General features: G+C 52.1%; 2 protein-coding genes across 3 annotated transcripts; both read left to right on the forward strand.

Annotated features, from left to right (window-relative positions):
• Positions 1–22,247: 22,247 nt before the first annotated feature.
• On the forward strand, positions 22,248–49,997 carry BMP8B (bone morphogenetic protein 8b; the record flags this gene model as incomplete). 2 transcript variants are annotated; one of them, XM_082833443.1, is made up of 7 exons in its annotated part: positions 22,248–22,584; positions 37,814–38,003; positions 38,437–38,585; positions 46,266–46,460; positions 47,251–47,330; positions 47,888–48,055; positions 49,848–49,997. In XM_082833443.1, the coding sequence occupies 7 exons, from the start codon at positions 22,248–22,250 to the stop codon at positions 49,995–49,997; spliced, it is 1,269 nt and encodes a 422-aa protein (XP_082689569.1). The 2 variants fall into 2 exon arrangements, with proteins under 2 accessions (XP_082689569.1, XP_082689570.1); XM_082833444.1 differs by having other exon boundaries at positions 47,888–47,998.
• Positions 40,269–44,620, forward strand: OXCT2 (3-oxoacid CoA-transferase 2; the record flags this gene model as incomplete). Its single annotated transcript, XM_082833991.1, is given in 4 exon segments — positions 40,269–40,707; positions 40,710–41,689; positions 41,693–41,750; positions 44,475–44,620. Coding segments are annotated over 4 exon segments (1,623 nt in total).
• Positions 49,998–53,962: the final 3,965 nt, after the last annotated feature.

Genomic DNA, 53,962 nt, shown 5'->3' on the forward strand with positions numbered 1-53,962 from the left:
TCCGTGTGACACCGCAGAAGACTTGTATTAAATTCCTCTTTTACTCAACTTGCTGGAGCGGTTTCTGTTTTGTGCAATCAGGAGTCTTGGCTAACATTAACCTCACTGATGTCACCATCACACTCTCAGCAAACACTTCTACAACTCCTACCCTGCCCCAGACTTTGTTCTGAGAGCTTTACATGTAATAGCTTGTTAAATCCTCAACATTCCCCCGAGGTAGGTACAACTATCATCCCTCATTTTCAGATGAGGAAACTGAGGTACAGAGAGGGTAAGTAACTTGCCATGGTCACACAGCTACGAGGTGATGGAGCTGGGATTCACATCTAGACAGAGCCCATGCCCAACGTTGCCGTTTTATATTTTCTTGAGCCCAAGTTTGTATTTTTATACATCTTTAACCCATTCTCCCGGAAGAAAGTAGTTCTCAATGCCAAACACCACGAGGAGCCCTGAGTGAGTCCTGACAGGAGGCTGGGGGCCCGCTCCGTCCGCCTCCCCCAGCCCCGGGTCCCGCCTCTTGCTTTGCCGGGACTGGCAGAGGAAGCGCGGGAAGGAGCTGCTGGGCCGGGCGCAGAGCTTGGCGGCAAAGCTGCTTGTGCGCGGGGGGTGGGGTGGGGGGGGGTGGGGCCAGAGCCGCGCCCTGGCACCTGGCAGGCAGCCCGGCCCCGCCGTTGAGAAAATACCTGGAACAAAGGAGTCCTCCCGCCTCCACTGGCCGCCTCTCCTGTGCCTGCAGCGCCTCAGCTGAGGAATCTGACCTCCGGGCCAGGCCAGGTCGGGTCCTTACACGGCCTCAGGAGGCCACGGGGAGGCCTCGATGCACAGCCTGGAACGCCTGCCTGACTGTCTGGGATGGGCGTCCCAGAGGGAGGACTTCATCTCACCGCATTCCCAACCAGGGGCTCTGCTGGGCTGCCTGGATCTCCTGTTACTGCCATCCCCCGCCCCCCTCAGGGGTCTTCACAGGGCAGGTGGCTTCACGGCTCTGGGGCCTGGCATTCCTCCCAGCCAGGAGGTCCGTCTCAACAGCCATGGCTGCTCAGAGGAGCAGACCGGACAGACGTGAGTCTGTGGTAAAGAACCAATGGCCCTGCAGAGGAATTTGGACATGCCACCAGGCATCTGGGAGAGTAAGTCTGGACTAGGGGCCCGGGAGAGTGAAAAGTGGAAAAGACTCTGGACCCCCGAGGGCAGTGGTATGGTTCGTGTTAGACATATCTTTTTTTTTTTTTTTTTTTGCGGCACGCGGGCCTCTCACTGTCGTGGCCTCTCCCGTTGCGGAGCACAGGCTCCGGACGCGCAGGCTCAGCGGCCATAGTTCACGGGCCCAGCCGCTCCGCGGCATGTGGGATCTTCCCAGACCAGGGCACGAACCCGTGTCCCCTGCACCGGCAGGCGGACTCTCAACCACTGCGCCACCAGGGAAGCCCCTGTGTTAGACATATCTTGAGCAATGCACTAGAAGCTCCTCAAAGGGGAGGTGCAGCCTCCTGAGGGAGTGGCCAGCCTGTTCCTTCTCCTTCCTTCCTTCCTTCTTGTGAGCAAAACTTCGGGAGAAAAATCTGGGCAAGAGACCACCACACTGCAGCTCTTTCATTCAAACAGGGCCCAGCCCAGAGCCCCAGGCCCAGCTCCCAGCCCTGGCCGACATCAAGGCTTACCCCACCACCGTGCTCTAGTGACCCCTGACATCAGGGCCACTGCCAGCCCGTGTGGTGCTTAATGATGATTCAGAAAAGGAAGTCCTTTACTCCAGGTGGACACAGCCTTCCTCCAGGGCCCCCAGCTGTGCTAAGCGGAGCAGGGCATGGAGCTGGCCTTCAACCCCCGTTTGCTTCTCACTTATGTGAGCGTGCGCAAATCCAAGCTGTGTTGTCTTATGCAGGGGCAGCAATGCCTGGGAGGATAATCCCCGAACCATGACCCTGGGCCCCTGATTCCCAGGCCAAACCCTGTTCCCCTGACCTGGATATTCCCTGGGCTGGACAAAAGGAGGCCATTTCAGAGGTGGTCCCTCTTCACTGGCCCAAACCAACTCCAGACAGCAGGGCAAGGACTCAGGAGGGGTCTCTTAGAAAAAGCTCCCAACACCGTTGGGAGGAGACTTCTTCCCAGGCAGCACTCCCTGGCCCCGGAGTAGCCCCTGAATGAGGAGCTCCCAGCTCTGTTGGTAGCCTCGAGGCTCTTCTGGGGGCGGAACGCTACCCAGGAGATGCTCTGACCTGCAATGTGTCAGTCTGTATGGAAGATCAGGCATGGGTGGCATGGAGCTGGCACACTCAGGCCTGGCTTTCTGGCCCCTGGGCTCACTGCTCAGTGCCCAGACCAGGGAACCCGTAGGCTCGGGGCCTGCAAGCGTGTTTCTGCTCATTTCAGTCCCCATCATTCACCACAGGGCCCAGGGCATGGCACCCTGTACCCACGACAGGGCCAGCTCGGGGTGAGTCCTGCACAAATGAATGAATGAAAGAATCATCCAGAGTAAGAGGCCCCTCCTGGGGCAGGTGTGGCTGCCCGGGCCCGGGGTGCCAGGACCCCGCCCCTTGCTGCTGTGGGACTCCCTGAGCCTCATCTCCTTTTCTGCAGAACAGACCTAAATGATGCCCATCTCCCTTGGCTGCTGGAGAACTTCCTATTAATAATAAAAACAGCAACAGCAACAATAATATAGCCACCACTTCTCGAGAACTTCCTCTGTGTTAGTGCTTTGCATGAATCCTCACACCAGCACTGTGAGCGAGGCGCTCTCCCCGTTTTACAAAGAGCTGGGTAATGACTTAGTGAGGATGAGCCTTGTTCAGGAGATGCAGCTGGATCCCTTCTGTATGTAGGGCAGTGTGGGTTGTGCATGGGGCCACGGGTGTCTGTGGAGTTCACAGCTAGAGGAGAAGCCCCGATCACAGTCCAGAATCCATGCCCACACTGTCTCCCCTCCAGGGGCTGAGTGTCACCTGAGTCTAGGGACAAGGTCATAGCTGCTGGGAGGCTGGAGTCCTGGGCTCTGGTCCCACTTCTGCTTCTGATCGGCTGTGCCACCTGGGTCGGTCACTATACCTCCCTGGCCTTGGTTTATCCTATTGTAAAGTGAGAAACTGAGGTCAGATCCCTGATCACCAAGATCTCTCACCACAAAGAAAGGCCAAGAGGAAGTTCAGGCAAACTTGGAGCCCGAGTCTGAATGCCTGGCTTCTCTCTGCTCCCTGGTGGACATTAGCAGCCTAGCACCCGGGGGAAGTGGCCACCAGAAAACAGTAACTCCCAAGGACTTGGGCACTAGCTATGTGTCCTCCACCAAGGATCCTATCCCTTGGAGCCCCAGTCCCCATCTGTTAAATGGGGATAATAATAGTACCAACATCATCAGGATGTTGTGAGGATTAAGTATCACAGTGAATATAAAACACTTGCTACTGGGTCACACACAGGATGTGCCCAATACCTGCCCATCGTTATCATTACCCCTTCTTCTCCTCCACCTCCACGTCCTACCAGTCACCAAGGCCTGCTGGTTCTGGTTCCTCTTGTATCCCCTGTACATCTTAGACCAGGCCTCATGATCTGGATTTCTCCAAAAGCCTCAACCCTGCTCCATCTGCCAATGCCCCATCTTGGACAGCTGTCCAAGTCGCTCAGCCAAGCCCTCTGGGACCCCACCTGCCTCTGCAGCCTCAGTCACCCTGCACCTTTCTGCTCCCCGTATTCTGACCACACCCAGCTCCCAGCATCCCTTCACTTAGGTGAGTTCATTGAAAGGTTACTTCAACTGTCTTTGCTTCCCCTTTCCCCACCTCTGCTGTAGCCCCGAACCCTCTCTAGGTCTCAGTTTCCTTATCTGCCAAACTGAACTGTTGTGAGGATGCAAAGAGGTAGTATACAGAAGTATGTAGCCCACAGTGGCCACCAGACAGAAGCCAGGTGCCTACAGTTGGGAAGGAGGGTTCCAACATCAGTGCAGTGGGGAGTCACATTTGTGGGCAGGGAGGGGACAGAGGCATGCGATGGGGTGAGAGCTTCAAGACCCCACCACGACCCTCAACCCCAGCAGGGGCACCATCTGAGCAGGTGAGCACAGACTCGGCTTCTAGGTAAAGCACAGAGCTTGGTTGGCCCCTCAGTGTGATCCTGCTGACCCCATCCCACTGGAGGACCAAATGGAGAACTGTCCCTCTGGCTCAGTGGCCCCAGGCAGCAGCACTGGGACTGAAGCGCTGACAGCCCTGAACCTGACTTAAGAGGAGGGAGGCACCTGACACGAGGCAGATCCCTTCCGACCCTCTATCAGGCCTGGGGCCAGAGCAGTAGACCAGAGTCCTAGAGCCTGTACGCAAAGTAGGGGCACCAGTGATGGGAAGGCCCTCAGTGGTCCTCCAGGCCACGTGGGGAAACTGAGATTTCGATTAGAGAAAAGAAGTTCCTTAGGGTCATATGGAACATTCATTAATTCAACACATTTTTATTCTATTTAATATTTTGGTTAAGTAATATATTCACAACATCCAAGAAACCACATTTAGAACGATATACTTTACAAGGCCTTTCTGCTACCTCTATCTGCGTTCATTCACTTACCTCAGCCATGCCCTAAAAGTAATCCACTTTATTAGTTTCTTATGTATCCTTTTCAGGTGAATAAATACAACCAAATAGGAATATGCATTCTTATACATTCACACCCCTGCTTTACTCAAAGGAGGGCATACCATGCTCTGTATATTACCTTTTTCACTTGAAAAGGTGCTTTGTAGTTTAATTAGTCCATAGAGAGCTTTCTTCTATGAGCTTTCTAGTACATGATGGATGTAGCAGAGTTGATTAGCTAGCTCCTTCCTTAATTACACTTGGGTTGTTTCCAGACTTTTGCTATCACAAACAATACTGCAGTGAATAAACTTGCCTACCCAGGGCTGATAATTAAGCAAGAGTATCATGGGAAGGCTGTACCAGTTGTTAAAATATTGAAATACTCTTGTAGTGTTTGGTAAATAGTACAATTGTAGCTGTAACAATCAATAACTTAATACAATTCTTCTATAACTCTTTAGTTCAAGCTATGGTTGTAGGATGTCAGGACTTGCCCAATGGGCCTTCTGGACGATGAGAAGTGTCAGGACTGGGATTTCCCTGGTGGCACAGTGGTTAAGAATCTGCCTGTCAATCCCTGGTCCGGGAAGATCCCACATGCCGTGGAGCACCTAAGCCTGTGTGCCGCAACTCCTGAGCCTGTGCTCTAGAGCCCGTGAGCCACAACTACTGAGCCGACATGCCACAACTACTAAAACCTGCACGCCTTAGAGCCTGTGCTCTGCAACAAGAGAAGACACCTCAATGAGAAGCACACGCACAGCAACGTAGAGTAGCCCCTGCTCACCACAACTAGAGAAAGCCCGCGCACAGCAATGAAGACCTAACGCAGCCAAAAATAAATTAATTAATAAAAATTAAAAAAAAAAAAAGAAATGCCAGGACCAGTTAGGACTATAGCCCATGCTGCAGGGTGACTGTGTTGATGTATTGAGAAGTCTTTACAGAACACTCTGTATTTTAGAACCATCACCGGTTTATCATTCTCTTCTAATTATCTAGCTGCTACTGCTTATAAATATTTTAGTTTTCACTGAGCTTCTACTGGTTCATTTTCATTCTTGTTCAGTAGGATGAATGCACTGCTTTGATATTTGTAAATTTAAGATTTATAGTAAAACTTTAAAAACAAACACCGAAATGAAGAGACAAGAAATGTTGGATGTTTCTTAACATTTCTTTTAAATATTTTATTTTTTAAATTAATTTATTTATTTTTTGATTGCATTGGGTCTTCATTGCTGCATACAGGCTTTCTCTAGTTGTTTCAAGCAGGGGCTACTCTTAGTCGCGGTGCACGGGCTTCTCACTGTGGTGGCTTCTCTTGTTGTGGAGCACGGGCTCTAGATGCACGGGCTTCAGTACTTGTGGCATGCAGGCTTCAGTAGTTGCAGCACGCAGGCTCATTAGTTGTGGCACACGAGCTTATTACCCCACAGCATGTAGGATCTTTCCGGACCAGGAACTTGTGTCTCCTGCATTGGCAGGTCACCAGGAAAGTCCCTCTTTTAAATATTTTAAATGTGAATCTTCCTTTCCGGGGAGAAAGAAGAAAGAAGAAATAGCAGTAATAATCCATCACAGCCTGGGATATCGTTTATTGCTGTGTCCAAATCTGAAGAGCCTAGAATATTTATTAACATGCAAGAATCAGTACAAAATAAGACTAATAATTTGCATTTCTAGAATAAAAAGCAAATTGATAGTCTTGTGCTTCAGGTTATTATGGACGGGGTAATTCTGATCAATCCTCTTTTTGAGGAATAGAAAAGTTGGACAAAAGTTGGACAAAGTAGAATCATTTAAAAATCATTCTACTTAACAAGTGAATGGGTTTAAAATGTGTCCAATTATTGATGACATGCCTCTTTTCAAGAGGTAGAGCCCAATTCCCCCTCCTTTGAGTGTGGATTGGACTTTGTGGCTTGTTTCTAATGAATAAAATAGAGTGTAAGTGACCGTGAACAGCTGGGCCATTAAAGAGATTGCAGTCTCCTCCTGCTCTCACTCTGGGAGAAGTCAACTGCCATGTTATGAGGACACTCAAGCATCCCTAGGGAGAGGTGTACGAGGTGAAGAAACTGAGGCTTCCTGTCAACAACCAGCACCATCTCACCAGGTGTGAGTGCACCATTTGGAAGTGGGTCCTCCAGCTCCAGTCAAGCTTTCAGATGACTGAAGCCCTGGCTACCAGCTTTACCACAACCTCATGAGAAACCCTGAGCCAGGACCACTCAGCTAAGCCAATCCTGGATCCTGACTCTCAGAACCTGTGTAAGATAATAAATGTTTATTATTTTAAGCTGCTAAGTTTAGCAATTATTTGTTATTTGGCAATCAATAACTAGCACAAAGGCAGTGGAGTGGTAATAAGTTAGTGAAGAGTTACCAAGACCGGGCCAAGACTCTTGGGAGTGTAGAGGCTCAGGGAGGTGAGCTTACGTTTGGGGCTGCTTTTCCCCTGAGGGGGAGGCTTAGAAGCTGAGTAGTACTTCCACAAATTTGCAGGCTAAGAGGGACAGGATTTGGAGTCAAGGACCATCAAGGAGGGCTCCTTGGTGAACACCCCTCCCTTTGAGTTAGGACACTAAAAGGCTAACCTCTGGGAGTATGGAAGGACAAATGGGAAGTAGATAGATCTTAATAAAGAATGCACCTCAGGGACTTCCCGGGCGGTCCAGTGGGTAAGACTCCATGTTCCCAATGCAGGGGGCCCGGGTTCGATTCCTGGTCAGAGAACTAAGATCCCTCATGTCACAGGGCGCAGCCAAAAAAAAAAAAAAAAAAAAATTCACCTCCACTCCGTACCATCACAATCCCTGAAATTGTACTAAGGCGATCCCGGATTGCAAATTTCTCCAGGTGCTGGGCAAAAACAAAAAAGTAAGTCCTCTCTGGATTTACTCTCTGGAGGAAGCTAACACTACCCTCAGCCTGAAATTCCTACAAGGAATTTTCCAAATACAGTGACTGTCCAGCACATGCATGAGTGCACACACAAACACACAACAAGCACATGAGGAGTTAACTTTCTACATTCAAAGATATAAAAGGCAAGCTTGAATTTCAGCAGAGAACCGGAAACTAGAAAGAATGATAAGGAAAGTGTTATGGGTTGCATTGTGTCCCCCCCAAAAGATGTGTTGAAGTCCTAACCCCCAATACCTCAGAATGTGACCTGATTTGGAAATAGGGTCAGTGTAGATGTAATTACAAGTTTAGATGAGGTCGTACTGGAGTAGGGCGGGTCCCTAATCCAAGATGACTGGTGTCCTTACAAAAAGATGATGTGAAAACACACAGGGAGAGAATCCATGTGATGATGGAGGCAGAGATTGGCGCGATGCAGCCACAAGCCAAGGAACACCAAGGATAGCCGGCAATGACCCGAATGGAGGTGTGGACCAGATTCTCCCCCAGAGCCTCCAGAAGGAACCAACCCTGCTGACACCTTGATTTCAGACTTTTAGCCTCTAGAACTATGAGCGAATTCGTTGCTGTTGTTTTAAGCCACCCAGTTTGTGGACCTCTGTTCTTGCAGCCCTAAGAAATGAATACAGAGAATCAAGTTGAAAGATACAATGACTCAAAGTAAAAACTCAGTGGATGACAGTTAGTGAGCTAGAAGACTGGTCAGAAAAAAGTACCCAGAATCAGGCACAGAGAGACAAAGGGATTGGAAATACAAAACAGAGAGTAAAACACGGTCAGGGAAGAACTCTAACCTCATAGTGGACGGCAGGTAACAACACTGCCACAACTCCACAGAGGCTGAGCAAGGCGAGCTATTACTCATAGCACAGCAATGGCAGGACTATCAGTATAATGGTGCCCGTTCCCTTGCCTCCAAGTCCCACACGGGTGACGTGATGAGCCTGGATAGAGGCTGCACACAAAATATGGGTTGTGCCACAGCTACACTGGAAGAAACCAGAGCCAAGGGCCCAGCCTCTTTTTTTTTTTTTTTTTTTTTGCACTACACGGGCCTCTCACTGTTGTGGCCTCTCCCGTTGCGGAGCACAGGCTCTAGACACAGAGGCTCAGCGGCCATGGCTCATGGACCCAGCCGCTCCGTGGCATGTGGGATCTTCCCAGACCAGGGCACGAACCCGTGTCCCCTGCATCTGCAGACAGACGCTCAACCACTGCACCACCAGGGAAGCCCCCCTTTTTTTCTTTAAAGATTTTTTTGATGTGGACCATTTCTAAAGTCTTTATTGAATTTGTTACAATATTGCTTCTGTTTTATGTTTTGTTGTTTTGGCCACAAGGCATGTGGGATCCTAGCTCCCTGACCAGGGATTGAACCAGCAGCCCCTGCACTGGAAGGTGAAGTCTTAACCACCGGACTGCCAGGGAAGTCACTCGAGGCTTTTTTTTTTTTTTTTAATTGAAGTGAAGTTGCTGTACAATATTATATAAGTTACAGGTGTACAATATAGTGATTCTCAATTTTTAAAGTTATGCTCCATTTATAGTTATTATAAAACATTGGCTATATTCCCCATTTTGTACAATATATCCTTGTAGCTTATTTTATACCTAATAGTTATATACTTTAATCCCCAATCCCTATCTTTCCCCTCTCCTCACCCCTCTCCTGACTGGTAATCACTAGTTTGTTCTCTGTATCTGTGAGTCTGCATCTTTTTTGTTATATTCATTAGTTTGTTGTATTTTTCAGATTCCACATATAAGTGATAACATACAGTATTTGTCTGTCTCTTTTTTTTTTTTTTTTTTTTTGGCCACGCCATGTAGATCTTACTTCTCTGACCAGGCATCGAACCCATGCCCTCTGCAATGGAAGCACGGAGCCCTAACCACTGGACTGCCAGGGAAGTCCCCCAGTATTTGTCTTCCTCTGTCTGACTTATTTCACTTAGCATAATGTCCTCCAAGTCCATCCATGTTGCTATAAATGGCAAAATTTTGTTCTTTTTAATGGCTGAGTAGTATTCCATTGTATATATGTACCACATCTTCTTTATCCATTGCTCTGTTGATGGACACTTAGGTTGTTTCCATATCTAGGCAATTGTAAATAATGCTGCTATAACATTGAGGTGCATGTATCTTTTCGAATTCGTGTTTTTGTTTATCTTCAGATATATACCCAGAATGGAATTGCTGGGTCATATGGTAGTTCTATTTTTAGTTTTTTGAGAAGCCTCCATACTGTTTTCCACAGTGCCTGCAAGGGCCCAGAACATTTTGAAGCGAGAAACAAACCAGTCTCATCCTCCAGAGAGTGAATGGGTACATCAGTCTCCTGTGGTCTCCTTGACCTGTCCCATCATCTTTGTGAAAAGCTGCAGAGACTGCTCAGTGTCAGGTAGTTTGGTTTAGCCCAGCAAGGATAGACAGGGGCTCTCAGGGCCCATGGTGGCTGCCTTTCTCAACAATCCAACCCCTCAGCCCTACACATTTTTAAATGAGTTCAAATCTTCGCATGAATAGGCCATCCTATCAGAAACTTGGATTAGACACCATCAGTAGAATCCCAATCAGCAGCGTGAGGCCAGGCTGCAGTAGTGACCTCATTCGTGCACCCCAGCATCCCTGACTCAGCCAAATGAGTAAGTCCCAGAGGGATCGGTAGGGGTTGTTTCAGATAATCTTTGAGCTTCCTTTCTTGTGCTGTAGGTGGATTGTTCTGCTTAAACTATGGCATTAATTCAAATCTAACAGGAGGTGTGGACAACCATACATGCATACAATCATACCCATTGCAACCACACAAGAGAGCTTAGACTGATCTGTTGACCTGGGACTTGTGTCATCTCTGTGGCTTGGTGGCTAAAGTAAAAGGTGGGTCTTTGATTTTTTTTTTTTGGCCACGCCATGCGGCTTGTGGGATCCTAGCCCCCCTGCAGTGGAAGTGTGGAGTCCTAACCACTGGACTGCGAGGGAATTCCCGGTGGGTCTTTGATTATGGTCTTTGGAGCATGGTCTCTGTTGACAAGGTACAAGACTCATACTGCTTATATAGAACCAGGAGTCAGTGTATGCTCCCGGTATCCTCTTTATCCGGGGACCCAACAAAAGGAATGTGACCCAAGGGGAGGGCAATTGTCAATAACTACAGAGGATGATAGGGAAGCCAGAAAGCAGACCCATCCTTAATGGAAAGACTTTAATGGCTCACTCTCCCCCACGTACAAACATATGCCTCCAAGACCTTTGTGGTGATACAGTGGGGCCAGTTTGGAACCTATACAGGCAGTGGGTTGCACCACAGCTGAGGAACTCAGGGCCAAAGGCCCAGCACATTTCGTTGCAGCAAGCCAAAGTGGTTATTTGAACAAAAGTAAAATATACAATGAACTTTAAATTCTCCTAACTTCTTACTGAATCCTGAAACTTGGTCAAAGATGCTTGCAAAGTTATGTGAGTTGAAGGTAAAAAAAAGATCAACAACCTTAAGCCGACTATTTAAATATGACATTCAAATTAATGACCTTCATGATTTGATTGGTAATAGAGATATTGTATGATACACACAAATCTCACATATCTGAACTGGAGAAGATCAGTAGTAAAACTTCTAAAGTGATGCTCAATTTCATTCACTGTATATATATTTTTCTATACAATTTCAATGATTTGATATACAAATGTAAGACTTTTCATGTTACCGACTCCAGTAAACAACCCTGAAATATTTTTTAAAAATCTCACACAGTATTATAATTGTTAGAAGGACTTTGAATATAATCGCTGTTACTTCAGAAGAACTAAGAGCAATTATAACAGAAGAAAAGTTTCAGCCCTGTGAATAATATGACTGCTTTTAAGAATAAATTCTCTATTGATTGAGAGGACACGTCACCTACAGATGATCAATCTAGCGGAGAAAGCGTTAGAAGAGTTTAATGTCAAATCATGGCTCAGACAAGAATATCACTTAGCTAGTGACAGCTGCATTATATGAACAATATGCCTGCAACTTCTAAAAACCAATATATAATTTGGAAATCATTAGAAGAATTTGATGAATAGGTTAGCACCTACAATTTGTACCACTTGTTAGACAGTCATATAAGATATAGTTTAGATAAATTAGACAATAAGAGGGACTATTTTTAAATTATTGTTATACATATATATAGACACATATATGTATACATTTTAATGATCATATCCACTTATTAAATATATTGAATATCACCTTTTTACATATGTCATTTCTCAGTGCAGAGATAGTCTATAAAATAAATTCTCAGAAGAGGGATTGCTGGGTCTAAGTGTAAATGTGTTTGAAATTTTGAAGGATACTGTCAAATTACCCTCTGTAGAGATCGCACTATTTTTGTACTCCCATCAGGAATTTACGAGTACCTATTTCCTCACAGCCTCATCATGTCTGTGTTGATAAATTTTTGATTTTTTTGTTCTTTTGATAGGTGAGAAATTTTAGCTCAATGTAATTTAAATTTGTACTTTTCTTATTATGCGTGAAGTTGGCATATTTCAATATATTTAAAAGTTGCTTGCATCTCTTTTCTTGTGAACTATGTATCGATGAGAGCCATGTCAAGCATTTTTTTAAAATCCTGAGAGCAATAGGAAGGTGCTGTAGGGTTACCTGTTGGGAATGAACATACCCAGGTTTGCATTTTATAAAGTATTTTTTTAATTAATTAATTTATTTTTGGCTGTGTTGGGTCGTCGTTTCCGTGCGAGGGCTTTCTCTAGTTGCGGCAAGCGGGAGCCACTCTTCATCGCGGTGCACGGGCCTCTCACTATCGCGGCCTCTCTTTTTGCGGAGCACAGGCTCCAGACGTGCAGGCTCAGTAGTTGTGGCTCACGGGCCCAGTTGCTCCATGGCATGTGGGATCTTCCCAGATCAGGGCTCGAGCCCATGTCCCCTGCATTGGCAGGCAGATTCTCAACCGCTGAGCCACCAGGGAAGCCCCAGATTTGCATTTTAAAACAAGCACCTCTGCAGCTCTCTCCTAATTCTTCTCCCTTCACACTATATCACTTCCCTCCAAAGAATAGTGCAAAGTTCCCAGGAATCTGGAGGGATGGAATTCTGTGCACAAAAGGAGTCCTTGGATAGGAGGGAAGAAAGGGAGGAGAAGGCAGCTGTGTGATAGCTTCTATTTTCTCTGTCAAGTAGAACATTAGGTCATCTGCTGAGCATGAGCAGGGTAGAAGGGAAGACAGAAGTCTGAGAACAGTGTATCTAAACAACAAAACATAATAGAAGTGTTAAGCAGCCTTGAGGCTGCTGACTATGAATTTACAGTGTCACTTATATGGCCGGTTGTTTGTGTTCTTCAGCAGTGCTGAGCAGCCTGGATGCAGGCACAAAGCAGATGGGCAGTTAGGTTCATCTAGAGTTTGGAGTTTCGTTAGGTAAGTGCTGAGGGCAATTGTGCTCAGGATGTTTGCAGGAAGTGATTAAAACAATAGAACGTGATTCCAAAAAAAACAATGGAACGTGAAACTTAAGTTGGGTAAAGAGCAAAATAAAAGGCAGATAAGAGTTGATGGATAGGGAGAAATTGGAAGGTTCAGTGGACTGGATATCTTTTTTTTTTTAAATTTTTTGGGGGTTGCTTTTTTGTTTAAAGTTTATTTATTTATTTATTTTTGTCTGCGTTGGGTCTTCGTTGCTGCACACAGGCTTTCTCTAGTTGCGGCGAGCGGGAGCTACTCTTCGTTGCGGTGAGCAGGCTTCTCATCACTGTGGCTTCTCTTGTTGCGAAGCACGGGCCCTAGGTGCACAGGCTTCAGTAGTTGTGGTGCATGGGCTTCAGTAGTTGTGGCACACGGCCTCAGTAGTTGTGGCTTGTGGGCTCTAGAGCACAGGCTCAGTAGTTGTGGTGCACGGGCTTAGTTGTTCTGCGGCATATGGGATCTTCCTGGACCAGGGCTCGAACCTGTATCCCCTGCATTGGTAGATGGATTCCCAATCACTGTGCCACCAAGGAAGTCCCAAAAGATACCATTTAAACCATTTTTAGGTGTACGGTTCAGTGGCATTAAGTGTATTCATAATGTTTTCCAACCATCACTGCCAACCATCTCCAGAACTTTTTCAGCATCCCACAGTGAAACTCCATACCCATTAAAAAAAATAACTCCTGGGACTTCCCTTGTGGCACAGTGGTTAAGAATCCGCCTGCCAATGCAGGGGACACAGGTTCGAGCTCTGGCCCAGGAAGACCCCACATGCCGCGGAGAAACTAAACCCGTGTACCACAACGACTGAGCCTGTGCTCTAGAGCCCATGAGCCACAACTACTGAGCCTGCGAGCCACAACTACTGAAGCCCACGCACCTAGAGCCCGTGCTCAGCAACAAGAGAAGCCACCGTGATGAGAAGCCCACACACTGCAACAAAGAGTAGCCCCTGCTCGCTGCAACTAGAGAAAGCCTGTGTGCAGCAACAAAGACCCAACGCAGCCAAAAATAAATAAATAAATAAATTAGTTAATTAACTTAAAAAAAACAGAAAAACTCCCCTCTCCCCCACCTCCTGGAAACCACTATTTTACTTTCTGTCTCTATGAGTTTGACTACTCTAGATATCTCATATAAGTGGAATCATAATATCTGTCCTTTTGTGCCTAGCTTTAATTAAGCATAAGGTCTTCAAGGTTTGTCCATGTTGTAGCATGTGTCAGAATTTCCTTCCCACACAAGAGGGAAGAGATATGGGAACATATGTATATGTATAACTGATTCACTTTGTTATAAAGCAGAAACTAACACACCATTGTAAAGCAATTATAATCCAATAAAGCTGTAAAAAAATAATGTAAACATTACTATTAAAAATAATAATGTTTACATTATCGTTATTATAATGTAATATAATACATTACACTATAATAATACTGCCTCTGTCTCAACAGAGACACCCTGACAAGATTCAAAGTTTTCAAACATCATATAACTTAAACATGTGTATCTCATTGCCAGACCACACCATCTATAGTATACTGTCAGTTAATGTATTTATCTTACTATATTTTCACCTTTTCCTTTTATAATTTTGAGACTAAACTATAGAAATGCTATAAACTGACCATTAAATTATTTTTGTTATACTTAAAAAAAAAAGAATTTCCTTCCCTTTAAAGGCTGAATAATAGTCTATTGTATGTATACTCCACAGTTTGTCTATTCATCTGTTGATGGGCATTTGAATTGTTTCCACATTTTGGTTACTGTGAATAACGTGAACATTGGTGTACAAATATTTATTCAACTCACGACTTTCAATTTTTGGGATATATATCCAGTAGTGAAACTGCTGGATCATATGGTATTTCTATGTTTAGTTTTTTGAGAAACTTCCTTACTGTCTTCTGCATTGGCTGCACCATTTAACATTCTTGCTGGCAATACACAAGGGTTCCAATTTCTCCACAACCTCACCAACAGTTGTTATTTTCTGTTTTTTTGATAATAGCCATTCTAATGGATGTAAGGTGGTATCTCATTGTGGTTTTGATTTTCATTTCCCTAATGATTAGTAATGTTGAACATCTTCTCATGTGCTTATTGGCCATCTATACATCTTCTTTGGGAAAATGTCTATTTAAGTCCCTTGCCCATTTCTAAATTGGTTGTTTGTTTTATTGTTGCTGAGTTTTAGGAGTTCTTTATGTATTCTGGATATTAATTCCTTGTCAGATATATGATTTGCAAATATTTTCTTACATTCTGTGGGTTGCCTTTTACCCCTTTACTCTATTGATAGTGTCCTTTGATGCACAAAAGTTTTAAATTTTGTTAATGTCCAAAAGTCCAATTGATCTATTTTTTCTTTTGTTGTCTGTGGGTTTGTTGTCATCTTGATAACTTGCTGCACAGCTTGCGGGATCTTAGTTCCCCAAGCAGGGATGGAACCCGGGCCACTGCAGTGAAAGCTTCGAGTCCTATCCACTGGACCGCCAGGGAATTCCCATCGTCTTGATAACTTTTAACTGCATTTCTAACCATTCTAACCTCCAATATGGAGGTCCTTCTCTATATAGGGTCCAATCAATATTCCCCTTCAGTTGGGCTATTCATAAAAAAGAGATCCCCTGAATTGGGAAGGTTTGTATGCTTTTCTCAGGCAGCCCAAGTTGATGGAGGTCCTGCTGTTTTCAGGCCAGTTTATGGACACTTTGCTGGCCGTGGTCAACTGGTTGTACAAGGTGGAGCCGAAGCTGGCTTGAGGACCAGCCTGTGCACGGGGATCTCAACCTCATCATGAACCTCACAGATGCCCATAAGGTGAGGGATGAAATCTGGGCTGCGTGGAGGGCAAAGCTGTTGGGTCCTCCACCTGTATGTGCCTTCGGCTCAGGGTACCTTCCTAGGGGAGAAAGGAAGTCTCAAAATGTCTGTATCTCTGCTTGTCAGAGAGGCAGCTCCTTGCTCTGTGTGTTTAAACAAACTGTTGCCAGGGTTCTGCATCAGCCACAAAGAATTTACCAAAGTTGGTTTGATTCAGATTTGGCGATATGTAAACATCACTTCGAGAGGTTTCCCCCACCTCTACCCCCATCCCCAATCCAATCATCCATTGGTGTCATTTGGGTCACAAAATGGATTTAATTTCAGGTGGAAAGACACCCATTTCCACTGACTCCCAAAATAAACGTGAGGACTTTTTAACCACTTTGGAACTCATCAATATTTAGTGTAGCCTGAGCCTGTCATGTTCAGGTGCATTACCCTCCTGTTTCAGTAGGATGGATTCTGATGAAGTGACACTTTTATCATTATCTCTGCTAACATTCTTTATCTTGAAGTCTAGTGTCTACTTGATATTAATACAGTCCCTCTAGCCTTCTTACTTTTTTATTTGCATGATATATTTCTTCCATCCACTTACTTCCAACCCATGTTTTGTATTTACAGTGCATCTTTCATAGACAGCTTATCATTTGTTCTTGCTTTTTTTTTCTTCCTTAACTCATCTGACAATCTCTGACTTTTAATTGAAGCATTTAGTCCATTAACGGGAGGTGACCTTACCCACTGGCTGGAGATGCCCCATGAAGACAAGACAGTCTCGTTATGTCTATATGTTTATTCTTGCCATGTAATCACACCTTTGGAGCACGATGAACTGGATTTTCCCAGCATCCTGGATGCAGTCAGGAAGGTGAGTGACGCACCTCTGAGGCCTCTCATTGGCCATTTAATGAGGCATTATAGTGCGCCTACACCAAGGCAGCCTGTGGGTCTGACATGATCATGAGATAGGAGCTCAGGACAGGATCCTGTGATCGTATTCATATCTGTGATAGGTCCTCAGATCACAAAGTGCAAAGATTACATGTATTGGTGATAACATCGGATAATCTCCACTCCTGTAGTATCTCTTATGGGAAACTTGTCCCTGCTCTTTTATTATTTATTTATTTAGGTTGCCTGGCGCAGCTTGCGGGATCTCAGTTCTCTGACCAGGGATTGAACCCAGGCCATGGCAGTGAAAGCCAGGAATCCTAATCACTAGGCCACCAAGCTACTCCCTCTGCTTTTTTTTTTAATTATTTTTAATTTAATTAATTAATTTATTTTTGGCTCCATCGGGTCTTCGTTGCTGTGCGCCGGCTTTCTCTAGTTGCGGCGAGCAGGGGTTATTCATCATTGGGCTGCATGGGCTTCTTATCGCGGTGGTTTCTCTTGTTGCGAGTAAGGGCTCTAGGTGCGCGGGCTTCTGGAGTTGTGACACGTGGGCTCAGTAGTTGTGGCTCACAGACTCTAGAGCACAGGCTCAGTAGTTGTGGCGCCCGGGCTTAGTTGCTCCGTGGCATGTGGGATCTTCTTGGGCCAGGGCTCGAACCCGTGTCCCCTGCATTGGCAGGCGATTCTTAACCACTGCGCCACCAGGGAAGCCCCTCCCTCTGCTCTTTTAAATTGCTGTCTCTTTTTCATATTCTATATAGAGTAGGTCTTGGCGATCATGAATTTAACCTTGTGGTTTCAGTAATGAAAGTTCATTGATTTGCATTTGTGGTTGGCGTGCAAGAAAGCCAGGCACACAGCAAGAGAGGAAGGCTTACTGGACACCGACACCCATATTCCAACACAGGTTGTTCTGTTCATTGCTCCCATGCGATAGTGAGCAAGTCTTAGTGGAAGGATTCATGAAGGTTGGAGGCTACTCTTTTGTCAGAGACTAGTAAATTCACAGATATTTATTGAAATCTTAAATATGAACCTGGGACTTCCCTGGTGGCGCAGTGGTTAAGAATCCGCTTGCCAGTGCAGGAGACACTGGTTCAAGCCCTGGTCCCGGAGGATCCCACATACCACGGAGCAACTAATCCCGTGCGCCACAACTACTGAACCTGTGCTCTAGAGCCCACGAGCCACAACTACTGAGCCCGTGTGCCACATCTACTGAGCCTGCACTCTAGAGCCCACAAGCCACAACTACTGAGCCCACATGCCACAACCACTGAAGCCCGCACACCCAGAGCCCATGCTCTGCAACAAGAGAAGCCACTGCAATGAGAAGCCCGTGCACTGCAATGAACAGTAGACCCCGCTCACCACAACTAGAGAAAGCCCCCGTGCAGCAACGAAGACCTAATGCAGCCAAAAATAAAATAAATAAATACTTTTTTTTTTAAAAAAAAGAAGAAGTATGTAGGACGAAGTAGTTGGGAGAAAGGGGAGAGGCAGGAGAGCGGGGGTCCTGGAAGCCGAGGGAGGAGAGTGTTTCAAGAAGAAAACAGTCAGTAATTCCCCTACGTGCAAATGATAGCGGTAGAGATGTGTTTTTACCTGCCAAATTGGCAGAGACTTATTTATTTACATATTTAACAATAACACCTAGTGCTGGCAAGGGTGAAAGAAAATGGGCACCCTCATACTATTTGGGCAGCAGATAATACGTAGCAAAAACCTTAAAAACTGTGTATGCTCTTTGACCCAAACATTCCGTTTCTAGAAATTTATCCTAAAGAAATCACCATGGGTGAGCACAGATTATTCAACAAGATTGTAAGAGCAATGTGCATAATATTAAAAAAACATATTATATTATTCAATCATGTATACTTGGTTAAATGTTATGATAGCCATCTGATGAAAAAATACCATGAAACCAAAAAAAAAACACATGAGAAATAATCAACGGCATGGTGAAATATTGCAATATATTGTAAGTCAGTAGAGCAAGTATGATCCTGTTTTTTTTTTTTTTTGCATTAAAAATGTACAGATGGGGCTTCCCTGGTGGCGCAGTGTTTGAGAGTCCGCCTGCCGATGCAGGAGACATGGGTTCGTGCCCCGGTCCGGGAAGATCCCAGATGCCGCGGAGCGGCTGGGCCCGTGAGCCATGGCCGCTGAGCCTGCACGTCTGGAGCCTGTGCTCTGCCACGGGAGAGGCCACAATGGTGAGAGGCCCGCGTACCGCAAAACAAACAAACAAACAAATAAAATGTACAGATGTGTTTAAGAAAAATACACCGAATATTACCAGTGATTATCTCTTGAACATGGGTTTGGTGATTTTTGTTATTTTTTTAATCTTTCTGTATTTTCAAAAGTTTCTGCAATAAGCAACCTGTTTTTGTAATCAGGAAAAAAAGTTTTTTTAGTGCTTTGAATAGTGTAATAATAATACGTTAATAATAGTGACAATAACAATAGCTAACATGTATTGAGTGCTTCCCGTGTGCCAGTCACTGTGCTAAGTGCTCTGTGTACGTTCTCATGTAATTCCCATCACAGTCCTACAATCGTGAGCCTCGCTGGTAGGTGAGAGACAACCTGAGAGAGGTTCAGTAACTTGCCCAAGGTCACAGAGTTGCCGGGTGGCTGGGGAAGCCCTTGTTTGGCACTACTTTCTCCAAGAAACCTTCCTCATTTCAGTTCCCCTCCAGTTCAGGAGTTCCAGGATCACCTGTCCCCACTTCCTCTGTCTTTCCAGGCACTTTGCCGGCCCCTCTGTCAGAGCGCATTCTGCTTTTGGAAAAGATTGTATGTTCACCTGATGGCCACCCCTGTTAGAGTGGGGGCCTCTTGGGGGCGGGGACCTGATCCGCTTCATCTCTGGCTTGGAGCACAGCACAGAGCGCCCCCTGTGGTTGTTGCTAAACTGAATTGCGGGGTGATGCCCTTTGGACTGGCTATAACCTGCTGTTTAGGTTTATGGGAATGTGAGCCTATTGTTTAAAGATCACAGTTATTTCCACTCATCTGAAATTGAGATAAATGATCTCAGCTATTACAAGAATACTGGTACTGGGCTGCTTGCAGTCTTGCTGGGAGGCCAGCATTGTACAGTACACAACCAGAGAATTACAGGCTCGATCTGAGACCCCCCAGTGATGTGGTGTGGACTCAAAGGGGAATGCAGAGGGATGCCCAGGGACATAGACAGGGACAGTGAAAGGGGCAGGAGATTCAGAGACCCTGACAAAGTGTGACAAGGGGACACCCCTTTGACTCGGTCCCCTGCCTCTGCATGCAGTCACCAAGCCCTGTGGATTCAGCCTCCTAAACAGCCTTCTCCTCTGCCTTCCATCCATTGCTACTGTCTTCCTTCCTGCCCTCCTATTACTGTACCTGCCCTGGGTCCTGACTCCAGTCTCCCTCCTTCCTACCTGGAGTCCCTTCTGCATCCAGGCTCTGGTCTTGTCTTGGGCACTTTCAATGGCTTATCTCCATTATCCTTGTGATAAAGTTCAGCATTCTTATCTCGCCTTACACGTGGTGTGGAAATCTATCTGCTGGGTAAGACAGACTAGGCGTTGTTGCTAAGGCAACAGCAGATGATTATTTAAGGATTTATTTGATACTTAAATTTTTAAGTGATCTTGGAAAAACATGAATTTTATTGGACATAATTTTAAAGTTTAATCTTGAATTTACATTAGGGCACCATCATGGTCAGGGGCCAAGAGCCCACTTCTAGCCTTCCAAGGCCCTTCGTGGTCTGTCCCTTGTCAGTGCCTCCAGCCTCACCCTCACCTGGCCATTTGCCCCCCAGGCTCTCCAGCCTCCACTGAACAGCTCACCTGCATGTGCCCACCTGCTGCAGCCCAGCTCCAGTGTTGTGTGACCTGAGGGAAGTCCCTTAACCCTTGTGTGCCTCAGCCTCCTCATCTGTTAAATGAGGTGGGGGAGGGGCGGCTAGGTATCCACCCAATGACAACGTGTGAGCATGAAGAAATGGTACACAACACGGCTGGCACATGGACAGTGCTCACTGTCACCTGCCACTGTTATGCTCCTTGGAGTCTCGGCCTTCGCACAAGCTATTTCCTCTGCCTGGAGCATTCTCCTCCCACTGACCTTTCCTTCAACCCAACCAATTCCTTCCGGCCTTCAGAGCTCAGTCTAAGTGTCTCTTCCAATCAGCGCGGCGCCTTAACCATAAACGAATAAATGCGGTGAGAAGGTGCCTAGGGAAGAGCAGGGTGTGCAGAACGGGACTAGTCAATGGAGGAGTTTCCGTGAGGAGCCTTCTTTCGCAAGCCGCTGAGGGCCGTGACAATTCAGATGCGCAAAGGCTCAAGAAGGGCACCAGAGCTCCTTGACCGGCGGGAGGCGGGAAGCGGGTGCGCGTATCCCGCGCGCACCGGGGTCCGAAGGGCGCCCAGCCAGACCTAGTGGTGGCAGTACGGCTGCTGGAGCTGCCGGGGCGGCCCGCCGGAGGCGCCAGCCGGGAGCGCGCGGAAGCCAGGCGGGTGGGCGCGCCAGGAGCAGTGACGGAGCCGGCGTCAGGTGTCCGGGAAAGAGCTCCCAAAGGCGCACGCAAAGGGACTGCGGAGAAGGCACCAAGAGGCCGGCGAGGAGCTGCGGTGGCTGGGAACCCGGGCCCGGCTGCTGGCAGAGGGATGCGCCCCACTCTCGGGCCTGACTGTCACCCACCTGAGGCGTTTCGGGTCCTCGGGCGACACTCCGCGCACCAGGTGAGGCTGCAAGGTCACTCTGCGGGCCGGACGGAGAGTTGGGATCCAGCTCTGGAAGGGCGATCAAGGACACGCCGCGCTGGAGCGCAGGGTCTGGTCTCCCCGAACCGCACCGCTACCCTGGGTCCCCCGGCCGAGTCCCCGCGGCCGCCCGACAGCGTGGCCAGCGGCGGGAAGGGAGCCCAGGACGACCGCGAGGCCCCCGACGGCGGGGCTGCGGACTCCTCGCCAGTCCCGCCCGCCACCCACAAGTGGGTAGTATCTCGGGGGCATCAGCGCCCGCCCCCCAGCGCCCCTTCCTGGGGCTTATGTTCCCCGGCCTTGGCCCCGCCCCTGTACCCCATTGGTCGGGTCCGGAGGGGGCGGGACCCGACGGCTGCAAGTTGGACTGAGAGAGGCCACCTCGGCCCGAGACTCGCTGCACAGACGAAGGGCCAGCGCCTCCCGGAGCCCGGCGGGAGCTCGCCCTCCGCCTCTGAGCTGAGCTGCCTCGGCAGCAGCCGGACTGTCTGGCGCGGCGGCACAGACAGACTAGCCGACGGTCCCCGGTCCCCGGAGGAGCCCTTGCCCGAGGAGGTGCTGCCGCATCCGACTACTCGGAGCCGCGACAGGCGCCGCGGGCCGGGCGCTCTAGGGACCCCGTTGCGTTCGCGGGCGACGCCCGCCCCGTCCCGCCGGCCCCAAGCCCGGCCCGCCGCTCGCCGTCGGGGCGGCTCCAGCCCCGAGCCCGGCCGGGAGCGGATGCGCGCGCGGTGAGGCCGCCCGGGTCCCGCCATGGCCGCGCGCCCCGGGCCGCTCTGGCTGCTGGGCCTGGCGCTGTGCGCGCTGAGCGGCGGCGGCGCCTCTGGCCCGCGCCCCTCGCCCGGCTGCCCGCAACGGCGCCTGGGCCCGCGCGAGCGCCGCTACCTGCAGCGCGAGATCCTGGCGGTGCTCGGGCTGCCCGGGCGGCCCCGGCCTCGCGCGCCGCCCGCCGCCGCCCGGCTGCCCGCGTCCGCGCCGCTCTTCATGCTGGACATGTATCGCGCCATGGCCAGCGACGACGACGAGGATGGCGGGACCCCCGAGCGGCGCCTGGGCCGCGCCGACCTGGTCATGAGCTTCGTCAACATGGGTGAGAGCGGGCCCGGGGTGGGCGGCGGCGACCCCGCGAGAAGGCGCGTGGGGGACGGCGGGCCGAGGGGCCCCTCGGGGGCTGAGCGCGGGCTGCAGGGCGTGTGCGCCACCTCGGGCAGGGCGAGCGCCCTGCTGGGAGCGGGGAATCCCCTTGTCGTGGACAAGGAAAGGCGGGAGGGAAAACCGCCCGAGTCAGGGCAGCGAAGTCTCAGGGGGTTGGGGGTCTGTGAGCTGCCGATCCGTCAGGGACAGATGAGGGATGTGAGTCCCAGAGGCGTACATTCACCCGCAGCCAAACACATCTGATGGTAAGATTCATGTAGTGTTGGGTGGACGCGGACAGTGCCAGGAAGACAGTCTGGTCCTGGGAAGGGAGGCAGATGAGTAAACAGAGGCTGTGATGCTGTCACGTTGATAAGGGCGGTACTGAAGAGAGGGACAAAGTTCAGCGTGGAAAACCTGGTCACATCATCAAAGCACCAGAGTAGAGATGAGGACCCAGATGTTCTGAGTCCACAGCAGCCTCTTCCCTGGGCCACCTGGGGGTGGGGTGCTGCTGCGGGGTGGGACGGTGGAGAAGGAGTAGACTCTGAGCTCAGCGGGGCAGGGACTGTGGTCTTGTCACCCTGGGCTCACACCCGGGACTTGGCTTGTCATGGAATGAGTGTCCAGGCCATTGAATGACCTGATGGGCAGCTTGGACCCTCTTTGTTCTCCCACGTAAAGCCCAGCTTTTCCTCTCTGCAGAAATTATACTCCAAATCGTGGAGCCATTTACCCTTAAAGTTCTCAAAGATAACGTTTTCCATTACTAAACTCTCTTTAATCTACATTCATGAACATATGTCCCCCACCTGCTTTGCCTCCTGTCTGTGGCCAGTGAGGGGCAGGAGTCTGAGCTGAGGCAGACACTAGGCTGGACCTGGGGACCCAAGGACTACAGCTCAGCCTCAGGTGGGGAGAGCTGTGGGACCCAGAGCAGGGAGAGGACCCTTGCCATGGTCACCAGCCTCCCTTCACCTACAGCACCGCTCTTAACCCTCCCAGCAACCTTGTTAGCGACATGACATTCATCCCCATCTCCCAGATGAGGACAGTGAGGCTCAGAGAGGCAGTGTCTTGCTCAGGACAATGTGGCCTCTATGTGGCCAAGCTCAAGGAGGTGACGTTTCTGTGTCAGGAGGGCAGGCTTTCAAGGTGGAGAGAGCTTTCAGAGGGATTTCGGCAGAGGAACCCAGGGGTCAGAGTGACAGTAAGTTTTGTGGGTCTTCAGCCATTTGCCTCAAGGAGGCCCGTGCCCCCCAAACCAGAGCTTGTGATGGGCTCAGGTCGGGGAGTGAGCAGCAGGAGGCAGCCGTTAACCTCTGCGGAGAGCCCAGTGCCAGGCACAGGACTTGGGCTGGCGGGTGCTAGATGCCACCTTCCTGGTTAGAGGGCAGGGGTGGGGACTTGGGACAGAGGCGACCACATGTGGAACTGAGGCTGGAGCTCCGTGCTGGGGGCAAGCTGACCCCGGGCTCAGGACCAAGAAGAGCTGTGGATGCAGTCACCCTGAGAATGCCTCCAGGGGAGCCGTCCATCTGAGTGAGTCACCGCCTAGCCCATGTCCCTCTTCCCCCAGCATCCCCTGGGGCAAGGGGTGCACAGCCCTGGTGGGAGCTGCTGCTGTGAGTCGAGCAGCACCCTGAGCTCAGGAGGAGCTGGTTGCCCTCCAGCTTCTGCTCTGTGATCTTAGGGAAGTCCCTTGCCCTCTCTGAGCCTCAGATCTCTGCTTGTAAAATGGGGCTCCTCAGAGTTGTTGTGTGATAGGTTGATAAAGGGGGAGGGGCAGAAAGTCAGCCCCCTTTTTAGGGTGAACCTGGCCCTGGTCAGTGCTGATACCAGACCCTCCCAGCTGCCGCTCAGCCTTGGTGTGGATGTGATGGAAATGTCCCCACATGTCTTATAGACATGTGAAACCCAGAAACAGATTTTTAAAGTCAGCCAAAGGTGTTTCTATCTGTTTTTGAATAAAAACTAGCATTTGAAGTTCCATAGTCCTATAAATACTCATTTCACCCATGCAGCAACTTGGGAAGCTGTTTTACCAGCCTCATTTCATGGGCTCAGAGAGGTTAAATAACCAACCCAGGGTCACACAGCACATCCATGGCATCATCCAGGCTGTGGATTCCAAATCCCAGTTTCTTCCCACACCACCTCTGTGTGTTTCATGAAGATCTAAAGCCGTGGAATAACGCTGTGGAATAACAAGCAGATCTTTGTTCAGTGGAAGCCTGGCCTGTGGGCAGTCCAGCCAGCTGTCTGAGGGCCTTCTTTATTCTCATGTACTAATCGCACTAGTAAAACTCCTTCAGTTCGAGTAGTTTTTTTTTTTTTTTTTTTTGCCGTACGCGGGCCTCTCACTGTTGTGGCCTCTCCCGTTGCGGAGCACAGGCTCCGGACGCGCAGGCTCAGCGACCATGGCTCACGGGCCCAGCCGCTCTGCGGCATGTGGGATCTTCCCAGACCGAGGCACGAACGCGCGTCCCCTGCATCGGCAGGCGGACTCTCAACCACTGCACCACGAGGGAAACCCCAGTTTGAGTAGTTTTAACTGGTAATTACCTAGGCTGATGTGGGGGATAGAACCTACCAGGATTGTTTCCTCCTTTGGAGGCCCCGGCTCCAGGCCCCTGAAGGTCAGCGGCCCCTGAACCACCGTGGAGTTTAATAGCAGAGTCGCTGTGACATCAGCGCCCACGCCGAGGCTCCCACACCTGTTGGCTCCAGCTCCACCTCTCCTATTGGCCTCATCAGCTCCTGAGAAGCCAGCCGGGCCTGGTGCTTGCCGGGCCCCTGACCGTCAGTGGCACCTGTAGGACCCAGAGGCCTGGGCCTGCCGTCCAGGGGTCAGGCCTCTGCTTTTGAGCAGATGCTTTAGGAGCCGTGTCATGACTGACAGGGCCTGTGTTGGGGGCCAGGGCTGCGGTCAGAGCTGGGCCCTGCCTGTCCATCTCCGCCTGTGGACTCTTGGCTCCCCTTGGCCAGGACACAGTGACGGGGCCAGTGCCCTCGAGGAGCAGACGGAGCCTGTCCCTGGTGCTGCCTGAGCTCAGGGGAGGAGGCCCTGATCTGGGAGGCAGCGCCCAGGTTCTTGTCCCTCCTGGGCCTGCCGTGGACTCCTGCACGTCCCGAGCCACATCCCTTCCCTTCTCTGGGCCTCTGCTTTCCTGTCCAGTCCACAGCGATGGTGTCAGAAAAACAAGGTGCCTCCCAGCTCCGGCCCTGTGGCTCCTCGGAGGCAGCTTCTCACACCACCACCCATCCCTCCGCCCAGCTCGGTGTGACTGGCTGGACCCCCGAGGGCCTCAGCCGGCCCAGCCAGCCCTGAGGGAGGAATGAGGCAGCAGAGACCACCTCTGCATGTGCCTCCTGAGCCCTTCTCCGCCTCCTCTCCTTGGAGCACCAGGTGCCCATGCTCTAGAGTGAGAAACTGAGGCACAAACAGCACTGCAGGCAGAAGTGTAGCCAGAACTGGATGGGCCGTCTTCACTTCGGTCCTGACCCTTCCCTGGACTGGACTAATTCACTCCCGTGATCCTGAGCGGCTGAGGACAGGGGTGGGGATGAGCTGAGGCTGTTGGATTCGGGAGACGCAGGGCTCAGTGCGAGCGAGGTACCTGGCCTGGGTCCTGCTCAGCCCCCTGACCTTCCCCTCCGTGAGCCCCAGGGTCACTTTCTTTGGTTCTTTAGTAGGCAATTCTTGCATATTTTCCTGAATTCACTCCACAAATTGTCATGTAGTGCCTGCTCTGTGCCAGGCTCCCTTCTAGTTCCTGGAATATAACAGGGAATGAAACTAAGTCCCCCCTTGCGGAGCTGACCTTCCAGTGGGAGAGAGAGACAGATAACAGTACATCAGCCACAAGGTGATTGTCATGTGGTCTTGACAGTGACGCCTCTCTCTGGAAACCGGGAGCGGATGGACAGTGGGAGGGCAGGCAGGACTGGGCTGGGGGTTCTGGGCTGGGGGTTCTGGCCAGGGACTCAATAGAATTTGCATCGTGACTCCACCCACTACTCTCAGTGTGATCTGGATTTTCAGTCCACCTCTAGGAACCTCAGTCTTCTCCTCTGTAAAATGGAGATACTCATGGTACCCACCCTAGGGGCTGTTCAGGGATTGTGTGAGATGACACCCAGTGATGACCACATGCCCAGAACCTCCATGTCTGTCCTTTCATTTCATCTCACATTTACTGTCACATCTTTCTTTAAAAAGAGGACAGTGAGGGGGCTTCCCTGGTGGCACAGTGATTGAGAGTCCGCCTGCCAATGCAGGGGACGCGGGTTCATGCCCCGGTCCGGGAAGATCCCACATGCCGCAGAGCTTCTGGGCCCGTGAGCCATGGCCGCTGGGCCTGCGCGTCCGGAGCCTGTGCTCTGCAACGGGAGAGGCCACAGCAGTGAGAGGCCCGCGTACCGCAAAAAAAAAATAAAAATAAAAAGAGGACAGTGAGGTTCAGGGTAGTTTGGTGTTTTTCCCAAGGTACACAGCAGGTTGTCTCCCTGCCTGCACATCCTTTGCTCTTGTCCTACACAGAAGCTGTCTCTCCCCCTGGCCCAGGGCCCATCATTAGGTGCAGTACGTGCTGCTGAATTGGACTGTATTAAATGTGAGCATGTGTTGTAAACTAGGAACGTGATTATCTTTGTTTTGGGATTTATAGAACTGATGCATATTCATTGTAGAAAATTCATACTGTATAGATTCATTATAGAATTTCATGATAGAAAATTCAGACCATATGTCTAGAAACATATAATATGGAAGCTCCTAGTAATCCTCTGTCTACCTCAGGGAGAACCAATGGTTAGTCCTTTAGCTTAGCCCTTCCCCAGCAACCAGCCCTGATATTTTATCAATTTGTGTTATTCTTTTTTACAAAGTGGAATCTAAATGCCCACTGTTTTGCCATTTTGTCTTTCATGTAACAATAAATCCTTTATCCGTCTTGAAAGTGACTATTAAGTGACCACATTATTTTTCTTTTTATCTATCTACCTTTTATTCATTTATTTTTATTTCAACTTTATTGAAGTATAATTGACATATAAAATTGCAAGTTATTTAAAGTGTACATCAGAATGATTTACTATACATATACATATAACATTCCCCCCATCTAGTTAATTAACACATTTATCACTTCACATATGTATTCTTTTTTGTATGTGAGAACATTTAATTTCTACTCTTTTAGCAAATTTCAAAATTATATAATAGTGTTATCAACTATAGTCGCCACGTTTTACATTAGCTCCTCAGACCTTATTCAACTTACGGCTGAAAGTTTGTACCCTGTTACCAACCTCTCCCTATTTCCCCCACCCCCAGCTCCTGGCAACCACTTTTCTACTCTTCTGACTTTTTAACTTTTTAAAATCCACATATAAGTGATATCATGAAGTATTTGTCTTTCTCTGGCTTACTTCACTTAGCGTAATACCTTCAAGTTTCATCCACGTTGTCGTAAATGGAAGGATTTCCTTCTTTCTCATAGTTGAATAGCATTCCCTTGTGTGTGTGTGTGTGTGTGTGTGTGTGTGTGTGTGTGTGCGCACACACCTTATCTTCTTTATTCATCTGTAGATGGACACTGAGGGTATTTCCACGACTCAGCTGTTGTGAATAATGCTGCAATGAATATGGGAGTGCAGATATCTTTTTAAAATTAACATATAATTGACATAAAATATTATATCAGTTTCAGGTGTGCAACGTAATGATTCAATACTTGTACATATTGCAAAGTGACCACTACCATACCTACACTTTTTTCTCTTTGATATCCTGTTTTTATTTCCTTTGGATATATATCCAGAAGTGGGATTGCCGGATCATATGGTGGTTCTATTTTTAATTTTTTGAGGAACCTCCATATTATTTTCCATAGTGGCTGCACCAATTTACATTTCCGCTAACAGTGCACAAGAGTTCCCGTTTTCCCACATTCTCACAAATACTTGTTATCACTTGTCTTTTTTTTTTTTTTGCAGTACGCGGGCCTCTCACTGTTGTGGCCTCTCCCATTGCGGAGCACAGGCTCCGGACGCGCAGGCCCAGTGGCCATGGCTCACAGGCCCAGCCGCTCCACGGCATGTGGGATCTTCCCAGACCGGGGCACGAACCCGCGTCCCCCGCATCGGCAGGCGGACTCTCAACCACTGCGCCACCAGGGAAGCCCCGCTTGTCTTTTTGATAATAGCCATTCTAACAAGTGTGAGGTGATAGCTCATTGTGGTTTTGGTTTGCATTTCCCTGATGATTAGTGATGTTGAGCACCTTTTCATGTACCTGTTGGACATTTGTATGTCTTCTTCGGAAAAATGTCTATTCACTTCCTCTGCTCATTTAAAAAATTGGATTGTTTGTTTTTTTGCTATTGAGTTGTGTGTGTTCTTTATATATTTTGGATATTAACCCCTTATCAGAAATGTGGTTTGCAAATATTTTCTCCCATTCAGTAGGTTGCCTTTTCATTTTGTTGATGGTTTCCAAAGGTATTTCTCTGTCCAAGAGTTGAAGGTGGGTCTCTTTTCTCCAAAACTCTGTTTGGCCATCAGAATGGTGTGCCCTATGAATCCCTGAAGCCTGGCTACTCCTCCCCGCCCCCATCTTCTCAGTCTTTTCTCACCCTTCTGAGATAAATGACTACTATTGCCCCTAGGTGACAGGGGAGAAGTCTAGTCTCAAAGAGTATAAGTGACTGGCCCAAGGTCCTGGATGCCCAGATCCAAAGGAGCAGATATGAAAACTGGGTCACAGCAGTGAGGAAGGTTGGCCTTGGAGGTGGGAGAGCACAGTGGGGAAGACCAGGTTTTGATTCAGGGTCTGCTACTTGAGATCTGTGAGATTTTGAACAGGTTACTTGAAGTCTCAGCATCTCAGTTTCCTCATCTTTAAAATCAGGATAATGATACCTGTACCATAGTGCAATGGTTATACAGGTTAAGGCATTGAAAAACTTAGCAAGTGCCTGGCACCGCTCAGTAAACAGTAGCCAGAATTATGCGGAAGAGCCTGCTGTGTTTGCCTACCCTCCCGCCCCCATCATTTACTTGGGGACCTGGAGCCGAGTGGTAAGAACACGGTTCCAGGATCAGATCCCCATTCTGCCACTTGTTTTTAGTGGATGCTGCGGTGCTCCCCAGATATTCTCTTTGGCACTGCGTCACTTGTTGCACCAGCTGCTTGGAGGGTGGGCCGCTGACGGCTGGGTTCTTCTCTCGACAGCAGTCCACCAGCTTCTTGCTCAAGGTTGGGCACCCTCCTTGAGGGCACCCCACATCCTGGCTTATTGCGGTATAAATGCCCAGCCCCCTTGCCTCAAGGAGGGACAACTGTGAAGGGCCATCAGCCCAGAGCTCCCCGTGCAGATGGGCTGGGCTGGCCCTTTTGTGATCACGTCAGCTGTTCAACTGTGCCCACTCCTGCTTGTTCCCTGCAAGAACACTCTCCACTAAACCTACCCACTCAGCCTGTTGCCCAGGAAGTCTGACCTAAGATATATTTATATGACTTTTGTGTAAGTTATTTACTGCTGTGTGCCTCAGGTTCCTCATCTGTAAAATGGGAGCGATAATAGTTCCTGCCTCCTAGGATGGCTATGAGCATTAAATGACTTACTGTATGTAAAGGGCTCAAACAGTGCCTGGTAAATGCTCAGTAAATGTTAGCCTGGTTTGATTGTTTGTTTGTTTTTAGCCCAAGTCCAGCTGGTCAGTGACAAGACCAGAAGTAAAACCCAGTTATTTCCTTTAACTGCTGGCTCTGCCCCCTGAGCCACAGCCGTTCCTTCAGAACAGTCTAGGGCTCTGAATACAGGAAGGGTTCTGGGGAAGCCAAAGGCTGCAAGACCCAGGTATGGAGAAGGTTGGATCCTTCAGTCTGAGGTTATTGCTTCACAAACACTCCTGGGAACTACTGTGTGCTGTTGCCCTCCCTGGTTATCTTGGTGTCCACTCCAAAGCACAAGCTCCAGCCCAAGATCCGCTCATTACAGTGGGAAAGATAGGCCCACAGACAACTCAATGTAAATGATTGCAAAGTGGGAGAAATGGCCATTCCCCCACTCAGATACGAGCATGAAGGTGCAGTGCTGCAGAAGACAGACCAGGTCCCGCTCTCATTTGTGGGGGATGAACAAGGCCAGGAGAGGGGGAGGAATGAATGGCCTCCTGGCTGGGGGACAGAGAAGGCGTTGAAGGAGGTGGCATTGTGCTGGACCTTGAAAGAAGGGTAGAACTTAGTCAGAAGCGGGTGAGAGGAGAAGGTGTCCAGGCAGAGGGGAGGCATGGAGGTGAAAAAGCTCTCAGCCTGTTCTTGGAACTCCAGTTCCTCAAGTGAAAATCCACTCATGGCTTCTCCTGATTGGGCTCCTTCTGCGTGTTCCTTCTTGCCAGCCTGGCACTCGGCGTTTGACATTCTAGTCCAGCAGGACCCTGCGGTGTTCCCTTGACATGTCCCCAACCTGATGAGGCTGTGGATGGGGAGAAAGAATGTAGACTTTGGAGACAGACACACCTAGACTCTCATCCCACCTTGGGGGCTTCTGGGTGTGGTCTTGTGCAAATCAGTTAACTTCCTTGATCTTCGGTGTTCTCAGCTATAAAATGGGGTGAAGAATGCCTCTTTCACAGGGTTGCTGTGGTTGCCAGCCTCCAGTATAGTTCTCAATGATCCCTGCCTCCTGGTTTTCACACCCTTATGTCCTCCCACACTGGGCCAGCGCTGGTCTATGTGACCAATAGGATGTGACAATAGGGATGCTGTGTCACTTCCAAGATTAGGTTATAAAAACACTGCAGCTTCCGTCTTGGGCTCTACCTGCCACCCCCAAGATGACTCATTCTGAGGAAAGGTCATGTCGTGAGAGGTCCACATGAGGAGTCTTCTACCCTCAGCCACAAGTGTGAGCTTAGAAGTGGGTCTGTTCGTCCCAGTCAAGTCTCCAGAGACCACAGCCCCACCTGACAGCTTGACTGTCACCTCATGAGAGACCCTGAGACAGAGCCACCCAGTTAAGCACCTGGATTCCTGACCCTCAGAAACCATGTGAAATAATAAGTGTTGGTTGTTTTCAGCTGCTCTATTTGGGGTAATTTGTTACACAGCAATAGATAACTAACACAGTTAGGTAAACATTAACAAAAATGGCCTGTGTAACGTGCCAGGATGGTGCCTGACATACAGTTCAGTGCTCAAAAAATGGGAGCTGACACATTATTTCCCACCTCCGTGCTTTGCCTCGGATACTTTACTCCATTTCTGCTTGTCAGAATTCTTCCACCACTCTCAACTATGTTTCCTAGAAAAGTGTTCTCTGACCACTCCTCCCCAAGGCACCTCCACGAGCGCCCTCCACCTCAATCATCTGTATTTCTCTTAGGAACGGAGTTGCTATCTGCCTGTCTGCTTCGGGGGCGTATCTAGTCCCTTTTTCTCCTACCCACCCCCCGGCCCTACTAAGAAACTATGAACAACCTCAGAACGGCGACCAAATCTGACTCTGGGCCTGGACGGGTGGCACATAAGCAGGGCCAGCCTCCCATCTTTTTTTTTTATTATTGCTTTTTTTTTTTATAATTTGGCCACGCCACACGGCATGTGGGATCTTAGTTCCCTGACCAGGGATGGAACCGACGCCCTCTGCATTGGAAGCACAGAGTCTTAACCACTGGGCCGCCAGGGAGGTCCCTCCAGCCTCCCCATCTTTGCAGATCACCCTGTCCCTCCCCTGGGACCCGAGTCCCTGCAGGGCCCTGCCTGGAGAACAGTGGCCTCAGCAGGCCACCTCTCAGGCGCCTGTTGATGGAAGAATCTTGTGGAGAGGTGATTCCCCCATACCAGTATCGCCACCCAGAAAGTCCAGGGCCACTCATTTTATATGGGCTCCAAGTCTGCAAGTCCACGTGAAGGGCCCCTAACTTGACACGTGACCCCAGCAAGTCTCTGCCCCTCTGGGCCTCAGTTTCCCATTTATGCAGGGTTGCCATGAAGACCTTTCCAGCTCCCACAAAAGAATGTGTCCCCCACCCTCCCTGCCCACTGATGGGGCTCCTCCAGGGCTGAGGCACAGGGTGGGAGGACACCCGCCACTCCTCACGGGCACCCATTCCCCACGGGAGAGAGGGGATGTGTCACCGTGACCACGTCTTTCTGGAAAGCCCCACAGTTCAGGTCTTTCCTGGGTTTGAACTGGAGGAACCGCATCCTTCTTGCTCACATCTCCTTGGATCTATGTTTGGCCTTGGCGGGCTTGATGTGGTGCAGTGGGCAGGTTGTTCCCTTTTAATTTGGGCTCTGAAGCCGGCCGAGGCCTGGACCAGTAATTATAAGCACAGAGCCATTTATGGAAACAGCTGTTGAAAAAGTCAGTAATGAGAACTGACTAAAAATACCCCCAGAAGTGAAGCGGGGGGCCTGCTCTGGGCGGCGCTGAGATTCCTGGGCGGGAGGAAGCCCTGAAGGGGCAGAACCGGGGGGTGATGGATTCTGCAGCTCACTCGGGACCCTCACGGGCCGCGGAGACCCGGGTGTTTCCTTAGGTCTGAGGGGCCCCTCGGCCTTGTTACCGGCAGGACCAGCCAGACGGGCCCAGCCCATCCACCTCCGGGGCCCCGAGGGAGCCTGTCCTCCACCTCGGGGGCCGGGCCGTGAACGGAGGCGAGTCCCACAGTAAAGTGAGAACATGGGTGGCCTGGGTTGGAAACCCTCGGTGACGTGGAAGCCACTCCCAGACCAGCAGGACGCCCCAGCCCAGGGGCTGCGCTGCTGGACGCTGAGCCGCTGTCCTGGGGACCAGGAGCCCTTGGGGTGAGGGCCAGGCCTCCCCTCTCTGGGCCCCCGGGACACGAGGGGCTGGACGAGCAGACTGCTGAGGCCTCCCGTTTCCACCCCACGTTGTTCAGTCTGTGTCCTCAAAGTGGTCACCGTCCAGAGGGCAGATGAACCAGGGACGGGGACCCCCGGGACGGGGACAGGGAGAGCCCGGCAGGCTGGTGTGTGTGGGCTCAGAGGCAGGCAAGGGGGCTTTCACAGCTGGACCGAGAAGAAAGTAGCCTTTATCCTTGGCGGGATGGGGCAACCCCGGAGAGAGCGGCTTCGGGGAGGGACTCCAGGGGGAGGGTGTTTGCACCAGAAGGCCCAGGAGGCCGTGAGGATGGGCAGGGCCAGCCTGTGCGGGTGAGGGGCGGAGGCTGGACAGCAGAGCCCAGCGTAAGACCCTCCCATGGGCCCTGAGGGGCTGGGGAAGGGTTTGAGGGCAGGAAGGACTGTCAGGTCAGAAGATGCCATTCTCTTAATAGCCACACTGGACTGGAGGAAGGGGGTGTCTTTTGAAGGCTTACTTTTTGGTCAGGAGCAAGATGGATTCAGGTTGTCCGGGTGACTCTGCATTTTGTCGAGGCACAAAAATAGCCAAAGCCGATGAGGGTGTTGGGCGGGTGGCATCTGGAGCCTGAGCTGTGGGTGCAGGGCCTCAGACACGGAAAGGCAGAGTGAGGGCCACAGACATGGTGGTGGAGGCCGCCTCCTCCCGTGGGCCCTCCCCTCAACCGCGGGGTCTGGAGCTGGTTTATCAGGGGCTGGAGGCGAAGGCCGAGGCTCCAGTGAGCACTCACTGGTGAATCGTGACTGTGTATTGTTCCGGGGGCTGCATTAAGGCGATCCAGAAAGTGAATTAATTTGCTGCTGCTTCTCCAGACAGAAAAGCTGGTTCAGTGATTGAACACTTTGGGCAGCTTTTTATAATTTTGTGGAAACTAAACATGGCAAGGTGCCTATGGAGCCAGACATACCTTTGTCTGCTCCCTGTGCCCAATGAAGTGCATTGTGCCTGTCTTTTCATATCTTTGCCAGTGTGTCTTTGGGAATCTTGGGTCAAAGGATACATTCATAGGTCATTTTGCCAGGGTATTGCAAAAGGATGTTGCCAAATTCCTCTCCATGGTATCCCTACCAGCACCATGTGAGAATACGCACATCTGCGCTTACCTATTTCCTTCTCGCAGGCCATACTGAGCACCCAAGGACAGGCCCCCTACCCCTTCCAGTCCTCTTGAAACCATAATGCTCTGTATTTTACTTACAATAGAAATGGCATCCCCTATTTTATTTGTCTTGTTTGTTTCTCTTTTGTCTCCCCTGTTAGACTATAAACACTGTGAATGCACTGTCTTGTTCTGTCTGTTCACTGCTGTGCTCCCAGTCAGAACAGACTCTTACATACCGTAAGAACCTGATACATTCGTTTATAAATTGAACTTGATAATCAATAAATAAATGAAAGATGAGTACACTCATTTAGAAAACAATCACTCAAAATCTCCCCTTCCCCTCCACCCCATGGCCTTGCAGTTGCTGACATGGCCTTCGAGGGTATCTCATCTTGGCTCAAAGTTGGGAGATTGCAAGTCAGGCTCATCCCAAACTCCTGTTGAACAGCCATCCCTCCCAGTCCATTGCCTGACTATTTACAAAGTCCTTTCATGGACTTGTGAGGAAAGCTGGGTGTCTCCTCATTCCCAGTTCACACAGGAGAAGACCAGGCCCAGAGGGGATTTCCATACCTGGTTAGTGCAGGGACAGGCCTGCAGTGAGGCCCTGACCACTGGCCAGAACCCTCCAGGATGCCCTAAGCTGCCTCTCTGGCTAAAACAGGCTCGGTCTGCACAGTTAACAAGGGGGAAATAGAGGTGCCAGAAAATGCTTTCCCAGAACACCAGCTTTTGGGAACTCTCTCTCCTAACTCAAAGCCACAGGCACTGAAAAACCTGCAACTCCACAGGGGGCCTCGCCCTCCCCTCCCCACTGACTGTCAGATAAAGGAGTCACTCTCTTTACCCAGTTCCACACTCAAGATATTTCACCAATTTCTGATGAAAATCATTTTCCTAAAACTGTCCCGCCTCTAGTGCTTGCCTGGACCTGCTGGGGTGGGCAGTTTCCTGTGCTGGATCTGTTGCGGGGGTGAGGGGGTGGTGGGCTTCGATTTCACAAACCCACCGGGTGGAAGTTTGGAACTGGGGTCAACCCAGGTGAACAGGGCTCTCTTGACCCAGCACAGGCGGGCCCCCAGCTCAGCAAGGGAGGGAGGCTACAGAGTCTGGTGCCCGCAGGAGCTGGCAGGTTTGTGGTTGTCCCTCAGTCCTGGATCCAACATGAATGAGTCAGGTCAGGCCTGCAGACAGAGGTTCCCAGTGACCCACCAAGGGTCACCCACTGTGCCTTGGGGGCAGACATACTTAAGAATGCTTTGAGAGGGGTCGGGCTCAGGGCATGGCTGAGTGACCCCTCCTTATTCTCAGGGCCACACCCTGTGACAGCCAACAGCCTGGACCTATTTCATCCTGCAGATCAGGGATGCTTACACAGTCACGTAACCGAGGTGGTCTCTGCAGTTACCGAATCCATGGAAATTGTCCCCAAAGCTCTGTGTGGGAGTGTGTAGGGAGGAGGGGACTCGTGCGGTGATATTCATGGCGAGCATCACTCGGGCAAGGTCCAGAACCCTGCCCTCCACATCCTGCCTCTGTGGGAGGACCCGGATCCTCCTATGACACGCTGCCCCTGGAACAGCCTGGCTCGTAGGTGGGCATTTGCTGCAGGTCCAGCACCCCGTCAGACAATGGAGGTTCTATTTCCTCTCCTCCCTGGTCAGGGGATGAAACGCCCATCTCCTGCCCAAACATGTGTCCACTGGCCCCGCCCAGCACAGCTGTTTGCCCATCCATCACCAGACCAGGTCTCCACCGCAAGGACAGGAAGTGCTCCCACATCCGCCTCTGCCACCAGCCTGGTGACTTGTGGTCTCTGAGTCCAGTAGCCAGAGAGAGAATTTTTAAAAAGACTCACAGACATGTAATTAAAATCTCAGTGTTGGTTTTGGGGGAAGGCTCTGGGAGGCTCCCGCCCCTGCTTTGCGGAAACACAGATTTTTAGTGTTTGAAAGTGACAGGAGGCTAAAGTGAGACGCTCTAAATATACTGTCCTGGGCATTTCCGGGCAGCTGGGGAAATATGGGGTTTATTCTGCTCCTGCGGTCTCTTGCCCAGACTGTTAGAGCAGCCCTGCCACTGGCCTGCCTCGGGTCCCCTCCAGCCTGGGCTTTACCCTCGCCTCCACACATAGCTTCCACTCTACCCTTAAACCACACTCCCTTGCTGCCCAGAGCCCTGACGCCCCATTGGCCAGAGCACAGCCCACGCTCTGAGGCCGGAATTCCAGCTGTCCGCAGTTAGGCCACAGCCAGACTTATGCCCTGAGCCGCACATTGCGGGATGGTGGGCGGCCCCAGCACCTCACACCTGTGCAGGACCTCTGCCTAGAATGTCTTCTCCCCCACCTTATCCACCTACCAAGAGTCAGTCCCATCCTTCAAGGCCAGTTCAGGTGTCACCTCCTCCGGGAAGCCTGCTCAGATCATGCCATGGGACCCTCCAGCTTCCCCAGCACTTGACCCAGCATCTCCAGGAGCTGTCATCCTACCTCGCCTCTTCCTGGTTCTTTCCGTGTCTCCCTCCGGCCCCGCTTCCTGCTTCCCCTTGTTCCAAAGAGGGTCCTGCCGTTCTTCCACCCTTTGCTGGGCTTTATGGCTGTTGTTTTCCCTGCCGGTGCTGTCGTTCCGCGGCTCTAGGCCTTTGCTCAGGCTGGACCCTGCCTCTGCAGCGTCCTTCTCCCTTGACATCGTGGCACATTCACTCTCACCCCTCAAGGCCCAGCTCCAAAGCCCTCTCTCCCCTCAACTCCCATCCGCATACCGGCTGACTCCGGGAGCCCCGTCCTGCCCAAGTGCACTCAGCTATGTCCCTGCTGCCACCGTGGCCCTTTTCTGCCTTGGGTCTGATGTCCATCTCCCCAGAGGAGGGACCTGTCCTGTGCCCATCTGTGGGTCCCAGAGCCAGCAGGGTGCTGAGCGGGGCAGGCTGGGTGTGGGGCTTGCGGACCAGACATGGACACTGCCCTTGTGGCACCGCCGTGTGCCAGGTGCCGTGCCAGGCGCCTCACGACACAGCTCCCCGAGCCCTCTCGGCACCCAGGAGGCAGAGCTGGGACAAGCCTGTTCTCGAGCAGGGAGCAGTCCCACCCAGACTGCCCAGGCCCCCAGATCCCACCCGGCCCTGCCCACCCCGGAGCCCGAGCTGGAACCACAAGTGACCGCCAGTCCCACTTTGTCTTGCAGTGGAACGGGACCACACCCTGGGCCACCAGGAGCCCCAGTGGAAGGAGTTCCGCTTTGACCTGACCCAGATCCCGGCGGGGGAGGCCATCACGGCCGCGGAGTTCCGGATTTACAAGCTGCCCAGTACCCACCTGCTCAACTGGACCCTCCACGTCAGCATGTTTGAGGTGGTCCTGGAGCAGTCCAACAGGTGCCTGCCCTGCGCCCCGCGGGCCCGCTCAAGCCTCTGTCGGAGGGTCCGGCCCAACCCTGCGTGCCGGGGGGAACATTTCCCAGAGGACAGAAGGGGAGCTTCCTGGGCAGCCCACCCTCAAAGGACAAAGATGGTTGGCCCGAGGCCTCGTGTCACCGTGGGGAGAGGCCCAGCATCAGTCCTGGATTCAAGTCCCCATCCTACTGTCCTTGCTGTGGGACATGGGCAGGTCACTGAGCTCCTGGGCCTCAGTTTCCGCATCTGTACACGGGCACAGTAACACATTTGTACGGTAGACGCAGTGAGAAAAGGCATGTAAGGCACCAGAGCCAGGCGGGGTAGATGCCCCACTAATGGTCCCCCAGGAGGGCACTGGAAACACAAAGGCAGCTGTGCCGGCCCTCGGTTAATTGTTCTTTCGTGTCCACAGGGAGTCTGACTTGTTCTTTTTGGATCTTCAGACGCTCCGATCTGGGGACGAGGGCTGGCTGGTGTTGGACGTGACAGCAGCCAGTGACCGCTGGCTCTTGAACCGTAACAAGGACCTGGGACTCCGCCTCTATGTGGAAACAGATGATGGTAAGACTCGGGTCAGCAGCGAACCTTCCCCTGGGGGCTCCTCCGAGGAAGCTGCTGGTGGCAGGCGCAGCTCGAGCCCCTCACGTGGCCCTGGAGGCCTGGCCTTTTCCACCTGTGCTGCTGGGGGATACCTCCACCCCTCCGCAGGGGCTCAGTGGGTAGAGAGTGAGGTTCCCGCAGTGCAGGACAGCAGGAGACCCCCTACCAGCCGAGAGTCCCTCCTCTCCTTCTGCAGGACCAACAGCTGTGTTGCTCAGAGTGAGTCCACGTTTTTCCTCCCTAAGAAATGGGAGATTCTTTCTACTCTACGGAGCTGCCTTCTGCACCAGGAGTTTCCGTCCTGGGCTGGGCGAGGGGAAGCGCTCACACCCTCAGGCTCTGAGGCAGAGGCCTGGGTGTGAATCTCGGCTCTGCAGCCTTCTAACTCGGTGACCTTGGCAGGTCACTTACCTTCCTAAGCCTCGGTTTCCTCATCTGTAGAATGAGGATTCACACCTTCATTCATTTAGCAGGTGTTTGGGGGAGAGCCTCCTGGTGGGCCCAGGGTTGGTGTGTCTGTGGTACAGCGGGGACCACCATGGCTGGAGCACAGGGGGCTAGGCAACGGCTGTGAAGAGGCTGAGAGAAGTGGGCAAAACAGTAACTCTGAAATAAACGTCATCTTATTTAATAGCATTGGAGGGGGACAGGATCTGATTCAGCGTTCTATAAAACAACCCTCTGAGACACTCCCCCTCAAGGGGGTGTAGCATCTCTCCCCCTCCTTCAGTGTGGGCTGCACTTACAGACTTGCTTCCCAAAGTATGCCGGGGGCTGGGGCAGTACCTTTGCAGGGGCAACCTGAGCTGCACCCCTCAGCCGGGTGCTCAGACTCCCATGAACACGTCATGTAGCTCCCAGACACCCTTGATCTGACAGAGTGGGAACAGCACTTCACCTCCATGGTCTTCGTCCCCAAAACCCAGAACCCCAGTCTCACCATGAGAAAAACATCAGACAACCTGAAACTGAAGGACATTCTACAGAACACCTGCCTGACCAGTACTTCTCAAAACTGTCAAGGTCATCAGAAAACACGGGAGGTCTGAGAAATTGTAACAGCCCAGAGGTGCCTAAGGAGTTGTGATGACTATATGCCAATGTGGGACCCTGGGTGGGATCCTGGAAAAAAGATGCCGGAGAAAACTAATGAAATCTGAGTAGATCGTGATGTTTAGTAAATAATAAGATACCAGTATTGGTTGATTAGTTGTGACAAATGTGGTTCCAGGACAGTACGTGCTGGGGACACAGGTGTGGGAACCGCTGACGTGCAGGTGGATCTGGGGGCGGGGGGACGGGAGTAGCGCGCTGGGGAGGAAGGGTGACGATGGAGAGGAAGGAGACGGCGCCCAGGCTTCCCCGGAGAGACGTCGCCTCGGGGCCTGCGTGCGCCAGTCCCCGGATCCCTCCAGTCCCGCCTGACGGTCCGGACCGGTCCCGCCTCCCGCCTTCGCGGCCCGGGAAGCTCGGCGCCTCGGGCCCTCCGAGCGCGGAGACGGAGCGGGGCGGCGGGGGAGCCAGCCGGGCGGCCGCATCACCGCCGGGTGCCCCCTGCCCTGTGACGCGCGGGCGGGGCGCGCACGGCCGCCGCCTGTCCCCGCTGGGCCCGGGGCCGGAGCCCCAGCCGGAGCGGAGCGGACGATGGCAGCCCTGCGGCTCCTGGAGTCTGCGCTTGGGCGCCGGGTCCCCGCCGGCTGCTCGGTACCCGCGCTGGCGACGGGCGGTGTGTGCGGCTTCGCCAGCAGCGCCCGCGCGCGTGCCAAGTCCTACGCGGACCCCGTGGAGGCCGTGAGAGACATCCCGGACGGCGCGAGGATCATAATCCGGGGCTTCGGCTTCTGCGCGATCCCGGAGAACCTGATAGGGGCGCTGCTCAAGACCCGCGTGAAGGACTTGACCGTGGTCAGCAGCAATGTGGGGGAGGTGAACTTCGGGCTCGGCCTTTTCCTGGGGACCAAGCAGATCACCCACATCGTCTGCTCGTACTTGGTGGAGAACTCGCTCTGCGAGCACCGGTACCTGGCGGGCGAGCTGGAGCTGGAGATCACACCCCAGGGCACCCTGGCCGAGCGCCTCCGCGCGGGGGCGCCGGCGTGCCCGCCTTCCACACCCCCACGGCCTGCGGGACCCTGGCCCAGGAGGGAGGCGCACCCAGCAAGTCCTTAGAGGACGGCCACATCGCCATCCTGAGTCAGCCCAAGGAGGTGAGGGAGTTCCACGGACAGCACTACCTTCTGGAGCACGACGTCACGGCCGATTTTGCTTTGGTGAAAGGGTGGAAGGCCGACCGGGCAGGAAACGTCATCTTCAGGGCCAGCGCCAGGAACTTCAACGTGCCCATGTGCAAAGCTGTGAGAACCTCAGTGGTGGAGATTGAAGAAATTGTGGACCTGGGGCCGTTTGCCCCAGAGGACATCCATGTTCCTAACATTTACTTAGAGGACATCCATGTTCCTAACATTTACTTAGATCGAGGAATACAGGGGGGAAAATATGAGAAAAGAAATGAGCGTTTAACGATGCAGAAAGAGGATGATGAAATATGCAAGTCTGCAGATAGTATAAGGACACGGATCCTCAAGCAGGCAGCTCTTGACTTTGAGGACGGCCTGTATGCCAGTTTGGGCATAGGAATCCCTCTTCTGGCCACCAGCTACATCAGCCCCACTATAACCGTTCATCTTCACAGTGAAAATGGAATCTTGGGCTTGGGTCCATTCCCACTGAAAGAGGAGGTGGACGCAGATCTCAACAACGCGGGCAAGCAAACAGTCACCCTTCTTCCTGGGGGCTGTTTTTTCTCCAGCGATGAATCATTTGCCATGATTCGAGGGGGACACATCGACCTAACCTTGCTGGGAGCCATGCAGGTTTCCAAATATGGTGACCTGGCTAACTGGATGATACCCGGCAAGAAGGTGAAAGGAATGGGGGGTGCGATGGATCTGGTGTCCAGTACCGAGACCAGAGTGATGGTCACCATGGAGCACTCCACCAAGGCCAGTGAACCCAAAATTTTGGAGAAATGTACCATGCCGCTGAATGGAAAGCGGTGTGTGGACTGAATCATCACCCAGAAGGCCGTGTTTGACATGCACAGGAAGGGAGGACTGGGCTTCCCTGGTGGCGCAGTGGTTGAGAATGCACCTGCCAATGCAGGGGACACGGGTTTGAGCCCTGGTCTGGGAAGGTCCCACTTGCAACAGAGCAACTAAGCCCGTGCGCCACAACTACTGAGCCTGCACTCTAGAGCCTGTGCGCCACAACTACTGAGCCCGCGCGCCACAACGAAGAGTAGTCCCCACTCGCCGCAACTAGAGAAATGCCCGCCCCAACGTAGCCAAAAATTAATTAATTAATTTAAAAAAAAAGAGAGGACTGACCCTGATCGAGCTCTGGGACGGCCTGATGGTGGAGGACATCAAAAAGAGCACAGGGAGCACCTTGGCCATCTCCCCGAATCTCAGACCCATGCAGCACGTCTAAACCTAGCCGGAAAGTGAACCTTGGTCCCAGAGCGTGTGCTTCTCCCTTTAACCTCCTGGATTGCATCCTGAGAAAGCCGCAGTCACATTTCTGCATTTCACCAGCATCTGGCCGGCTTTCTCCTGCCATCCCAGACTGGCTGCCACTGGATAGGCTTTGTTCTCTCGAGAGGGACATGCCTTTAATTAAAAACAAAAGGAAAACAGAGGCACTGACCTTATATGTCCTGTGAGTTCTGAGAAAGCTCTGCTCCAATCACCCTCCTCCCTGTCTGTGGTATTTACATTAAATTCTATGCAGCTTGAGATGATCCCATGGGAAAGGTTTCACTGAAGTTCCTGCTCTTGTGAATGAATCATGAAACGTAGGGAAAAGTGATGGGGGAGGAACAACTCCACCCAGAGTCTGCGGAAGGCACCGTTTTAGTGTACTGGAACTATGAAAACATACACACATAAATGTGAATTCGTAACCAGGAGAAACGCTGTCTAAATGAAAGATTTTTTCCTTTGACCATATTGACTTTCCTCTGGGGACTTTCATTTTGTCACTAAGTTTTGTTTCCTTGTAGCCTCACCTCCTCTTCCTCTCACATTTCTCCTCCTCGTAGCTAAATAGATGTCTCTAGAAGGGAAGCAAGACCGTCTAGGCGGCCAGTAAACTGGTAATAGGGGCAACTGAAGGCAGAGAGACCGTTGGTGCAGACATTTCTCCGAGAAGTCTCCTCTGTGAACAAACGGCTCGCCTGTGTGTGGCCAAAGGCTGCGACTTAGGATGGGAGGAGTTCTACAAACCTGACCGATGGACTTAGATGGGTTTTTTCATCTCAAATCATAGTGTTCCTCTGTCGTCCAGATCAGACAGTTATTCCCTTCTTCTCTGTTACGGAGCCTAAACCAGCCTCTTGTTCATACTCCCTTGAAACCCATGAGGGGCAGTGACGTACTTCATCCTGAATCCACAGTCTCACACACTAGACAGAAAAAAATGAGTTTCCGTTTGCGTGCGTGCGTGCGTGCGTGCGTGCGTGGGGTTCAAACCCAGGCCTGCCATGGAGGCTGCGCTTTCTCAGTGCGGCTCTAGGGCTGCACAAAATGGATGGGAGCCCGTGGGTAAGAACAGGAAGCTCCAGCTGGTCAAGGAAGGCCTCTCAGAGAGGCTCCCTGCGGCCTCACCCTGACGGGAGGCCCGGATCCTGGAGTGGAGAGACAGTGCCCCTGAGGGGACAGCCACAGAGTGTCAGGGGACCGTGACCAGGCGGGCAGTGGATGGACGTCACTGAGTGGACTGTGCAGCACCTTCTGGGGAGGAGGACCTGATCTGCCCTGCGTGGTGGGAGACGTCTTCCAGCGTCAGCCTGGGACAGGCAGAGGTTCTAGAAGCAGACGAGTTACAGGTCTGTTAAACAGTAGCAAGAAGGAAAAGCATTGAGTTCCTAGTTCTCATGCGGTGAGGAAATAAATAACCTGTGGGACAAAAGCACACCTGGTCACAGCTGGATCCCCTCCAAGGGTTTCAGCCAGGCGTCCTGATTGTCCTTCAACGTGGCACGAGGGTCACATCCATGACCGCAGGCTGAGGCGGGGCAGGGGCTGCAGGGAAGGGGCAGGTGGCACCCAGAGCAGAAAGAGGCCTTGGGGAGAGATGGGAGCACTCTCGGTCTGGCCCAGGGGAGGGGGCATGAATCCCCAGGGCTGGGATAGGGCAGGGGAGCTGCCAAGACATCCGGGCCCTGATGGGGTAGACTCAGAAATGGGGGGAGGCTGGAGGTGTCAGGGGCCTTCCTGGCCCAGAGGAGCAGCATCTTCATCTGCGTCTGCGTGCTGGGGGAGGCCACAGTGTGGCCCCCATCTCGAGGTGTGGCCACACATCCCACGTCTCTCACAAAGGGGACAGCATGCCTGCCAGCACCCTCACAGTTCAGGTCTAGAGGCAGGGACCCTGGGCCTCAGAGGTTCCTGAAGTTCCTGCCTCTGCTTTCTGGAAAGGGTCCCGCCAGAGCCAGGCAGCCTGGGGGCCACCACCTGGACAGCCGGGGCCTGCCCTGTTACCCAATCTCTCTGCGCCCAGGAGACCCCAATACAATCCTTGACCAGACAATTGCACAAGAAAAGCCTACAGTGAGCACAGCCTCGGGAGCACCAAAGGTCTCCCTGGCCTCTCAGTGGACAGGGCTCTCCAGGGACTCACAGGACAGGGCGGCTGCACACACAGGCCTGGAGGGCTGCCGGGCCAAGGCCGCCGCATGCGTCCACCAGGTGTGGAGCTCCGCTCCAGAGCCGCGTGGACGACAGCCGCCCGCCTGCCCCGTCACTCCACGGCCTCCTCCTGGTGCCCTCACGGGCCTTCCCTCTGTGGAAGGGCTGCTGTGTGTCTTGTGGCTCTGCATCCTCACGGGCCCGCTGTTCTTCCTCGTGACCCTAACCTGCCATGACCCAAACTCCCCGAACGGCTTCTCCCTGGGCCCCTTCCAGTGTCAGCTCCTGTCTCAGCAGGGTCATCCCTGAGTGGCACCTCTGATGGGCCCAGTGCATGTTTGTGGCAGGTGATGTCATAGGTCAAAGGTTAGTCTCTGGTCGATTAGCTGTTTAGTCAACTCTGGCCCATGGACTCAGGGCTAAAGCACAGCTGTGTAAGGGCCGGCGATGTCCCTGACCTGTAATGTGCAGTGGAGGATCATGAGACCCACTAATAGAACACACATGTTTATGTGTGTGCACATGTGTACACTAGCTGTATAAATGCACACGTGTGTGTACACATACATATATGGGCTTGTGTGTCTATGCCTGTGCATCACTGCTGCAACACTGGGGTGAAATGTACCTGGAAGTGGGATGTTCGGCCCTGGGTTTTAAGAAACATTAACAGTGAGCTTGTAGTCATGCCCTATTGTTTAGTGTGAGAAAATCCCACAGGGAAAGGAAATGAAGAGGTTCTATCACGTTCTCATCTTTATGATGAAAGCCAGGAAATAAATGTCTAAAGATGAACTAATATCTAAATATTCAGATATATCTACTCAAAGGAATTTTATACATTTGAAATGTTCATAGTTGAGACTTAACAACCAAGAAAATGTTTACGTGGAAAAATTGGGAAAAATACAGACTTCTTTCTTACGCTCACAATTGAAATTAACATATGAAAATATCCCAGAAAAATGAAAATGATGCGTTGTAGCAGGGGAGGGGTTTATGGGTGGTAGTTTTTCTAAGGTTCTTTACAGTTGTTGTTATAATCACTTTGACAATTAAAACACAAGAGGTCATTGGAACTGCAAAGCGGCACAGGAAGATAGCTCTACTGGTGGAGGTGGCTTTTCCGGGGCCGAGCAGTGTGTTCCTCCGGCCTCCTCAGGCTTTAGCAGCTGCGGGTAAAACCTCAGCTTTACCAGCATCACTGCTCCTAGGCTGAGGCCCCAGTCATGTCTCTGCCCACAGCCTTTGCTCTCTTTCTTCCTTTTCAAAGCACAAACCCGCTGGTTGAGAACTTAAATGGATAAGGAGGGCTCTGGAATTAGATGCACGTGTCTGAACGTGGACTTGGGTAAATGTCTCTGTCCGCGGAGCCTGGGGTCTCGTTTGGGGGCGTCGGTGAGTGGCCTGCTCTTGGGCGGTGCTCAGCAGAGCAAGCACTGAGTCCTGGCAGCCGCTCCCGCCAGTCGAGTGTTGTAAATCCTACTGATCCCCAGAAAGGATGGGGTGGAAGGTAGAACTCGGGCGTCGGGGCCCCGAGATGGATGGGAACCCTGGTTCTGAGAGTCCCCGGTAGTGGTGCTCTGAGCCGTCACCGAGGGGCTCTGATGCTTCTCAGGGAAATGATGGGTCTGGCGTCACGATGAAGACTGGTTGAGATCATCACGTGAACTGACTGAAAGCTGTAAAGCGCTGTCACAACGGGCGGTGCCCTGGACCATCACTAATCCCGAGCCTGTGCTCCCGAGGACCCTCCCCCGCTCCTGCAGACCTGCCCGCTGGGGGCTGGGGCTGGACTTGGGACTCGGGTCTTCAGAGGAGGAAACCGAGGCCCAGTGGGTCCCCTGTAGCCTCAGGCTCCGTGCTCCTGGCCCGCCCACAGAGAGGTCCCTGCTGTGTCCCCGTGCAGGGCCCCACCCTCGAGTGACCGCTCTCTCTGCTCTCTCCGTCTCAGGGCGCAGCGTGGATCCTGGCCTGGCCGGTCTGCTGGGGCAACAGGCACCGCGCTCCCAACAGCCTTTCGTGGTCACCTTTTTCAGGGCGAGCCCCGGCCCCGTCCGAGCCCCTCGGGCGGTGAGGCCCCTGAGGAGGAGGCTGCCGAAAAGAACCAACGAGCTGCCGCCCCCAAACAAACTGCCGGGGATCTTCGGTGAGGTTGGGGACCAGGTGGTGGGGACAGAACCCTCCTGGCTTCAGTGGGGTCAGGCTCATGGTCAGTCACCCAGCCACCTTTCCTGACACCACTTTGCCCCTGCACCCTGGGGACCAGCCACTGCACGGTCTCCAGGGCTCTGAGCATCTGCCGTCACTGCCCCTGCTGCCCTGAAGTCCCTTCCTGCCCTCCCTGGCTCACCAGGCCCCCACCCCACCCCACCCCGTCAAAATCCGGTGCCCCTGGTGGCTCTCGGTGCTGCCCCGGGCGCCCTGCAGGATCCAAGCGTTTCTGTGAAGGTGTCCCTACCAGGCCAAGCCCCTGGGGATCAGAGCCCCCTGGTGCCCTCCTTTCCTTCACGGGGAGCCACGCTTTGCTTGGTCTCAGTGGGAGCCACTTGTCCTGTGGAATGGGCGTGGCTGGAGAGGCGGATGAGGTCAGGGGTGTCTCCGGAGGAAAGGAGGAGGGGCTGCTGGGCGGCAGAGGGTCCCCGGGCTGCTGAGTGGACCATGGGGAGTCACAGGCTGAAAGTCAGGGGAGGCTGGGCTGAGCGTGGGGTGACTGTAACCACGGGGAATCATCTGGAGCCGTTGAAGGTTCTTGCCCAGGGTCACGGCGCCAGCAGAGCTGCAGAGATGGGCTTTATGAGACCAAATGGGTTAGTTTCCCATCGTTCATTTACTCAACAAATGAGCCCATCAGGGCGTCCCCCGCCCCGGGAGCTCCCCATGGTGGGTGCACAGAGCGGGAACCCCAGCAAAGACCTCGCCCCTTCTGTCCCCCGCAGACGACGTCCACGGCTCCCACGGCCGACAGGTGTGCCGTCGGCATGAGCTCTATGTCAGCTTCCAGGACCTTGGCTGGCTGGTAATTCCTGACTCTCCTTCTTTCCTAAATGACAGTCCCCACCTTGAAGATGGCAAGTGTATGTCCAAGAGGAGGTAGAAACATGGGGGATTTGCATTTTCTTGTTTTATTTTCCTCTGTGTTTTTCCAAGTCCTCTAAAGGGAGAATGTGTTGCTTTTGTAGTGAAAAGTGCTTTTTTGTGAAAACCATGAAAATGGAGACTGTCTGAATCCTTAGCCATAAAATGTCAGAGCTGCAGCAGGAAAACTGAGGCCAGGGTGGGCAGTGCCTCTGGCCTTTGCTGTGACTGGGGGTGGGCTGGGGAGGACGAAGCTGAGCGCTGATGGCGCATGAAGGGGACGGAGATCGTGCCCAGCCCTGTCTGCTGAGGGTCTTCTGGTGGATGTCAGACCTCTGGGGGAAACTGCCCTGGGAGGGGCCCGAGGGTGGGCTGGTGGGCCCTGAGGCTGAGGGAGGGTAAGGGGCAGCCCTGAGTTGTGCTGTGACAGGTGCTGGACCGGGGGGCTCAGGAGGGGCACATGGATGGGACTCACCTTCTCCCATTACCTGCCCCCAGGACTGGGTCATCGCCCCCCAAGGCTACTCAGCCTATTACTGTGAAGGGGAGTGCTCCTTCCCACTGGACTCCTGCATGAACGCCACCAACCACGCCATCCTGCAGTCCCTGGTCAGTACCGTGTCCCTCTGCCTGGACGCCCAGGGGAGGGGTTTGCGGAGGAGAGGGGCGCGTGCAGCCAGCAGGTGATGGCAGCACTGCTGTGTCAGGGAGCTTTCTCTACATGGAAACCTTTCTGCATGCACGTGCAGTGAAATCCCACAGCCGTGCAGAAACTGGTCCCCGTGTGGGCCACCCCCAACCCGTGCACCTGAACACACGTGCACGTGGGGGACTTGCACGTCCATGCGGTGGGTACCAGACTTACAAAGGCCCGCCTGCTGGTGGTCAGAGGCACAGCCTGTGCGTGATAGGCGGGCATCCCACACGGCTACTTGTGCCCTCGGAACACACACGTGCACCATGTTCACTGGCACGTTCGGCCTCCTGTGTGTCACACACGCCCTCAGGGTCGGGGTGGGTGACACACGTGTGTGTTCTGCCCCCTCTTCCTGTGCAGGAGTCCCCAGGTACCCCGTGCGCCTCTGGTTTCCCCTCCTGTTCCTTTCCCGTTGGCTCTTTTTTCTGGGTCCCTCTGGGCTCTTTGTGTCTCTACAGGCTTTTGATGCCCCGGTGTCTGGGGAAACTTTAAATGCTGAAAAAGTTTCTAATAGGAACACTGTTGCTGCTGCTTATCGCTAAGTGTTTTAAATGTTTTTTAGTGCTGAGGCTTCTTTCTAGAACATTGACCTGGACACTGTAGTTACAGGTTGTTCAAGGTGATGCCCTAGAGCAAATGAGTTAAGGCAGCATGGACCCCAGGATAATGCCTCCTTTCCCAATGGTCACATGGGATTTGCTGGACCCCTGGGGAGCTGCCTTCCTTGAAGAAGGTCAGGGGTGATGGAGCCTGTCCTGGCAGCAGGCTGCTCAGAGCTGGGGCTTCTGGGGTAAGGCTGGGCTCTGGGGACCGGGGGCCAGGCTGCCAGACAGGGCCCCCCATGAGACGGCTTCGCCCAGGCCCTGCTCAGTGGCCTCCGTGAGGCCTGGGAGGTCCCGGTAGATGGAAGCAGGTTCCCTTTTCTCTCCAGCCCCTGAAAGGCTGGGGGGCTGCCTTCCGGGCCCTTCCATGTGGGGCCCCGATGAAGAGTCCAGGGTGAACGGCAGCTCATCCTGCCGAGTCTCCAGATAAATATTTTTGTAGAGGCTGCAAGAGCTCACTCAGTCGGGCTGTCTTTAGGGGTAGAGCTGTTTGGAGGAGGGTAGCGGGATCCCCGTGCCAGGTCCCAGTCGTGCTGTGGCCTCGGCCTCAGCCATGGAACTGGGCAGGTGACTCGGTTCCTGTGCCCTCAGTGGTCATCTGCCCAGAACAATCTCTGCCTAGAAATCGTTAGGAGGGGTGGAGGTGCTTTGAGAAACAACACTGTCGGACACCCCAAGGGTGAGCCTAGAAGTCTGGCCGCCAGCAGCTGTAACACGGACCTTCACCGGCTCCCAGTCTGGAAGGGGAGCCGGACCAGGAACAGCTCATGTGGACAAGACACCATCAGGGACGTTGCAGAAGCGCAGGGAGGAGAGAGGAGCAGAGGGGACCCCGGGGGCGGCGCTGCAGGGGCGCAGGCAGGACCTGGGACACGTGCCGGGGGCCAGTAGGGTCTGGGTCGTCCTGTCTGACGGGAGGGGCTGTGACAGAAGCCACAGGTGCCCTGGCTGGGTCTGAGGGCAGCGGCGGGGCGGGGGGAGGGGTGGGGTGGCCAAGGGGGCGGGGCCGGAGCAGAGTTCGTGCCAGCACCTGCCGGGCTGCGGGGCGAGATGGCGCCGGGGAGGAGCGAGCGGCTGCAGGCCGGGCGGCAGGAGCTGGGGGCTGGGACGGGGTCCCCGCGGTTCTCACGCCTCTGCCTGCCGCCCCCCTCCCCGCCAGGTGCACCTGATGAAGCCTGACGCGGTGCCCAAGGCGTGCTGCGCGCCCACCAAGCTGAGCGCCACCTCCGTGCTCTACTACGACAGCAGCAACAATGTCATCCTGCGCAAGCACCGCAACATGGTGGTCCGCGCCTGCGGCTGCCACTGAGGCCCTGCCCCGCCTGCTGCGCCGCCCCTACCGGGTCAGGTCAGCCCTCCGCAGGGGGCACCCCCCCAACGCCTTCACATATCAGGCAGGGCGGCAGCGAGGGCGCCCCTCCGCTGCCCACATCCTGCCAGGGGCTGGTCCTCCCCAGGCCCCTCTGCCCCGCCCCCGCCCGGCGCCTGAGGCGGTGGCGGAACTCCGGCCTGGTGGTCCGCGTCCGCAGCAGGGTCCTACCCCAGCCCCCTCCCCAGAGGCACGGGCTGACCGTTCTTTGGGGTTGGCAGAGAGTCCTGTCTGAGGACCTGCCCTTGTTCACTGCTGGCCCAGCTGTGGGCGGATGTGGGACGAACTCAGAGGCACCTGCAGCCCAGGATGGCCACCTCAGGCCCTTCACCGTCCACGACAGGGTCTAGGGATGTGTAGACAGGTCCTGGTCCATCTCCAGTTGCCTGCCCTTCCCAGGTGCAAAACTGGGCATTTCTGGGCACTTCTGTTAGAGTGTGGAGTTGCCCTCGGTGGGCTATGTTTGTGGATCTGAATTACCAAACCGCTGGCCACAAGGAGGCATGTGGGTCGCCTCCAGAAAGAGCTAAATGGACAGCATGATTTAGGGCCAAGGCCGATGGCATTCATCTTCCCTGTCTTCCTCCCTTGACCTGCCTCTGCTGTCTGGGGAAGACGTGCAGGGCACGGACACTTTAGGGAAACAAAAAATCCTGGGGGCTTTATTGACCCCGTCTGTCTGTCACCATGTTGAACCATCAGGAGTTCAGGTCTGTGGAAGTTATCTTTTTGCTGAGCCAAGTACGGTGGATACATCGGGTGGCCCAGGGTGACAATGCCCAGCATGGGTGACATAGTTTCCCTTAACCTTCTGCACAGCAGTCATCAATAATCAACCTTGATATTTTTTCTTTCAAATCTGGATAGAATTTCAAAATGACCAGCACAGAACTCCAGGTGGCCACCACCAACAGGTTAGAGTTGGCATGTGGAGTGAAAACTCTCTGCCATCTCCTGCCTCCAGTGCTCTGGGACACGGGGCAGCCTGGGGCCAGGCGTGGAGCGAGGGCAAGGCTTGTTAGCACCTGCCCGTGTCCAGAAGCTGTCAGAAACAGACTGTTCAGCCGAGTCTGCGTCACCCTGTGTGCCCAGGAGCCCCGTCCTGTCTCTCGGGGCCTGTGAGCCAGAGAAAAGGCCCCAGTCCCAGGGAAGTGACAGGAGCAATTAAGCTGAGCTGGGTGGGGCGGTTCCCGGAAACCACTGCTCTCCTTGGAGCGGCCGCCGGCAGCTGGAGTGTTTATTTGATTTCTGACTTGGTAAGCCTGTAATTTACCTGGTGGAGCGGACTGCGTCCAGCTGCCCGAACCCTGAAATACTGTGTCATTAAAAGCAGAGCCTGGGCCCGCCCCAACCCATGGGCACAGCCCAGGACGTGCAGCCCTGGAATTCACTCTGCGCCCCAAGGAGGGGCTCCGGGAGCGCAGGTCTGGCAGCCAGGGGTGAAGGCTGGGGCCTTGCTGCAGGACAGCAGCCCCTCCGCCTGGACCTGGGAGGGCCTCTGGGAGCCAGTGCACAGGAAGAGACCCTCCCCATGGACACAGGAGACTGGAAAATGGTGAGCTCCCCATCAGTGTAGGGATCTAAGCTCTGGCCTACATGTTAGGGAACATGACTTGGTGGCTTCCTCCTCTGGGCCTATTTCCCATCTGTAACATGAAGCATGGACTTTTTGATCTGAAAAGGGCCTTCAGCCAGGGAATCTGTCTGCCAACCCTGTCTCACACTGAGCCCAGAGGCAGCCTGGTAACCCTGAACACGGAGCTCAGGGGGCCATCACGAATCAGAGCTGGCACGTTAACATGGAACCTGTTTGTTATTCTAGTACTTACCTAACAGTTCTCTCTTCCCAACATGGAGGATTGTCTCTTAGGTAAATATAAATCTTAAATTAGCAGATTATTTTGAGAACTAACTTTTTTCACTTGAAAAATTTTACCTGTAATTTTCTGAATTTCAAATTGTTTTTTATTGCGGAAGTGGAAAAATCAAAGCATGTTAGCTCACCAGCTACAAATGACTGAAAAAGTGGCAGTCTTAATGGTAGTTTCATCAATGACTACCATTAAAATGGAATTGACAACTAATTTTTTATTTTTTTTGACAATTTTTTTTTTCTGGCAGTACGCGGGCCTCTCACTGCCGTGGCCTCTCCCGCTGCGGAGCACAGGCTCCGGACGCGCAGGCTCAGCGGCCATGGCTCACGGGCCCAGCCGCTCCGCGGCATGTAGGATCTTCCCGGACCGGGGCACGAACCCACATCCCCTGCATCGGCAGGCGGACTCTCAACCACTGCGCCACCAGGGAAGCCCCGACAATTTTTTAATTTGGTATTTTTAGGCCCAGCCAGTGATTAGCTGGGTCGGGTACACCAAGAATGTCTGTCATATTATCCAAAGGTTGGTAGATGTGGAGTACACCTCATCTACCAGTCAAGCTGTGCACAGCAGGAGTAGAGTTACAACACTTTTTCAAGCAGAACAACTGAAAAACAGTAAGTTATTGCTTATGTACCTGGCCGTCAGACTTCCAGCAACTTTTGCCATCCAGTTACCAAATGAAATCAAATAGGAAAAGTCCCGAGGAGTGGAACAGTTGTGAGTGGACACGAAGCCCATGTATGTTATCCCGAGAGTTATCTGTTTGCTTAGCCAAGCATTGCAGCTGCAGTACCCTTGCTCAGGGCCTGGCTTGTTTACCTGGCCAGACTAGAATAAATAAGGGTGGTCAATTCAGACCCACTGACAGCAGTAAGAAATCAGTGACAGTTGATAGGCAGGGAGGACACGTAGGAAAAAAGGCTAAGGTGAAATGCACAACAGTTTTGGTGTTTGCAGTGCAATCCCGGCCTCAAGACCAAGTCATCATAATGTGAGGTTCACTGTCTTCAAACTAAGATAGGTAGTAACATGTTCTGGAAAAATCCCTAAGAAATAGGAAACGAGGCAGCACAGCAAGAGCACAGATTTTTGGAGCCAAATGGATTTGAATCCTGGTTCTTCTTCCTCTGTAGAGCAGGATACTGGCTTTCCTTCCAAGCTATTTAAAAAAAGATCATATGTGGACACAAACATTTAGGACATCTGGCATGTAAATGCTTAACAACTGGTACCTGTTGGTATTATTACAAATGAATTTGCTAGTTTTGAGCCCCTTCCGTGCTTGTCCACTAAACCTCTCCTCCTCCCGGAATGTATCCTGTGGTGTTTTATTTCAGAGCTGTGCTTTTCCCACCGCAATCCTTTGAGGGCAGGACTTGTGTTCTCACCTGCTTTAAAGGCCTGGGACAAGTGCCCAGTTATGCAGGCCAGGGCTGTGACACTGTGCTCTGTGTTCCCAGAGACAAGGGGATCCCAGTGGCCTGCTGAGGGCACTCAGCACCACCAGGTGCCCTTTTGGCAGTTTAAACAGGGGTTGTCCATCCCAAGTGTTATTCCTTATGAGGAGGCCTTTTGTGAGCATTTGACCCACTTTTTTAAAAAATGTGCTTTACATTTATTACAAAAGTAATGCAGTTTTGGAGAAAAGTTTGGAAAAAACAAAAAATAAAACAATTCAAATCACTATAATCCTCTAAGTCAGATAAACATGCTAGAAAAATTTTGAATTTATTTCTAGGCTTTTTTCTTAGAATACATATAAAATATAGATGTTTACATATTACAGATAGGTATTTGTACAAAATTGGGATCATACTGTATTATATAAACTGCTTTAGATGTGCTTTTCCCATTTTATTATATGGTGTAATTTTCCCTGTTAATAAATATTTTTTGAAAATATGGCTGTCTAGTTTTCTATCACCTAACTCCGTAACACTCAGTTTTCACCACTAAAAAGTAGGTCCCACAACCTCTTTCTTGTGCTGGCAGCATCTGGAGCAGACACGCTGTGAGAAAGTCCAGCAG

The sequence above is a fragment of the Leucopleurus acutus genome, assembly GCF_964270905.1.
Source record: "Leucopleurus acutus genome assembly, chromosome: 2".
In the NCBI taxonomy this organism is placed as follows: Eukaryota; Metazoa; Chordata; class Mammalia; order Artiodactyla; family Delphinidae; genus Leucopleurus; species Leucopleurus acutus.